At 38.0% G+C, this 72,089-nt stretch overlaps 1 protein-coding gene and 2 non-coding genes across 3 annotated transcripts in view; 1 reads left to right on the forward strand and 2 right to left on the reverse strand.

Moving 5' to 3' along the window:
• The first annotated feature begins 35,297 nt into the window (after positions 1 to 35,297).
• On the forward strand, positions 35,298 to 35,403 carry LOC145615813 (small nucleolar RNA R71). Its single transcript, XR_014107401.1, has one exon. It is a non-coding gene; the product is annotated as a small nucleolar RNA R71 (small nucleolar RNA).
• A 4,609-nt stretch (positions 35,404 to 40,012) lies between these two features.
• On the reverse strand, positions 40,013 to 40,118 carry LOC145615830 (small nucleolar RNA R71). The gene has a single exon (XR_014107415.1). It is a non-coding gene; the product is annotated as a small nucleolar RNA R71 (small nucleolar RNA).
• A 24,972-nt stretch (positions 40,119 to 65,090) lies between these two features.
• Positions 65,091 to 72,089, reverse strand: part of LOC145615057 (putative E3 ubiquitin-protein ligase RHG1A) — a 12,458-nt gene continuing 5,459 nt past the window's right edge. Inside the window, exons 3-6 of the mRNA XM_081670133.1 lie at positions 71,476 to 71,526; positions 65,754 to 65,852; positions 65,532 to 65,675; positions 65,091 to 65,404 (exon numbers count right to left, since the gene is read on the reverse strand). Coding sequence (XP_081526259.1) covers positions 65,273 to 65,404; positions 65,532 to 65,675; positions 65,754 to 65,852; positions 71,476 to 71,526 — 426 coding nt within the window. The 3' untranslated portion in view covers positions 65,091 to 65,272. The remainder of the gene's footprint in view (positions 65,405 to 65,531; positions 65,676 to 65,753; positions 65,853 to 71,475; positions 71,527 to 72,089) is intronic.

Genomic DNA, 72,089 nt, shown 5'->3' on the forward strand with positions numbered 1-72,089 from the left:
AAAACCAAACAAACATGAATATAAAAAATCAATCATCAAATCATCAATTTCCAATCAAAATCAATCAATCCAAACATGAATACTAAACAAAACAATAAATGAGATAGAGTTTAGAAATGCTCATTGATAATAGAGAAGATCTCCAATACAATTGTTACCATTGAATCTTCAATCTCTCAATCACCATTGAAATTCCTCACTTTCTCTCTCTAAAATCTACTCCTAAAACTAACCCCTAAATCTAGAGAGAGAAGCTCTCAACTAAGCTAAGAATATGATCTAATTCTATTATGAAACTTGCTTGCAAAAATTGGGTTCCAAAAGGTATATATAGAGGCGGAAAATCGTCAAAATCCGATCGAAAAAGACCCACGCTGGTGCGGCCGCACAACAGAGCATGTGCGCCCGCACCACCATGGTGTGCGCCCGCACACACATGGTGTGCGGCCGCACGACCCTCTTGTGCGGCTGCACCATCCGTGCGTGCGGCTGCACCCAACTGGGTTTTCTTTGCTCTTCAAATCTTCGAGCACAAGTGATGGGCACATGACTTATGATGGTGATGAACACTAGAAGTGGCAGTAGCTAAGGCTTAATATTGGTGGGCACACAACCCCTTTGATGGGAGCACCGCATGCGAGCGCAAGAGAAGAGCCAAGACTTGGAACTTCCACTTCTTTGCATCTTGAGCTTCCCGAATGCCATGAACTTGATCCAAAAGCTTCCTCCACCATAGTGGATCACCAAAATCAAGACCCAAACCCTGTTCAATACCTACAAACACGAAAATAGAGCAAATAAAGGAGAAAAGGCTAGAAAACCAACGAAATGCACGAAAACTACAAAATAAGAGAGGAAAGGTAAAACTAAGCAACAAAGCATAAAACTAAGCATTTATTAAGCATGAAAGCTATGAAAAGAGGATAGAAAGGACCTAAATACTCATCAAATGTGTGCCATTTATGACACACATAAGCAAGGCCCCCTTAGTGCCTAAAGGCAAGGCTCGGTTAAAGGAAGCACGGCTGAGGCGACTGAGTTGGACAGGGTTCTGTCCTCTAACTTTAGTTTGTCTAGGGCCCCCGAACCGCAATCAGCCGAACAGGGAGATGAAAACTCTAACACCGAGGCGATGGAGGAGAATGACTTTGATAGCCAGTTTGACTTTAAAATGGGGGAAATGGTCTAGAGTTTCCTTAATGACAAATTTGAGGAGTTTGAGGAGTTCTTCAAACTAGGAGAAGGGTTCAAGATCCTGCCACCAAGAACTTCAAGCTCGGTGGCCGCTTCTAACGACTTGGCCGTTACTCGCTAGGGCTTCAATGTCTGTAGGGCTTCCTTAGAGGTAGGCCTTTGCTTTCCTCTTCATCCATTCGTCTAGGAGCTGCTGGATGAATATCAAATTGCTTTGTTCCAGTTGGTGCCGAACAGCTGGGCAAATATTTTTGGATACTTAGTGACTTGTCTTAGGAAGGGCTTCACCTCAAACTTCGCACTCTTCTGCACAATGCACAACATGGTGCGGCTGAAAGCGGACTCGGACAGGTGGTTCTTTTTGAACACCCGACCAAAATATATTGTGGTCCGACACAAGCCCTTCAAATAGCGTGACTGGAAGCACCAGTTCTACCTCGTCTGGTCCAAGGACCAAAATTTTAACAAGAAGTTGAACAACTTTGATTCTTCACTTGTTCAGCTCGGACGAGGGGATCACCGACTAAGCCGCCCTTCTGTCCATCCAAACCATGCCCATCAGCTTGACTACTTCTCGCTCAAGAAGGAGTATTGAGGGGGTCGTTGAGTGTCCGTTATTCCCAAATGGATTCCCTTAGTAAACTGAATGAGGGATCTAGTCTTCATGTCCTCATTTGGCCTACTCCGGAACTACACCCCAAGTGGACTTTCATGACATGCCCACTCAAACATAGTTTAACTTGGAATATGAATTAACACTTTGCTCTTTAATTTGCAGAACAAGCCATGTCTTAGCTCGACCCCGTACAAAAGGGAGTGATGGACATGAACGAGTTCAACCTGGAGTGCTATCGGCTCATGAGGCAGCTGTACGAGACGACTAAGGGGGTACGCACATGCTTTTAATTCATCCCTATGATATTTTAATTTAATTTATTTTATTTTTTTGCAGCCGATCTACTATGCTTTAGATGAAGATCCTTTTTACTCCAGTTCAGACGGTCCTAGTTTCCTTCAACTCAGCCGATGGCCGAACTAACCTTGATGAAAGGGTGGTTCATTAGATTCTTACTCGGCCAATGGGGCTAACTTTTTGTTGGTTATATTTTTCTATGTCAGCTGCCCCACAGCCAGCGAGGAAGTGGTTGGCGTCCGCTTCAAAAGACAAGGGGTCGTTCAAATCTCGCAAAATTTCTGCGTCCAAGAATCCCTCAAGGGCGCAGGCGACCAAGGCAAGGTCGCGGGTTGCAAAGGAGCAACCTAAAGGAGAACAACCTCAGCTAGTACACAGTGGGGCTTCCAAGCCCTCAGAGCCACAGCTGACTAACGTGGCCCGAGACGAGACCGTCGGACGGACGAAGAGGGAAAGTCATCCTTAAATTAAATGGCCGGCAATAACACGACTCCGCATGTCGAGTACTTAGGGACTCGGCCAACGAATTCCTATACTGAACAAGGGCAGTTGTCTCCGCCTAGAGCGGACCAGCAGCAGCTTACGCCTACTCCAACTCCGGAGGGGCGCCCGCAAGCACCTCTTTCGTTCTCATAAGATACTCGTACAACCCTATCTTTGTAAATTTTGATCTAGACGTTTGATATGTCTATTTAATATAGTATTTTATCCCTGTCCCATGGTCATAATTGGTAGTGTTTTTGGCTCTTTAGAGCCACTTTGATTACTAATTGGTGTATTCTAGTGTTTTCGTAGTTTTGGTTGAGTTTTGTAAGGAATTGCACTTTTGGAGCATTTTCCCGGGATTTTATGAAGCGACTACGAGCATTGGAAGAGCAAGACCGCCTTTCATAGCCCAAGGCCGGTTAGAGTCATCGAACTGGTGATTATGGGCTCGATACATGAAATACCAAGGCATTTGGACCGAGTATTCAAGACCAGAAAGGAAATCCGGATTGGGCCGAAGAATCGGAGCCCAATCAAGAAGTCCAAATTGCAAGGAGAATGTTGCCCGGCCAAAATAGGCTCCGCTCGAAGGCGCGCTCGGCCAGGCGGGGCGGAATTATATCGCAGCATCCTTCGCCCTATCTCGTTCCTGGCCGGGCGCGAGAGATGCCCTTGATGAAGAAAAGGCGCGTCCGATCGGGCGGTGTGGCGCCCAATCGTGCGCGTGTCCCTGATGATGTTTTAGGCGTTGTTTAGTTTGTTTTAGTTTAGGATTTTTTTGCTTAATATAAATATATTTTTGTTAAGCAAGTTTAGAATTCTCTCTTTTACTTCTTCTCTTAGACTTTCTCTCTCTACATAGTTTTTAGATTATTTTCCCTCTCTATAACTTTGTTCTTAACTTTACTCTTAATTCAACTCTTTATTTTCGATTACTTTGGTAACGATTTCTTCTCCTCTAATCTCAGTTATTTATTTTATTTCTTTCCTCATGACTTGTTTAATTGCTTTGTTTAGTTTAGATTTAATTATGTGTGAGTAGTTTCCTTTCTAGGGTTTGTGGGGATCAATAAATAATACAAAATGGTAATTTATTGATGTTAATTGTCGATGCTAGATTAATTTTCTATTGATTGATTTAATGCTCTGCAACTGGATTAGCGCTGGTCTTTTATGTATAAGTTTAGCAATATTGATCCGAGAGATGAGAATAAGTGTTTAGGCTTAGTTTCAATAGGCAGGTTAATTTATAAATGGTTAAGTCGAGATTCGAGAGATGAAATTTAATACCGGTAGATTAATTATGTGATTGTAATTCGTAGGGAAAGCCCTTTATGATCTGGTTAATTGATTCATTGATATTGATTATTATGTTTTACCCTGGAATATTGTTTGTTGGTGAACCTATTCCCTAGGTCCTTTATTCATTGATCTTCTCTATTATTACTCTTCCCTACTTATATTCTTCTTAGTATAGTTTTCCCTTCAATAATAATATGTTGGTTACTTAATAATTTAGATAATAATAATTAATTAGGAATAGAAAGACTAGTTTCCCTATGGATTCGACCCTACTTCCCTATCTGCATTAGTTAGAGAATTTAGGAATTACTTTTGATTAGGTTATACGACTTTGCATATCAAAATTTGGCGCCGTTGCCGGGGAAACAGTTTTATTTTTATTTCTGATTGTTTTTGTAGTCTAGATTATTTTCTTTTGTCCCAGAAGACGTGAGTTCTTTGGGACAGTTCTCATATTTATCGTCTAGTTCTTTGTTTATGCCAGGTGTTCCAGATCAGGTAACATTCCATTTGCTCTTGAGATCGAGCGCTCTTTCCATAGACAGAAGAATTTATACAGGCAAATACTGGCAAGTTCCGGTGGTGATAATCCTAGAGACCCTTCATCTAATTTTAGTGATTTAGAATCTTCTTCAGAACTAGTATTAGAGATGACAGGAGAACCACCTAAAAAGCTCAGCGATTATTCGCAGCCGTCCTTGACGGATTTTCCCCACCATCACTTTCTTTGGATTTTTCATGATTCTTACCTTAGTACTTAGAACCCTAATTTTGGCAATTTGAGTATGCTTTGTTTGTGTATTCCTTTTACTTGCCTATTGATGAAATTGATGTTTGATGATGATTTTTGTGTGATTTTCATGTTTAGTTTGGATTACTGTTTGATTTTCATGATTTCACCATTGTCATTCATACTTGTTCTCTTGGAAGATGTTGTTCATGAATATGCTCACTAGTTTGCTTATCCTTGGTTTAATTTGAATAACTTTCATGAATGAGCATGCTATTTCACCATACTTTGATTAGCTCATTTTTCAATATCTTATGTTTGGTTGAATTTGTGGGTCATGAATGCCATGGTCATGATGCTTAAATAATCTAGGTGGATCAACTTTGTTTGTGCTAGTTTGTTTTGCTATGTTTCCCACGCCTATTTTGTTGGTTGTTTTGTAGATGGCTTCTCGTGGTAAACGCCCTCGACTCAAAGCTAGTTCTTCAACGTCAAGGACGATTTACCCCCCTCCTACTCATTTGGATACTATGGGCATTGAGTTCTCCACCAAAGCTCAATGGGATATCTATGCTAAGCTAATCATAAGAAGTGTGCGTCCTACTCGGTTCTATTATGAGGAGATGGCTAAGACATTCTTCATTGATAAGGAGGTTATGCATCTAGCCACTAATCTCGGTTTGGATGGTTTTCTATCCAACCATGCTCTCACCTACACTCGACTCACATATGAGTTCTTAGCCTCATTACGTGTACATAAAGAACTTGAGGGCAGACGACAAGTTGAATACATCAATTTCCAAGTCTTTTACATCGATTATTCCATGAAGAAATCTTCACTAAGGCATGCGTTCAATCTACATCATCATAAAAATCAAAATTCGCCAATCGTCGGATATATAACTAAGGAACATGGATATGAAGAATCACTTTGGTGGGGGTCCATCATAGTTGAGCGTATCTTCAAGTCGAAGGACTTAAAGTCTTCATCCATCCCACACATGGTACTACGCTATTTGACTCGCCTCCTCTTATATGCTTTTCATTCTAAAGACTCCGTTGGGTCTCTTTCCCATGAGGAGGTTTTTTGGTTATGGATGGCAACAAAGGAAAAAGGTATGGTTGGCCACATTGACTTTGTCTCTCATTTTGTCAAGCGTCTTGTTGAGACTAGGGATGGACTCGCCTAGGGTGGTGATATCCAATTGGGAGGCATGATCACATTAATTGTGCTTTATATTGATAAAGATAAGGTTTATGAATCAATGCTCGCCAATATGCCTCATGTTCGTGATCCGGGCGACGAGGGCATGAATGCAATATTTTTCCATACGAAGGCAATGGTCAAAGCTAAGTTTCTTGAGCGCACCAAGGACCCTTCTCTTTATCTTTGGAAGGTCTCCAAGACGTTGGATTGGGACCTTGTTCCAAATGAAGAATTCGCCACGGTTCAACATGGCAAGTCCCGTCCTTATAGGGCCCGTCAAATGATTTTTAATAATCTTCCCGATCTCAAGAGGCCCTCTCGTTGTCACATCGCTTAACCTTCTTCTTCATCCACTCAACAACATCTCGACATCCTCTCGACCCATGAGGGTGGTGAGCTTTCTCCTCCCCTTTTGCTTGATTATGGTTCTCATTATTTTGATTTCACATCTTTTCATGCCCAATTGGACTCGATTGCTAGAGGGCAAGAAGCGGCCTCTCGCAACCAAGCCCTTTTGGATAGTCATGCTTATTGTGATAATCAAATTTATTCAAATGCATGTCTAACAAGGGGACATTGAACCATATGTCAACTACCCCTACTTCCCGGTTCAAAAAGGCCCCATAGCTCAATGAACTCCTTGGAACCTCGATGAGGGCCCTCGCCGCTCGTATCCTTATTGGGAAGGTGCTAATATTCCTCCTTATGAGCGAGTCGGGACCACCCCGGACACTTATGATTATAAGCTCCCCGGGGGATGTGATTATGCCTATGATCCGGGGAATCAGGCCCCCTTTCCTAACCCCGAGACTTTTGAGAGATGGGGTCTTTCGGGTCCCACAAATTTAGTGATTGGTCCCACTACTTTGAGGCGGACAAGGCAGCTAAGCTTGCTAGGGAGCGAGCTCAAAGGGACAATGATGAGGATCGGATGGTTGATGATTTTCTTAATCTTCGTGGGGATATTACTCCCCACATAGCCGATCTTGATTGATCCCTTTGCCTCCTCCCCGTCCCTATGTTTTACTTCTTTCTTTTCTTTTTGGGACCTTTCTATGCAAGTTTGGGGGGGGGGGGGAGGGGGCTTATTGACATATGAGGATTATGAAGTTTGCTTTTGTTGACGATATGATTCTTTGATGATGAGCTTTGAGTTTTGAGCTCTTGATACCCTACTATGATGATGTTAGTATTGATATGATGGCGTTTTCTTTGATGTGGTGGAAAGTTGTTAACAATGGTGATACTTTTGGACTTTGTTTGTCCTTTACCCATATAATCCAAAATTTGTATATATTTTGTTTTTGATTCGTTCTTTTCTTTCTTTGAAGTTACTAACTTTCTTTGGTCTAGATGTTTCTTTTTCTTTTTCTTTTTATCTCACGTTCTAGGTCCTTTATTGGAGTGTATGTCGAATGGAGTTTGAATCACTGATTTTTTTCCTCTATTGCTTTCATTTGGTAATATCGCATTGCTATGAAGGGAATTTATCCACTTGAAAGGTTTTGTTGGCTCATTTGTGGGACTTATGCCTACTTACATCCGGTAATATCTTTATTGGTTTTACCTCTTGGTTGATAGCCTTGTTGGCCATATGTTGGTAATATTGGATTGATCTCTTTCCTTCTCTATTCCCATGGATTATTTGGCTTTAATTTGAGCATGTTGCTTCATTCAAGCTTGGGGGAAGAATATTCTATCATGTTTAGGGGATTTTTGATTCATTTTTGCCATGTATTTGAGTATATGCGTTTCCATGTCTTCTTTTTCTTTTTTTTAAAAAATATAAATAAATAAAAAGGGGATTTTCGTTTTATCAAGGCAATTTAGCATTGTGTCTTTGTTTTCCTTCTGAGTTGGACATTATATCTTTTGGACTTGTATACTTTTGAATGTTTTTCTTCCTAAGTGGTAAATGTATGCACGGTTTGAGATTACGTTTGGTTGATTCTAGGATAAAGCATGCTAAGGTAGTTGTCTAGAACTAGGGGGATCATGAAGCCGAATTCTACTTGTTTGTGGCATGATTTGTAGTTGCTCCCTATAATCGATTTGACACCCATAGTGTGTTTTTGCTACATCCATGTGAGGTTCATTGTTTTTCAAGCCATCTACATTTACTTGCATGAGCGGCATGGTGATAAGTGACTTTTATGTCACTTTTAGGGTGTATTGAGTCGTATTCCGGCTTATTTTCCAATAATTTCACCCTTTTTATCCTTTATTTCTATTATTTTATTATTCTCGTCTTTTATCTTTATTTTGAGTATTTTTGCTTTTTTATTAGTTTTTAGTTTATTTTTGTAGTTTTAATTAATAATTTCCTGCTTTTCTCGTTTTATTTATTTTCTTTTAGTTTCTAGTTTGTTTTATTTTATTTTATCTTATTTTATTTTATTTCATTTTAATTTTATTATTTCTTTAGTTTTAGCATTTTATTTTACTTTATTTATCTTATTTTAAATTACTTTATTTATCTTATTTTATTTTATTTTATTTTATCTTTTGATAATCCCCTCGTGTTGTTTTTGGTTGTAGGTGTTTTCGGGTCCTTGGTCGATCGAGTTCAAGGTCCGAGAATTAAGTCAAACAATGTGCCCCTAACCAACCTACTGCTGCCAGCCTTAACCTTCACCCCACAAACACCTTATCCTCCACCACACACACACCAACACAAGCAGCGCAATTCCCCTGCTTCACCCCGCAGCCACGCAACTCCAATCACACCAACCACCCACCATCGCAACAACAACAAAAACAACCAGCTGCCAAGCCGCAACTCACACCCATTTCATCCACCTCACGCAACTCCCTTACCACCTCCAATCAACCACCACGCAGCCCCCTGCTCCAGTCCAACAAAATCAACCACTAGCCTCCAATTACAGCCGCTGCTGCCTCCTTCTCCCACAATCAACCACCAAACAATTCGCCACCACCAGCTCCACCAATTTACAGCAGCCTGCTCACGAAAACAGCCTCCCACAGCTCTACCACGCAACCCCACAACCACCAACAACAGCAACAGCAACAGAGTAGCAGCACCGCAGCAACGAGGAGCAACCCAGACCACCGCGGGCGCGGCCTTGGGTCCTTCCATCCTTCTCCAAGTTTCGGTAGATGCCAAGGAGATGCCTAGCCGCGGCCGCTCCTTCGTGGGTCTTGAATTCCTTAATTCTCACGTGCCTTGCTCGTGAATGGGGGTTCTTATTGAATTCGGACGGCCACAATTGAAGGTGATCGATTGTGATGGCTTGAAGGCTCATGCGTGAATGGTGAAGATGATAATTCAGAACAGCCAAGCTATTGGAGGGAAGGGGATTTTCGGTCTGATGAAATCGGTGGGTTTGAGGAATTTGGGGATTTTTTGTTCTTTTTTTCCTTTTTATTTTTAGTTTTGTTATTTTAGTTATTTTAATTAGTTTTATTTCCTTTTTATTTCTTTTATTTTATTTTTAGCCTTGTATTATAAATACCCCTTTTGGGGTTATTTCTCAAAAAACTCTCAACATTTTTATTTTACCCTAGATTATATTAGAGTAGTTTAGTTCCTTTATTTTCTCTCTTAGGGTTAGATTAGGAGTTTCTCTCTCTACTTTAGGAGTAGTTTAGAGAGAGAAAGTTTGGATTTTTCATGGAGTTTTGAGAGGTTGAAGAAGCATTTTTGGTGGATTTTTCTTCTCATTTATTCAATGAGTCTTCCTAACTTTCTCTCACCTTTATTGCTTTCATTTATTATTGTTTTTGCTTATTTATTTGTTTATTTGAGTAGATTAATTAGTTTAGTTGTTTGATTTTTGCTTTTATTCTTATTTTACCCTGTTTTCCATGTTTTTGTTCATCATGTTAGCTTAGATTTTATTCTAGGGAAATGGATGAAGGTTATGTTAATAAATTGAATGATTGATTGTGATTAGTATGAAATTGTTTCTTGATTATTGTGTATGGATGATGCTTTTATGGATTAGAATCTTTCTAGCTAATTGATTCTATGTTCTTAATTGTATTTTCAATCAATTGCGCGAGAGTGAGTTGGTTGAGAGCCCCTATACTCGTATTAGAATCTTTTGGGTTCGACCCTTTACTTACCCCTATACTCGTATTAGGGTAGTTTAGGTTTTATAAATTTCTAATTTGATTAGGGTTAGTAGACCAACGACACTACTTATCCCGCGACCACATGGATCCTTGTTTATTGCGGACCTAATCTAGAATCTTGAATTATGATTCCCAAGACCGACACCGAACCACCTAGGGAGGACAAATGCATCTTTTCGAGGTGGTACTTTTTCTTTTTCTAGGATAGTTTTCTTATTTTATTTTTATTTTTGGTTTTTGGGATACATTTGCCTACTTGCTAGCCCTTTGAGCCTTTTCCCTTCTTTTCAAGCCACATTTTTAGATGTTTTGAGCCTTTTGTTTCATTTTTGTTCCCATTTTTGGTTTTTGTGAAGCAAATGATCACTACTATTGGAGATTGTGGTGTATGAGTTTGGATTTTGGTTCAGGTTTGTGAGCAAGTTTGTGTTGTATATATATTGTGAATAATGGCAAATGAACAAGTGAAAGCCGTCCAAAGTTTAAAAAAAAGGCAAGGACAATTAAATGCAATATTGGAAAAGCCGTCCAAAGTCAAAAGAGGCGAGGACTAATGCTTTGAAAAAAGTGAAAAATACAAAAAAAAAAAAAAAAAAAAAAAAAAAACAAAAACAAAAAGGAAGGGTGAAAATGAGAAAATGCAAAAAAAAAAAAATATTTTGAGTAAGTGTCTTTCTCCCTTTTGTGCATTGAGGACAATGCTTCTTTTAGCTTGGGGGGAAAGTGTTTGCACTTTTTGTTTATATACTTGTGGATTTCGCTTAGAATAAGCTTGGGGGTGGTGGTATTTTTGTTTGGTAATTACTTGGTTCTTATGTTGAGATTTGGCCAATCTTTGCTTCATTAATTAGGTACACCACCAAATTTTAAATTTAGCCTACCCTAACCCTTTTTGCCTTACGTTACAACCTTTGGAAGACCTTTTGACCTAGGGGTTGAGTCATTTAGAGGGGGAGGGAATCATGAGTTGTAGCTTAAGGAAAGGGCATGCATAGTCAAGACGTCGAGTAGCCCAAAATTTGATATTTTTCCGGTTCCTTCGTGGAACTTATGAGATGCTCACTAAGGGGAGATATGACATTAGTAGGGGGAACGCGGTAAGACCGTTTGGGATGAAAGTGGAGTGTGATAACTAGTTCCTATGCTTAGCATATTTATGTTTCGATAGATCAACCTTGGGTATTTTGGAACGTACGTACATTTGTCTATTTAGAAAGGTTTGCATTCATTGGTACTTGTCCCTATCTTTTGTCCATATATAAACTTGTATTTTGCTTTTTTTTTTTTTTATGTTTCTTTTTCTTTTCTTTTTGTTGCTTTGCCTTGGTTTTTGTCTAGAGTTGTGGGTTATGCTTTTAGGAAACCCTTACGAGAGCATCACTCCTCCTCTAGGGCAATCTAGGGGTTTAAATGGCTTGTCTTTAGTTGCTAAAATTGACCGTGGTTCCTACGAAAGTGAGTTAGTGTATATTTCCATCCTCTCTAGTTTTTCTTGTTTCTTTCTTTGCTTGAATAATGTCATCATCTTTCCTTGGGTTTGACTTTGTTTTGCTCGAGGATGAGCAAAAGTTTAGCTTGGGGGAATTTGATGAGTGTCATTTATGGCACTCATAAGTTTGTTTTCTTCGTAGTTTTATTTATGTTTTTTAGCCTTTTATGTCGTGTTTTTTAGGTAATAATGCTTGAGTTGCGTGCTTTTGTGTTAGTTTAGGGAAAAGCGTGCTTTTAATGGTTTTCTTATCATTTTACGCATTACTTTCATATTATCTCGCTTTCCGATTTGTTTGGCTTGTTTTGTACGTGTGTCGGGATTTTCCGAGGCTCATATGTCAAGGAGGAAGCCCAATACAAGTTTTAGTCAACTAAATCAAGTATGGGAAGCTAGAGTACAAGCATCTCAAGTTGGAACTCAAGGTTTAGTGGCTTGGGCAAAGCGTAGTAGCTTGGGCAAGTTGCTTGGCCAGGCATTTGATTTTTATTCAAGGTTTTGAAGGAGGAAATTTCTGTCTTGGTTAGGACATTTTGCTTGGGCAAGCCACCTTGCCTGACCAAGCAAACCCACCCCACGCAGCCTTCACTTTGCCTTGCGCGCAGCAGCTCGGCCAAGCAGCCTAGCTTGGGCAAGCCCGTGCCTGACCAAGCATCTGCCTGCACCACACAACACTATAGCATGCTCAGCAGGTCGGCCAGGCAGCCTTGCTTGGGCAAGCACTCCCATTGCCTGACCAAGCACCTGCCAGCACCTTTCTTGCTGCTTCCTCTTGCAGCCAAGCATGGGCAAGCAAGGCTAGCTTGGCCAAGATGCCCATGCAAAATCTGGGTTATTTCGGCCAGACAGCTTTCCTTGCCCAAGCTATGATGCCTGCCCAAGCTCCCGTGTTTTATGTTTTTAGGCCGTATTTGCCTCTTTTCTCTTATGACTATATATATGTACGGACCTTCTATTTTTGATAGAATTTTATTTTAGCATTTTAGATAGAGAATTTCCAGATTTTTAGAGAGAAAAAATAGAGAGAGAAACACTTGAATTCTTTATTTGTACTTCAATTACTTCATCTAAGCTTGGATTTCATCCTTATTCAATGAAAATTAGTGAGAATTTCTTCTTTTAGTTCATCTTTTTACTTGCTTGTTATTAGATTCATGTTTGATTGCTTGATTTCTTTGGATTTGAGTTTGATATTGTAGTTGATATAAATCTCTCTTTGATTTTGATTAAGAATGATGATCAATGCAATTTCTAGTGATTTGTCCTTGAATTACACCATGATTAGTGAGTAGATTAGTTGCTAGGGAGAAGGGGAAGCATGCTTGATTGATGATTTTTGCTAGTTGATGATCACTGATTGATTGAATTATTGCAATTAAATTGGTTGACATAGTTTTGCATGTGATTAATTAGACTAGGAGTGATGAACCTATAAGATTAATCTAGATCGTATTGCAAATTTCAATGACATGAACCATTGATTTGAGAATTGCTTTAATTGATTGAGTTTGATTGTGATTTTCCTTGTTAGCCATTCATAGTGAACCCTAGCTTGGCTTATAGGAGATAGCTTTTGGATTCCATTGATTGCTACTATTGTTTGTCCTTTGTAATGTTTGAAGTGATTGAGTGATCAATCAATTAGCATAATCATTGAGCTTTCATGTGGAACCTATATCCCTAGTGTTTAGCATCTTGAATTTCTCGACTGATCTAGCTTTTTGATACCTTAGTACCAACCATTTCTCACTACAATCTTCGAAGTAGCTTAACCTAGACTATAGCTTGCACCTACTCATTCCTTTGGGTTCGACCCTTAACTTAACTTATACTCGTATTAGATTGGTCGAGTGTTTATAAATTTTAGTTTGGCTCTAGGGAAGGGTAGAGAACGACCTACATTTTTCTCTTGTCACTTGGGGTCAACTCCTTAAGAAGGCAATGAAGAAGGACTAGCACAATCTTTCAAAGTGTTTGCTAGTTGTGTGATTTGTACCGTGTCTTAAGCATTTTGTTATGTTTCATGATCTCATTAAATTTCTTATCGATCATCGCCATATAGGTATTCAAAATTTTCGTTTGATTTTCAATTATTTCCTCCAAATTGGACTTAGATGATTGAGAATAGGAACTTTCACCAACACCTTGAGGTTTTGGAGGGAATCCGGGTGGGGGTCCCCTTTGGTTGTTTTGAAAATTACCCGTACCTTGATTTTCCAATTGCCTCGATTTTGATTGTTGCCAAAATTTTTGTTTTGCCCACCAAAGCCTTGAGATTGGCTTTGATTTCCATACCCTTGGCCTTGGAAATGATTACCATAACCTTGGTTATTATAGTTGCCTCAGAAACCTTGGTTGCCTTGGTTCCTATAATTACCATTGTTGTAGTTATCAAATCCACCTTGTTAGTGAAAATTTCTATTTCCAAAGTTCCTTGGTCCATCAAACCTTTGACCATTGTTATTGTTTGAGACAAAACTCACATGTGCACATTCACTACTCTCACCATCATCAACATTTTCAAACCCATTTGAACAATTAGAAGCATCATGGTCATAAGACCCACAAACATCACAAAATAGGCATCCATTAGGCATATTGTTAGAAGTAGAAGGAAGAATAGAGTTAGAAGATGTACCTCTCCCTTTAATGTGGGAGGGATGACCTTGTGCATTGGAAGTTGCACTCTCAAGCTAGGCTTTGATTGTTGTCATCTCCTTTCCCAAACTTGCAATTTAAGAGGATAGATTGTTGATGGCATTTAGGTGATCAACCGAATAAACCGTTGATCCATTCTTGCTTGAAGACTCTCTTTCTTCTTCTTGCCAATCCATATAATGGCGCACCACATCTTCAATAATGTCCACAACCTCTTCTTCGGTTTTGTTCGTAATTTGCCCTCCGGCTCCCGCATCAAGACACGATTTGCCTTGAGGACTCAACCCTCCGTAGAAAATTTGAATGATTTGATAGGTTGATAAGTGACTTTTATTTCACTTTTAGGGTATTTTTATGCTTATTTTCCGGTTTAGTTTCTAATATTTTCCCTAGTTTTATACTTTATTTCGCTTATTTTCTTATTTTCCTTATTCGTTCTCTATTTTGAGTATTTTTGCATTTTTATTAGTTTTTAGTTTATTTTTTAGTTTTAGTTAATAATTTCCCACTTCTCTCGTTTTATTTATTTTCTTTTAGTTTCTAGTTTGTTTTCTTTATTTTATTTTATTTCATTTTATTTTATTATTTCTTTAGTTTTAGTATTTTATTTTACTTTATTTATCTTTTTTTTTTTTTATTTTATGTTTTGAGAATCTGATGAGTGACATTTATGGCACTCATTTGATCTCTTTTTGGATGAATTCTATTTCATTTTATAGCTCTTTTCTTTAGTTTTCCTTAGTTTTGCTCTTTATTTCTTTACTTTGTGCTTTTCGTAGTTAGTTTCTTTATTTTGTGCATTTTCTCGTTTATTCGTTGTTTTTCTCTATTACTTGTTTGCTTTTATTTGTTTTTAGGTTATGATTGATCATCCAAAGATTTCCGAGCTTCCCTTCAACATTTATCATTGCAATTGATGCCTTGTGCTAGCATTTTGAGCTTCAAGTCTAGAGGAACTCGAAGGGCAAGTTTCAAGACCGGTGCACACATGCGGTGGGGGCATCGTCTATGCCTCAAACCCACCAAAATCTCCATGAACTTTCTGCCTACTTTGATGTTCATCACCATCACCAAAGTTGTGTGCACTAGATGATCAAGGTCGAAGAAGGGGAAGGAAGACCCTCCTAGGTGAGGGCGCACAGGGGGCCTGTGCGGCCGCACAGGTGTCGCGTGCGGGCGCACCCCCCTGGGTCTGTGCTCGTGCGCCTCCTCTTCTCCCCTATGTGCGGCCGCACCGGCATGGGGTCTATTTTTGAAGGTCATAACCGACTTCTCCTTTGTATATATAGTAGTTTCCTTCTATTATTAGGCATTAGATTTTCATTAGCTTTTCATTAGATCATAATTAGACTTCATTCATAGATTTTTAGAGAGAGAATTAGAGCTTTGATCATATTTTGTAGAGAGAGAAACTCAAGTTTGAAGAGAGAGAAATTCATGGAGTATTGTTGATGATTCAAGATTTCTTCATTGCAATTGATCTTTGATCAAGTTTTGTAAGGATTACTCATCTTTAATTTCAATATAAGTTTGATTTTAGTTGATTTCATTTGTTTTTCATATGATTGTTGATTGTTTGATGTTTGATTGAAGTTTGATTGAAGTTTCATTGATTTTTGTATTGATTTTAGATTTCTAATATTTTGATGATGAAATTGTTGATTAGTTGTGTTTTGATCTTAATTACTATGATTAGTGAGTAGTTTGCTTGCTAGGGTAATGGTGAAGCATGTATGAGTAATGGATTAGTGTTAATTGGGGATAATTAATGGAGTTGATGATGTGATTAAACTTGGTTGATGAATCATGTGCATGTGTGTGATTAATTGAAGATTGGCCAACTTTGATTGTTGCACTAGATTGCATTGTAAGTTCACATTGATACGGACCATTGATTTGTGACTTGCATTTACACGATTGAGGTGTCTTGTGATGTTTCCTAGCTAGAGTTTATCGTAGTTGACGCTAGTTAGACCTGTAGGAGAATAGCTTGATATGCTCTTTTGGTTGCATGATTGATCTTCCCTCACATCGATTGACTTAGTTGATTTGACCTCCCAATTATCCATCTCCATTACGAATGCGTGTGGATCCTAGCCCTAGTGTTTATCACCTTTGATTTTCATCAAGTTTATTTGTGTCATTAGCTCTAGTTCTAGCTTAAAACCCCACTATCGACTTCGGAATAGCTTAGCGCAAGACAATAGACTTTCAATCACCGTTCCTTTGGGTTCGACCCTTGACTTGCTACTATACTTGTATAGGGGTTAGTTGAGTGTATAAATTTTGTTTGATTGCTTAGGGAAGGTAGCCCAACGACCTACCATTTCACCATCGGTCATAATCCCCTCGTGTTGTTTTTGGTTGTAGGTGTTCTCGGTTTTCTTGGTTTGTGTAGGATCATGTTCGGAGGTCCAAGGTTCGAGGCACAAAATTTGAGCCAAGCATCATAGTTGCTGCCACTCTAATCTACACCACACTATTTCCTTATCCTTCACCACACAACCTCCTATCCTACACCTCACTTCCCCTGCCCCCTTCAACAACACCAGCAGCTTCTGATGGGTGTCATAAATGGCACCCATTTGATGAGTATTTAGGTTGTTTTCATCCTCTTTTCATTGCTTTCTTGCTTAATAAATGTTTAGTTTTATGCTTTGTTGCTTAGTTTTATCTTTCCTTTCTTATTTTGTACCTTTTTTGCAGTTCGTTGGTTTCTAGTATTTTCTCCTTTATTTGCTCTATTTCCGTGGTTGTAGGTATTGTACGAGGTTTATGTCTTGATATTGGTGATCTACTAAGGTGGAGGAAGCTTTTGGAGCAAGGTCACGGCATTTGGAAAGCTCAAGATGCAAGGAAGTGCAAGTTCCAAGTCCTAGCTCTTGCGCTCTCATGTCGTGATACCAAGAAGAAGTGGTGTTGAAGTGTTGAACCCACTATCAAAGAGCATTAGCTACTGCCACTCCTAGTGTTCATCATCATCATTGTCGTGAAGACCTTAGCGAACGCGCGAAGATCGAAGAAACCTAGATTGGCGCGGCCGCACTACTAGGTGGCGCAGCCGCACCCCTAGGTGGCGCGCGCGCACCCCTAGGTGGCGCGCGCGCACCCCTAGCGGGCGCGGGCGCGCCACCCTTGCAGCGCGGGCGCACCTTCATGGGTATTTGTTGCTCGGTTTTTGTGATTTTGCGCCTCTATATATATCATTGTAACCCGATTTTTGGGGCATGTTTAGAATAAGATTTCATTCATAATTTTAGCTTAGTTGAGAGCTTCTCTCTCTAGTTTTAAGGTTAGTTTAGGAGTAGATTTTAGAGAGAGAAAGTGAGGAATTTCAATGGTGATTGAGAGATTGAAGAATCAATAGTGACAATTGTGTTGGAGATCTTCTCTATTATCAATGAGCATTTCTAACTCTATCTCATTTATTGTTTTGATTAGTTAATTCATGTTTGTTTGATTGGATTTGATGTTTGATATTTGATTAGAGTATTTGTTCTTCATTGGTTGTTGATTCTTGTTTTCCTTAGTTGTTAGTTGATTTGATGATGTTGTTAGAGTAATTGTTTGGTTAGGGATAAGGTGAAACTTGTATAATTGATTGATTGATTGTGCTCAATTGGGGGAATTGTGTTGATTGATTGTTTAGATTAAATTGATTAATGGAAGTTTGCATGTGTATAATTCGATTAGGCCTTGAGAATTATGCTAGATTGCATTGTAGGTTCGCATTGATACGGAAAATTGATTTGTGACTTACATTTGTCAATTGAGTTGATTTGTGACGTTCCTAGCTAGAGTTTCTCGTAGTTGACGCTAGTTAGACCTCTAGGAGATTAGCTTGTTGACTCTTTTGATTGAGCTTACCATTGGTCTTCACAACCATTGATTTGCACATGTTTCCGAGTTGATATAATTGTCATGATTACTTGTTGATCCTAATCCCTAACACTTTATTTGTCTGGTTTCTTTATCTTAGTAGTTGTTAGTGTCCTCTTTTATCCTTAGACTTCGACCTAGCTTAGGCACATAATTGGAAGCACTTAGACATTACTGTTCCTTTGGGTTCGACCCTTGACTTACCTCTATACTTGTATTTAGGTTTGTTGAGTGTTTATAAATTTTGTTTAGCTTAGGGAGGATTTGTCCAATGACCTAGTTCACCCCACGTCAAAATGGCGCCGTTGCTGGGGAACGGTGTCTATGTTTGAGTGTTTTTGATTGCTTGAGTCTAGGTCTTTGTTTATATTTTTCTTTTATTTGCTTTTTGTTTGCTTTGTAAAAATGGCATGTCTCTCATTTCCTCAATATGATGATGAGCCTTTTTGTGAATATTTCAATAGACTTAAGGGATTTCTTTACTATCATCGTTGTAGTCTTTGGGAGGCTTGTGAGATTTGTTTTTTTGGTTTGAATGAACAAACTAGGGATATAGTTGAAGGAATGCATAATGGTAGATTTAGAGCATTTTCTATTGAAGATGCTTAGGAATTTTATGTTTGGTTTGCTTGGGAAGTTCATCATAGGGGTAATCGTGCTTCAATTTTTGATGTACAATATGTTAATTCTTCCAATGCTAGCATGATTTCCTATGATGTGTCGCAAGAACAAATGCCTCCAACTCTATTTCCTCTTTTGTTCATGATAATGAATTGCATGTTGAAGTTGACAAATCTCACATGTTTGATTGTGCCCTCACCCCCCAATGTGATGTATATGCTCATGATTTCAATGTTGATTCTTCCAATCTTGGTTGTATTTCTTCTTCTCTTGTTCAGCCTCAATCTTCTACACCTTTTGAATCTCTTATTGCTACTTTGGAAACTCAAATTAGGCATATTGAGCTTAGTGATGATCTTGGGCCTAAAAAGGAGTCGTTTCTTAATTATATGAGAAGGCAATTGGAGGTGATGAAAAAGAGTGAGGAGCGTCTTGAGGAGGAGAAAGAGAGGTAAAGAGCTAGAAAGCCAATTGTCATGTTTGATCCTTGTGTGTGAAAATTACAAATCCAATGTGTGTGTTTAGGATGATGATGGTGATTTTGAGTAACCAAGAGAGTGTGAGGATACCATTAGTGAGCATATAAGTGATGGTGAAGGAGTTGAGAACGAAGAGAGAGTTGAATTTGAAATCCTAACCCTATTTCCCATCTTGATGAGTCTCAAGTGTATGAATGTGACTCTTCTATCCATGAGTATTTGGACTTGTTTGAGGTTATGTCTAATGTGTTTATTGAGGGTCAAAGGAATAGCCATAACCTTTTAAGTAAGTTAATTGAGGATGCTTCACGGGAGAGAGATGATTTTGAGATGAATTTGCATCCATTCATGCATGGTTTTGAGACTTTGGGCTTTAAGGAAGTCAAGGGAGTTCTTGTTCATGAAGGTAGTGGAGGAGATTATGTGGTTCCTCTTGGGAGTTGGATGTTTGAGGGAGATGGTGATCATGAGTGTTCCTTTTTTGAGGATTCAATGATTGATTTTCATGCCCTCATTGGCGATGTGAGACCTTGTGTTGAGGGAGAAGCTACCCCTTTGCCTATTTCTCATACCCTTTTCTCTCAAAAGTTTGACCACATCCCCTATTGCCCTATTTTTCTCCCTTCCTTTGTTGCTAAGCTTATTGGGGACCCTTTGGTCTATGATGATTTGTATGAGGCTCATTTGGCTCCAATTGAGGAAAAGGGTGATGTTGCCACCCAAAAATATTTTGAGGAGAGTTTGCCTTCTTTTTCTTCTTTTTCTTCTTCTTCTTTTTCTTTTTCTTCTTATTTTGCTGAGTTTTCTTTTGATTCTTCTTCCTTCTCTTAGCATCTCTATCCTCATAGGTGTGCACTATGCTTGTTGCATGCCTTATTTTTGTCCTGTGCACACTTACTTTCTTATGAAATGTGTAGTAGTGCATTTGATAAGCTCTTGCGTTCGTTGCAATATTATTTACTAGAGCGGTCAAGCTTGGACCTTAAGCAAGCCTTTCTCGGGAAATAACACGTGTTATATTGCTTTCATTTTCTTTTCTTTTTAGAATAGATTTTTCTCTCATGGAAATTTTTGTGTGCCTTTTTCTAGGTACATGACTTGATATACTTTGTTTCATTGGTTTGGATCAAGAATCAAAGAAGATTGGCACTACAATTGCTAGCATATGGAAGGCAAAATTCAATATTAGAGGTTGTTAGCTTTGAAAGGTTTAATTGCGTCATTTGCGGGTATTTACACCCACCTAATATCCGGTAATATCCTTCCTTGCTCTTTCTCTAGTGGATGATGACTTGTTGGACATATGTTGGTTTGTTGGATTGATCTCCTTGTTTTCCCCTCCAATGGTTTCTATGCTTTATGATTTGAGTGTATTGTCTCATTCAAGCTTGGGGGAGGGTATTCTATCATGTTTGATGGGATTTTGATTCTTATATGCTATGCACCTTTGTATATGCTTTTCCATGTTCTTATATTTTGAAAAACTCCAAATAGATTTTTGTTTCTATCAAGGCAAATTTGCAATGTGTTTTGTTTTGTTCTTTCTTTGGACATAATAACATTTGGACTTGTATAATTGAATGATTTTCTTCCTAAATGGTAACGGTGTGCACGGTTTGAGAGTATGCTTGGTTAATTCTAGGATAAAGCATGCTAAGGTAGTTGGTTAGAACTAGTGGGATCATGAAACCGGATTCTACTTGTATGTGGCATGTTTGGTAGTTGCTTCCTATAGTCGATTTAACACCAATAGTGAGTTTTTGCTACATCCGTGTGAGGTTCATTATTTTTTAAGCCTTCTACATATATTAGCATGAGCAGCATGGATCCTTGACTATTGCGAACCTAATCTAGAATCTTGACTCATACTTCTTAAGACCGAGACCGAACCATTTAGGGAGGATAAAGGCATCTTTTTGGGGTGTTAATTTTTCTTTTTCTAGGATAGTATTCATCATTTTTCGGCTTTTGGGTTTAAATTTGCCTACTTGCTAACCATTTGAGTCTCTTCACTTCTTTTCAAGCCACACCTTTAGATTCTTGAGCCTTGTGTTTCTTTTTGTTCCATTTTTGGTTTTTGTGAAGCAAATGATCATATTTTGGAGATTGTGGTGTATAAATTTGGTTATTGGTTCAAATGAAAGTGAGATTGTGTTGTATATATTTTGTGAATAATGGCAAAGGAATAATGAAAAAGCCGTCCAAAGTTAAAAAAGGCAAAGGCATAATAAGTGCAAAGTTAAAAAAGCCGTCCAAAGTTAAAAGAGGCGAGGATAAAGCACTTTTAAACAAGAAAAAAAAAGTGAAAATTGAAAAATTCAAAGATATTTTGATGTGAGTATTCTCTCTTTTTGAGCATTGAGAATAATGCTCCATTTAAGCTTGGGGGGAAGCGTTCTCACGCTTTTTGTGTATATGTTTGTGATTTATAGCTATGAATAAGCTTGGGGGTGTTGGTGTTTTTGTTTGGTGATTATTTGATTGTGATTCTAAGAAAAGGCCCGTTCTTTGCTTCACTATTAGGAAAACCACCAAATTTTAAATTTTAGCCTACCCTCACCCCTTTTACCTTAACGTTACAACCTTGGGGAAAGACCTTTTGACCTAAGTGGTTGAGTCATTCATCAGGGGAGAGAAATGTGAGTTTTAGCCTAAGGAGAAGGGTTGCATAGTCATGATGTCGATTAGCCTAAAAAATTCTCTTTTTCCGGTTCTTTCGAGGAATCATTGGAATTCTCACTAGAGGTTGATATGAGACTACTAGGAAGAACGTGGTAAGATCGTTTGGGATGAAAATGGATTGTGAAAGCTAGTTCCTATGCTTTGCTTAGCATATTTATGTTTCAATTAACCTTAGGTATCTTGGAACGTGCACTCCATTACTTGTTTAGGATTTTCATTCATTTGTGCTTGTACATTTGGAAAAGTCCTTTCATGAAAATTTGTTTGTTTTGCTTTCCTTTTGACTTGTTTTTCATGCTTTGCCTTGTTTGTATTATTATGAGAGTTATGGGTTAAACTCTTAGGAAACCCTTACGAGAGCATCACTCGTCCTCTAGGGCGATCTAGGGGTTTAAATGGCTTGTCTTTAGTTGCTAAAATTGACCGTGATTCCTACGAAAGTGAGTTAGTGTATATTCTTGTCTCCTCTCTTCTTTAGTTTGTTTGAATAAGCTCATCATTTTCCATCCCTTGGTTATGTTATGCTCGAGGATGAGCAAAAGATAAGCTTGGGGGCATTTGATGGGTGTCATAAATGGCACCCATTTGATGAGTATTTAGGTTGTTTTCATCCTCATTTCATAGCTTTCTTGCTTAAAAAATGCTTAGTTATATGCTTTGTTGCTTAGTTTTATCTTTCCTCTCTTATTTTGTACCTTTTTTGCAGTTCGTTGGTTTCTAGTATTTTCTCCTTCATTTGCTCTATCTCCGTGGTTGTAGGTATTGTACGAGGTTCGGGTCTTGATATTGGTGATCTACTAAGGTGGAGGAAGCTTTTGGAGGAAGGTCACGGCATTTGGAAAGCTCAAGATGCAAGGAAGTGCAAGTTCCAAGTCCTAGCTCTTGCGCTCTCATGTCGTGCTACCATGAAGAAGTGGTGTTGAAGTGTTGAACCCATTATCAAAGAGCATTAGCTACTGCCACTCCTAGGGTTCATCATCATCATAGATGTGAAGATCTTAGCGAACGCACGAAGCCACAAGAAGATCGAAGAAACCCAGATTGGCGTGGGCGCACCACTAGGTAGTGCGGCCGCACCCCTAGCGGGCGCTGGCGCGCCACCCCTGCAGCGCGGGTGCGCCTTCTTGGGTATTTGTTGCTCAATTTTTGTAATTTTGCGCCTCTATATATATCATTGTAACCCGATTTTTGGGGCAAATTTAGAATAAGATTTCATTCATAATTTTAGCTTAGTTGAGAGCTTCTCTCTCTAGTTTTAGGGTTAGTTTAGGAGTAGATTTTAGAGAGAGAAAGTGAGGAATTTCAATGGTGATTGAGAGATTGAAGAATCAATGGTGACAATTGTGTTGGAGATATTCTCTATTATCAATGTGCATTTCTAACTCTATCTCATTTATTATTTTGATTAGTTAATTCATGTTTGTTTGATTGGATTTGATGTTTGATCTTTGATTTGAGTATTTGTTCTTCATTGACTGTTGATTCTTGTTTCTTAGTTGTTAGTTGATTTAATGATGTTGATTAGAGTAGTTGTTTGTGAAAGGAATGGTGTCCTTCGAACAAGTGTATTATTCAGATAGCGGGTTCAGAATTATTAGAAAGCTAATATATTAGGCAAGGTCAAGTGATCGAAATGCCTGGGTGGAGGCCGCTACCGATCAGTAATATTAATATAATTAATATTACAGCTTAATCTTGACTGAACCCTTCAGGTCACACCCAAGCAAAAGATACGAACCGACTCGTTGAATTAATTCGGAGGAAATTAATTCGTCGCCCGAGTGTTAAACATTTAGACGTCGGAAATTCGAGCTTGGAGCGTCGAAATCGAGCGTCGGAGAATCCCAAATGTCGAGCCAAAATTCAGGGTTTGGCGAGACGGGAAAATGCTTCAAGTAACAAGTAAAACCCTAGCCACGCAAAAGGCTAGGAAAGCGTGCCCAATAGGAGTGTGCCACGTGGCAGCACACATGGCAAAACGCCATGTGGCAACACACGTGGTAGCATGCATGGCAGATGCCACGTTGGCAGCGTGCCACGTGGCAGTGCCATGGTGGCGGCGCGCTACAGTGGCGACACATGTGGCAAGGGCCGTGGACCCGGGTTGATGGGTCATGGACACGGGCCAAAATAAAATGGGCCAACCGAACCCAACTTGGGGCTCAAGGTTGGGTGACACATGGTTAATTCACATTGCAATGGAAATGCCTTGGGGACCAAGTGAGAAAGTGGTCCACTCCTAACCATGTGACACTTGTTACTTGTTCCTTGGTTTATTTAACTAAGGGTTGAATTCACCAATCTTTCCATGTGGGATCTTTTTGTGAAAAGTCCCACATTGAAAGATGAGTGGAATTCACAAAGCATACTTCCTTATAAATAGTCATGGCATGGCTTGAGAATTCTTTGCTTGAGTGGGAGTTAGAAAGAGCATTCCATATTTTTGGGAAAACTCTTAAACTCCATTAACACTTGGGTTTTGGTCGGACCTTGCTAACTCCAAGGTAGCGGACCTAAAAAGTCGTGTTCGTCCTTTGTGGGTGGATACCGTTGGAGGCACGGCATTTGCGGTGCTCAAGGCTTTCAAGTAAGAGCCCGTTTTGTGAGGGCGAAGCTCGCTTCAAGGGTATGATTCGTTCTTCCTTTTTGTGATTATTTATTTATGCTTTATGGTTTTATTAATTACGAGTGGTTCCTTGGGTCGGGGTTGTTTCCGCGGTGAGTCGGACTCACCAAACCCCAACAGCGGTATCGGAGCCCCGCTCGTTTATTTTTATAATCATGTTTTTCAAGGTTTATTTTGGCTTATTTTTCTGGTTTAAGTTGCTAATTAGATTAGTAGCTCGGTTTTATATATTTTAATCTCGTTTTTAATGTCGAATTTGGCCCAGAACCCAGATTTCGCCCAAATTAGTGAATTTTGGGTGGAAAAGGTGTTCTGGAAAGGTTTTTTCCCCGTTGGAACTGTGATTTTAGCCAAATTCTGACTAGAAATGCCTTTTTCGAGGGATTTTTCGTTTTTGACGAAAATTTTTTAAGTCTTTTCTAACCTTGAAATTAATGGCATAACTTGTTGATTATGTGGTTGATTATTTGCATTATTTTCTGCAATTTTAAATCCCCTTAAAGCACACTTACTTGGTAGTATTTGATGCTTAAAGGTTGATTTATTTTCACATAATTGCAAACTAATTTCTTTTTAGTGTAAAAATTTTTGTTTTGAGGCTTCCTAAGTGTTAAAGATTCAATCTTTATTTGTGATAAGTGATTGAAACTTTAAAAACCACTAAATTCCATGTTATTTTGTGTTAAACTTTGTTGTTTTAATCATTTTGAGTTGATTGGAAACATAAAGTTTCAATTTTTGTGATAGAAATTTGGTTATCTTCATGTTGGAAGATACAATTTTCAAGGATTCACAAAATTTAGATGTTGGAATTTTCATTTGAACATTAAAGTTCATATTTTTCCAACTTCCCCTTACTTTGTCAAATTCTCAAGTTTAATTTAAATTGATTAAATTAAAAGTGAGAAATTGCCTCAACTTTGTTATTGCACCAAGCTAAACCAATTTAATTAAGAATGGTTCTTGGAATTATTTTGGTTATTTGCACTTTGAAAATTTTATTAAGTTAGACTTGTTTAAAATTTTTATTTTTGCTCATTAAGTTAGTTCTAAAATTAATTTAGAATTAATTAATTATGTTTCGCAAAAAGGGATCAAATCCCAAGGCCATGGCACGCAAAACGAGGCAAAGAACCACCTTGGCTAGCCAGGTTGCATAGCAGCCCGCATGTGGCTGCCAAGGTGGCTGCCCCGCCGTGCGGCCACACGCGCGGCAGCAGCACACGGCCGCAGCAGCCACGAGCGTGCGGTGGCAGCAGCCACGTGCGTGCGGTTAGTGGCAGCAGCCTATGGCTGCTTGCCGCGGGCCGTGTGTGCGGTTTTTTGGGTGTGTGCATATGCTTGGTGCGGTGAGGTGACTAGCCGTAATATGCTTGGTTTGCATGAGCCGCGATTATTCGAGTTTCCTTGGCAAAACGCTTAAAGCGAAAGCCTTTTGAAATGCGGTTGGCTTAATATTGCTTATTTTGCCGTTTTATTTATTTTAATTAATTTTGTTTATTTTAATTAAAATTTTGGGAGGCTAGGCCTCGGTTTTGAGCGGCATTGGCAAAATTTTATTTTGACAAGTTTGGGTGCTACCGACTTAATTAATTGGATTAATTAAGGGAAATGCGGAATTTAGTGGGAGCTTCAATTATTAATGACGTCAATTACATAATAGGTTAAACAACTTTGACTAGCTTTAATTAGGCTTGTTAATCGGATTAACCACCTAGATTAGTTACTAGTGTGCGCGTTGTTTAAATGCATTTTACTTGTTTGATTTTGTAAATTGCATGGGCCATTCACAAATAGTGAATGGATGAATGGAATTTATATTCTCTCTCACAGGTTTTAAGAATTGGCAACTAGTGGGACCCGACTAGGATAGAAAATACGGACTACGTGCTGTTATGTATTTTTGTAAATCTAAATATGGTCTACGCACCGTTAAGTATTTTTGTACCTTAATATTTAGATTATTCCTAGTCGTAGACATTAGTATTTGCATAGTTTGGTTAAGTCTTGAAGATGGCGTATCTTGGAAGACAAAGCCTTGAATTGCAAATGAAGACCTTGTGAAGATTTGAAGAATTCAAGGGGTCATGCTAGTTGCCAATATGCATCTATAATTTCTCTTTATATTTTATGCTTATATATATGTGAATTATTCGTTAGATGCATGTTTAGGTTTTCTTTATGTTGCGATGATTAGTTAAGTTCACTTAAATCAACCAACATAGAAATCCTAGGTCCCTAATAATATTGAGTCAAACTTGCCTTTCCAAAACAACACTTACTAACCGGACGAGGGTGATGGTAGGCTACGCCAAAGCGAGGTGCCATCACTTCTCCAAGGCTCATAAGGCACACCGGGTGTGCACGTTGGTTTTGGTTTAACTCATCGGTATGAGTGAGGAGTCCTCACATACCGTGGCAAAAGAGATACATCGTCAAAGATGCATTAGATGCGACGGTTGTCTAACCAAGAGTGGCTTAAAGCCATTAGCAAGGCAATGCTTACCCTAGAAGATTGAGTGTTTAATACAAGCCAAAGCATGCTTCACCACTCTTTGTTTCTTCGGATCTTGGAATCGCCTTATTTCGCCAAATAGGGACAATTTTATGCGTAAATAAGACGTTTAATAAGATTGAAGTTTCCATGAATGCTAGTTCAAACTTATTATGTTCTTGATAAATGGTTATATTTTGCACTTATATTTATAGTACTCTAAATCAAATGATATTGTTTCCATGATTGGTATAGGAAATCCTTGAGAATAGTTCTCAAAGAAAGGAAAAGCATTTCTAAAATACAATTCTCATAAATACTAGGTAGTTTTGATAAAACATGAGTTATTGAGTTGCAAACTCAAGATTTTCAATGTTTGACAACCAACGTATCTTTTCGCATCATACATAATTGAGTAGGACTCATTGATGTAGTAATTCGAGTAAGAATTAATGGAAAAGATGGAACTTTGTTTTACGGCGCACTAGGTGCTTGATTAAGCCTAACAAAGTATAAGAGTTAAGGTACTTACAGAAATGATTTTTAAAGTAAGATTATGAGATATTGTATGATAAGAAATATAGGAAGAAGGGACGAAGAAAAGGAATTAGATTCCATTTCAACTCATGAGTTCATGTTATTGTAGTTAACTTAGCAATTCGTTATCTTCACAAGTATCGGATACTGCTTTGGTGTTCCACTATGATAGTGACCTCAAACTATTGAAGTTAAGCTAAGTTATCGACTTACAAGCTTAGAATGAAGCAAGAAGAGCTACATCAGTTGTAAGGTCGTATGTTTTGTTTAAAGACCTTTTAAGAACAAAGGCTGGAACAAGTAATGGTTATTATGTTCCATAATCAGCAATTGATCCGTTTACACACGGAAAGACTCACATTCAAAGTAATGAGCAATAGTTGCGAGATTTATTTGAATGGCATGGTTATCCAAGCATTGAGTCAATAATGCTTGATTATAAACAAACATTTCCCTAACATGATAAACTCACTAAGTTCAAGTCATGGGCTTGATTTGCGTTCCAAACATCTTTAGCAATGTCACGTCGATAAAAACGTACTCAAGGCTCTATTAGATAGGCTCTTGATAGTTGCTCGAATTGGAATCGTTCTAAGACAAGCAAGACTTACTTGTTGAAACGGACAAAGCAAAGAGTTATTGCTCTTGGTATAGACAATTGACTCCGAACGCTAAAGAGGATTTAATTACTTCAACGTTTCACAAAGAATTTGAAAGGATATGGCTATATTCATCAAATGTGAACAAACTTGACTTGAGTAGCTCAAGAGTCCAGTGAAGTTCAGAATCGACTTGGCAAGATATCAAAACGTCTAGATTAGATCAAGCGATGTTTGCTTGAGCCAAGCATGACCATCTCAAAGTTATGAATGAAATTTTCATAAATAACTCCACAAAGAACATAGTGTGTCTTCACGGAGACCTCGGTGTCATTTGAAAATGACTCGAACGATGATGGCTTATAACCCTTCCTATAAAGTTCTTAAAGATTTTCACAAATGACTAATGCTACACTAAACAATATATCGAAGCTAAGAAAGGATACCATATTCAGTTATGGATAGAAATAACTTCTAAAAGTCTTTTCAAGTATATGTCTAAGGCTCTTAGTCTTATTGGGAGTTCACTAGCTCAGTATGAGCTAACTAGCTCAGTGGGAGCTAGGTGGCTCAGTAGGAGCTGAATGGCTCAATAAAGACTAAGATAGCTCATGTGGGAGCTAACTGTTTGTTTCACAGCGAACTTTTACCCAAAGAAAATATACATATCTCTTTGTAAGCATTCAAGTGAGACTGCGGGCATTACCTCCACATCCTAATTGAGAACAAAAATGTTTGTTGCTCTAAGTAGTGTCAATCTGGAAAGTAACACGTTTCCAAAACGACAAGTGGGAGGAAAATGAACTCGATGACCATCGAGCTTAGCAACAAACTAGAACTGAGAATCTCGGAAGACCTTAAAGGACTTCGTGAGAATGCTTGATCAAGAATACTCAAAAGGACTTTACAAGTGCCTTAAAAGAGAATTTTTTACTCGCAAAACATCAAAAATGTTGGAGTAAGATCAACATAATAAAAGGGCTTTGAAAGCGCCTTAAAACTCAGTGTTTGATGCAATTACCCCGTATAGGTATAGAATTCACCAAAGGCTTGGATTGAATCCTATAAATTTTCTATTAAGTTAGAAATAAACCTAAGACTTACAAGCAAAGGAATAATGTCTTGTAAGATAGCTACGACAAATCCAAATTCCGAATGATGGTTAGAGGCCATGAAAATCCGAAATAGACTCCATGTTTGAAAATCATATTCGAAACTTGATTAATTTGCATGAATGATGAAAGATCCATCGATTGCAAATAAGTTTTCAAGGAGAAAACTAACAAATGTGGAAATGTATATGCATACATAGCTAGATTGGTTGAAAAGGATATGATTAATTTTAAGGAGTTGATTTTAATAAAAACCTATTCACCAATCGGAATGCTTAAGTCTTTTCGTGATTGATCTAGAAAAATTGCACATATGAAATATGGCAAAATAGATACCAAAACCGCCTTCCCAAAATAGAATTTTGAAAGTGACTATGGAATAGTCTAAGGGTTTTGAAAATCTAAATAATGCTAGATTTGAAAGCAAGCACATGGAATCCGTCATGGGATTAAAGGAAGCATTGCATGAAAGAATTGGAAAGTGTTTTCTCATAAAGTTAATAAGAGGATTGACTTATGGAGAAACATAGAAATTCTGATGAACAAGAAGTTTAGTGGGAGCAAAAGTAATGGTCCTACAAGAAGTTTACAAACTCTATTGTGAAACAACTATCAAATGCTAAATGGTTAGTTTTGAAAGTATTTTCGACAATGGACCGAGCTAAAGACGATACTTAGTACATGTTGGGAATTAAGTTCTATGGTATAGACTTAATTAAAATGTTTAAATGAGTAAAAGAAATTACCATGTTAAACATGAAGGACTTTGAAAGGCTTTCGACCCATATGTATGAAGCTAAGTAAATGTTTGAACTAAGTATAAGCTAGGCTAAGTACTAAATCAAACAAGAAAGACTCTAGTAAGAGACTTTTAACCATATCATATAGCGAACAATTTGGCAAAACTCAGTGTAACTGTATGAGCTAAATGTCACATGGATGGAATAAAATTGAGAATCATTCTAGAATTAAATCCATCATGTAAAGCTATGATATGGAATCGTCAGATGACTTACATGCTTAGAGCATGTGAAGTATGGTATATAATACCAATCGACATTAATCTAAGTATTAGATCATTAGATTATAGTCAAGAACATCCATAGAACTTAGATAAGTAGTTGGATGAAGTTCTTGACGCATGGAAACAAATATAATTTGAGTTTTGATGTTGCAAGCACAAACCTTAACAAGGATTGGATCCTTAGCAAGGAAGCCATTTATAAGCACGAGGCAAGAAGCGTTGTGGCTTGAGAATGGTAACATGGATGTGCATCCATATATAATGTGCGGGAATCTAAGGAAAATTTCCATGATCACAAGTGATTAGGGTATCCAAAATCGTTGTGAGTCGCTTGGAGTAAAACCCAAGCAAGGTATCATCGGGGAGTCTACTAAAATATATGTTGAGAATATTGTTGCATCAAAGGCAATAATAAGGAAAGATGTTAAATGGAAAGGTTCGTTGTTGAACATTAATGATTGTAGGTTGTCAAGTAGAAGGTCTCAAATCATGAAAATGAGTGGGAGCCATTGCTTGGACAATAAATCCTGAATCACATGTAATCCATTAACACTCTCAAAATTTTATTATGGAAATGGTGGATAATGAAGATGCTAAGGTTTGCAAAGTAATTATAACTAAACCTATGCAATAAGTGAACGACAACATTCATAATTGCATGAAAGAAATCAAGCATGTCAAATATGAGTGTGATTTCTATGAATGTTTTATGAAGATTATTACTCTTAAAACATTTGGGAAAAACCATTTATCATAAGATGAAACATTGTGAAGTTTCATAGTGGAATAAAATATTTCTAAATATTCCACAAAACTATTTAATTGTGGTTTAGAATTAAATAATGATTCAATTCGATTTTAATAAATATTCAAAATAGGGTATCAAGTCAATGGCTTGGATAAAGAAACACCTATTAAGTGAACATTGAATATTTTAATCGAAAATTATCCCTAATCAAGGTCATATTTTTGTGGACGATTAATGACCATTAGAGATTAGTGTGTAGTATGATTTATAGCACCGTTTCTTGTGCTATGAGGATATAAATCATTTGCACAGGTATTGGTTTAGAACCATACTGGATCGACCTATGAGAATACTTTAAGAGATTTAAAAATCGTCATAAGTATTTTTCTCATTATTACTATCGGAACTCTTTTCCTTTGACCATGAGTAGTGGGAGATCTCTTGTTTGAGTACTGGTCCACTTTGGTATCCGCCAAACGTCTGCCGTAACTGGGGATTATAAAGACAGATATAAGGCGGGTAGGTCCTCTTAGTAAGGGAAGCTACATTACAAGACTGGAAATGTCCCCCTACTAACAATAGGGAACATGTCTTGTTGTTTACAAGGCCTCTCGAAGAGCGAGACTGTGAAAATGCATGGCCGTGCTCAGATGGATATTAGAAATCATCTGCTTATTGACAGTCAAACTCGGATTTCGAGAAATACATCTGGACGTAACAGAGATGACGAGTAATCTTACTCTGTAGTTCATGAAGAGACATAGGAAAGGGGCTATACACTAAATGCACACTTGTCCGGAAGGACAAGTGGGAGATTGAAAGGAATGGTGTCCTTCGAACAAGTGTATTATTCTGATAGCGGGTTTAGAATTATTAAAAAGCTAATATATTCAGCAAGGTCAAGTGATCGGAATGCCTGGGTGGAGGCCGCTTCCGATCAGTAATATTAATAAAATTAATATTACAGCTTAATCTTGACTGAACCCTTCGGGTCACACCCAAGCAAAATATACGAACCGACTCGACGAATTAATTAGGAAGAAATTAATTTTTTGCCCGAGTGTTAAACATTTAGACGTCGGAAATTCGAGCTTGAAGCGTCGAAACCGAGCGTCGGAGAATCTCAAATGTCGAGCCAAAATTCTGGGTTTGGCGAGACGGGAAAATGCTTCAAGTAACAAGTAAAATCCTAGCCACGCAAAAGGCTAGGAAAGCGTGCCCAATAGGAGCGTGCCACGTGGCAGCACACATGGCAAAACGCCATGTGGCAGCACACGTGGCAGCCCGCATGGCAGCCGCCTAGTGGCAGCCACCAAGTGGCAGCGTGCCACGTGGCAGTGCCATGGTGGTGGCGCGCCACAGTGGCGACACATGTGGCAAGGGCCGTGGACCCGGGTTGATGGGTCATGGACACGGGCCAAAATAAAATGGGCCAACCGAACCCAACTTGGGGCTCAAGGTTGGGTGACACATGGTTAATTCACATTGTATGTGAAATGCCTTGGGGACCAAGTGAGAAAGTGGTCCACTCCTAACCATGTGACACTTGTTACTTGTTCCTTGGTTTATTTAACTAAGGGTTGAATTCACCAATCTTTCCATGTGGGATCTTTTTGTGAAAAGTCCCACATTGAAAGATGAGTGGAATTCACAAAGGATACTTCCTTATAAATAGTCGTGGCATGGCTTGAGAATTCTTTGCTTGAGTGGGAGTTAGAAAGAGCATTCCATATTTTTGGGAAAACTCTTAAACTCCATTAACACTTGGGTTTTGGTCGGACCTTGCTAACTCCAAGGTAGCGGACCTAAAAAGTCGTGTTCATCCATTGTGGGTGGATACCGTTGGAGGCACGACATTTGCGGTGCTCAAGGCTTTCAAGTAAGAGCCCGTTTTATGATTATTTATTTATTCTTTATGATTTTATTAATTACGAGTGGTTCCTTAGGTCGGGGTTGTTTCCGTGGTGAGTCGGACTCACCAAACCCCAATAGTTTTGTTACGGATAGGGTGAAACTTGTATGATTGATTGATTGTGCTCAATTGGGGGAATTGTGTTGATTGATTGTTGAGATTAAAGTGATTAATGGAAGTTTGCATGTGAGTAATTCGATTAGGCCTTGAGAATTATGCTAGATTGCATTGTAGGTTCGCATTGATACGGGCAATTGATTTGTGGCTTACATTTGTCGATAGAGTTGGTTTGTGACGTTCCTAGCTAGAGTTTCTCGTAGTTGATGCTAGTTAGACCTCTAGGAGAATAGCTTGTTGACTCTTTTGATTGAGTTTGCCGTTGGTCTTCACAACCATTGATTTGAACATGTTTCCGAGTTGGTATAATTGTCATGATTACTTGTTGATCCTAATCCCTAGCACTTTATTTGTTTGGTTTCTTTGTCTTAGTAGTTGTTAGTGTCCTCTTTTATCCTTAGACTTCGACCTAGCTTAGGCACATAATTGGAAGCACTTAGACATTACCGTTCCTTTGGCTTTGACCCTTGACTTACCTCTATACTTGTATTTAGGTTTGTTGAGTGTTTATAAATTTTGTTTGGCTTAGGGAGGATTAGCCCAACGACCTAATTCACCCCACGTCAGCTTCTTCCCCTGCTCCCATTAGCACCAACAGCAGCAACGTCGCCTGCCAAAACCGCCAGCAACAACCACCAGCCACCGCATCCTCACAACACTACCTCTGCCACCATCTCCTCCACACAAAGCGACTCCAAACCGTAAGTAGCAGCCACCAAACCACCACCGCAACACTAAAGCACAAACCACACTAGCCCACAACTCCATCAGCTTCACTCCCCTATTTTCCTTCTCCTCTTCTCACCCTCACGCAACAACAACAACAACAACCGCCAAAACCACCAGTTCTCAACCCCTGTTCCTGCCCCAACTATCACCAGACATCACCACCGCAACAGGCCCAAGAATTGCAGCCAACTCCCAATTCGAGTCCTAGCCACCGTCACACACTCACCAACAACCGTAACAGAGCAGCCCGCAACCCACAATTAATCTAATTTTAAATCCTTTGGAGCGGGCACTCTGAATTTCAAAGCGGCCGCTTCATTTGAACTCATTTCCACCAATTCAAGGCAGAAGCAATGAGCATCCGATCCTAAGGGTATGCACAGCCGCTCCGATCTTCCACGAGAAGCTGTACAGATTAATGAAGTTCGACAATCATGACTGCTTCGATTAATCTAACGGCTGCGATGTCATGATGCTCGATGATGATAATACTAATTGAAATTGATGAACGGTGGTGATGTTGGAGTTGATGATGTGATTTAGAGCAGCCACGAAGAGAAGGAGATTCGAGGGTCTGATGGGATTTGGGGGTTTTTGTGTTTTGTTTTCCTTTTTATTTTCTTTTTTATTTTAGTTTTGTTATTTATTTATTTTAGTTAGTTTTATTTATTTTTTATTAGCTTGTATATAAATACCCCTTTTAGGGTTAGAACTATTAGAAACATTTTTAATTTTACCCTAGATTAGATTAGTTTTAGCCTCTTTTATTTTATCTCTCTTAGGGTTAGATTAGGATTCTCTCTCTCTTTAGTTTAGAAGTAGTTTTAGAGAGAGAAAACTTGGATTTTTCATGGAGTTTTGGGATTTTGAAGAAGCAATTTGCGGATTTTTCTTGTCATATATTTAATGAGTCTTCCTAACTTTCTCTCACCTTTCTTGCTTTCATTTTTTCTTGTTTTTTCTTATTTGTTTGTTGATTTGAGTAATTTAAATAGTTTAGTTGTTTGATTCTTGCTTTTATTCTTGTTTTACCTTGTTTTCCTTGTTTTTGTTCATTATGTTAGCTTAGATTTTGTTCTAAAGGAATGGATGAAGGTTATGTGATGAATTGAATGATTGATTGTTATTAGTATGAAATTGTTTCTTGATTATTGTGTATGGATGATGCTTGTATGGTTTAGAATCTTTCTAGCTAATTGATTCTATGCTCTTAATTGTGCTTTCAATTAATTGTGCGAAAGTGAGTTGGTTGAGAGCCCTGAATTCTTCCATACCTTTGCTAGGCTAGTTGCACGAGAGTGAATTAGTTTAGTAGGATAATTAACATGCTTAATTGTGCGAGAGTGAGTTAAATGTGTTGATTGTTCTTAATTGAGGTCATTTTCATCTAATTGTATGATGTTGTTGAATGCATTGATGAAATTGGATTCCACTTTCCCTAGTTTTAGTTGTTTGCTCTAAGTAGTGTTTAGTTGAATCTCTTTCTATCTCACAACCTTTCCTAGTAGTCTAATTAGCATAGATTGGTACACTTAGTCTTTGTGGTTCGACCCTTTACTTGCCACTAACTAGTTTAGTGTAAGTTTAGGTTTTATAAATTTCTAATTTGGTTAGGGTTAGTAGTCCCAACGACCTACTTTCACCCTTGATCATAGGCTGGGATGCCATGGTGGGGACATTCTCTTTGATACTCCTTATATCTCTCCCAAGCTTCATACAAGCTCTCACTCGGGTTTTGCTTGAAACTTTGGATCAAAGTCCTTGCCTACGCCGTTTTCTTTTGGGGGTAGAACCTAGACAAGAATTCCTTAGTAACCTCGTCCCATATTCTAAGAGAATTCGGCTTGACCTCCTTGTCCAACCATTCCAAGGCTCGTCCTATGAGAGAGAATGGGAACAATTTGAGCCGAATAAACTCTTGTGAAACACCATTCACTTTGATTGTGTTACAATACTTCTCGAACTCTTTAAGATGATTTAGCGGACTCTCACTCTTAGCCCCACTAAATTGTCTCCTTTCGATCAAAGTGATCATGGCCGATCTTATTTCAAAATCATTTGTCTGTGTTGTTAGCAATGCAATCTCACTTTCAAACCTGTATGCATCGGGAATCCCCAATTCCTTCAAGGCTACCCTCGGATTTTCTACCATGCTTTGCTCTTCTTCTTCTTCTTCACTTGAAGAACTTGTGCTCAAAGACCTACTAGCAATCCTTCTCCTTGAAAGTGTCCTCTCGATTTCCGGGTCAAAAGGTACAAGGGAACGTCCTCGTGTTCTATGCATGCAAAACTCATTGAAACTATTAGTAACACGACTACAAGTGTAGCCTTAAGAAGAAAATCTTTTTGAATTTTTGCAAATAAGATGAAATAGACTCAACAACAAAAGCAATTATCTACACCATTTCCCGGCAACGGCACCATTTTTTACACGAGGTGTAAGCTAGGTCGTTGAAACTAACTTTCCTATGCCAAAACAAAATTTATAAACGCTCAACACACCTTCATACAATTATAATGGTAAGTCGAGGGTCGTACCACTAGGAATGAGAGCTAACTACCTTTGTCTAAGTCAAGCTATTTGAAATCAAGGGGTAAGGTGTGTGTATGATCTAAACAACTAAACAACAAATAGAAATCAATATAATGAAGCACTAGGGTTTAGGATCCACATATACTAGCAATGGACATAGCAAATTGGGGTTGGAAATTGACTAAGTCGAGTGATGCGAGGGAAAATCAATCATGCAATCAAAAGAGTGTGATAGGCTAATCTCCTAGAGGTCAAACTAGCGTCAACTACGAGAGACACTAACCGGAACCTCACAAACCACCTCAATCGACAAACGTAGGACACAAATAAATGGTCCGTATCAATGTGAACCTACAATGCAATCTAGTGCATCAATCCAAGTTAGCTACTCTTCAATCAATAGCAACATGCACATAATCAATTAACCAATTTAATCACATCATCAACTCCATCAAAATCCCCCAATTAACATCAATCCATCACATCATATATGCTTCACCATCACCCTAGCAAGTAAACTACTCACAACCCATAGAAATTGAGATTAAAACTAAGCTAATCAACCAAATCATCATCATCATATCAAACAAACTAAAATCAATCAAAACTTAATCAAACTTGAACAATTAACAACACAAATGAAATCAAGAACTAAAGATTGCATTAAAGTAAAGAAATACTTGCTTCAAATTAAAGTATAATCAATCTTCAATCATCAAATCAAGGGTTTCTCTCTCTACAATTCTACTCTTTCTCTCTCCATAATTATCCCTAATTATGATCTAATCTCCTCTAATTCAATTCTCTCTCTAAAAGTAGAAGGAAAATCTATATATAGTAAAACTAACTAGGAGAAATCGGTTAGATCATCCCAAAAAGACCCGGAAAGGCGGCGCGGCCAGTGCAAGGGAGAGACGCGGCGACTCTAATGTGGGTGCGGAACAGGGGCTCCAGGAGGCACACCCGCGCCACCGGGCTGCGCGGCCGCGCCCTGGTCGCGCGCGCCCGTGCCTGGGTGCAGGGGACTCCTTCGCCCTCTTCGATGATGCTCATCCTCGTGCGCTCAACTTGGGGATGATGATGAACACTAAGGTAGGCAGTCTTGAAATAATTTCCACGGTGGGTTTAACACCAAAATGGTGCCCCCACCGCATGCGTGCACCAACTCATAAACTTGATCCTTGTGTTCCTTCAAACTTGAGCTCCGAATAGCAAGCAAGAGGCATCCAAAAATGATGTGAAATGAAGGAAGGAGACTCAGGAATCCTTGAATCACGATCTCATCCTGAAAAATAAACGAAAACAAGCAAATAAAAGAGAAAAAGGCCAAATAAACCAAGAAATGCATAAAAATATAAAATCAAGCAAAGAAATGCAAACTAATAAGGAACAAAACTAAAGGAAAACTAAGGAAAATAACTATGAAAAGGCATAAAATTCATCCTAAAAAGAATCAAATGAGTTCCATAAATGACACTCATCAAGACATAGGCACCCTAAAACGAGTGATGATATTCTTCCAGATGAAGGAGATGACATTCATTGTCTTGATGTTTTTGACCGCCTCCGCCTCCGCCTCTACCCATTTGGTAAGTAATCCACAACCACCAAAAGGTAGCGCTTGCCGCTTGGAGCAGTTGTGTAAGGCCCCACAATTTCCATGCCTGATGAGTGACATTTATGGCACTCATTTGATCTCTTTTTGGATAAATTTCATTTCATTTTATTACTCTTTTCTTTAGTTTTCCTTAGTTTTATTCTTAATTTCTTCATTTTATGCTTTTCATAGTTAGTTTCTCTATTTTGTGCATTTTATTGTTTATTTGTTATTTTTCGCTTTTATTTGCTTTTTCTCTTTTATTTGTAGGTTATGATCGATTGTCCAAGAATTCCCGAGCTTCCTTTCCATGGTTTTTCATTGATTTTGATGTCTTATGCTTGTGCAAAGAGTTTCAAGTCAAGGGGGATCCGAAGAGCATGCTTCAAAACCTTGGTTGGGCACTTTTCATGCCTTGTGTTTATCCAAAATTCCAAGGAAAGTTGCTGCCTACCTTGTCCTCCATCACCATCATCAAAGGTGTCCGCACCCCATGAGCTAGGACGAAGAGAAGAAGAGGAGGCTTGCCAGTTTGGTGCGGGCGCACTCGGGGAGTGTGCGGCCGCACATATGTCGTGTGCGGCCGCACATGAGGTGCGTGCGGGCGCACCTTTCTGGGTGCTTCCCGTGCGCGCTTCTCTCTCTCCTACGAGCGCCCGCACCGGCGTGGGTCTATTTTTGGACGTCAATCCTAACTTCCCCTTTGTATATATAGTTATTTCCTTCCATTTTTAGTGGTAGAATTAGATCTTCATTAGTTAGAATTAGATTAGATTAGATCTTAGAGAGAGAAAAACACTAGTTCTTAGCTTTTTAGAGAGAGGAAATGTGGGTTTGATGATTGATGATTGAAGATTGCTACATTTGATTTGATTTCTATCAAGTTTGTAAGGATTCTTTACTCTTTAATGCAACTTAATGTTTGATTTCATTAGTATTGTTGTTTGATTTGGTTGATTATTAGTTTGATTGATTTGGATTGAATTTGTTGATTTCAATTGATGAATTTGGGTATGATGATTAGTTTAGCTTTGATCTTGATGTTTTTCATGGATTGTGAGTAGCTTTATTGCTAGGGTAGTGGTGAAGCATGTATTGATGATGAATTGAGATTAATTTGGGGAAATTGATTGAGTTGATGATGTGATTAAATTGGTTGATTGATTTTGTGCATGTGTGTGCTTGATTAGGCTTGATTACCCTTGTTATTCACACTAGATTGCATTGTGAGTTCACATTGATACGGACCATTGATTTGTGGCTTACATTTACTCGATTGAGATATCTTGTGATGTTTCCTAGCTAGTGTTTGATGTAGTTGGCGCTAATTAGACCTCTAGGAGAATAGCATGATGTGCTCTTTTGGTTGCAATTTCGGTTTTCCCTCACATTGCTTGACTTGATTGGTTGACTTCCCAAATTGATTGAACTTCATTGTTGATGCATGTGGATCCATTCCCCTAGTGCCTTTACATTTGATTTAGTACAAGCTTTTTGCATTGCTTAGTTTAGTCTTAGTTCCTACCATAAACCCCTCACTTGACTTCGGAGTAGCTTGACACTAGGCAATATACATTCAACCTCCATTCTTTTGGGTTCGACCTTGACTTACCACTACACTTCCATAGGGGTTTGTTGAGTTATAAATATTGTTTGATTGGGTGGGGTGGTAGCCCAACGACCTACCGTTCCTACACCCATCAAAATGGTGTCGTTGCCGGGGAATGGTGCTTTGAGTGCATATTGTTGTTGAGTCTATTCCACTTTATTTGCAAAATACAAAAAGATTTTACACTTTAGGCTACACCTGTAGCCGTGCTACTAATATTTTCTTTGATTTTTGTAGCATAGATCCCAAGTCATGGGAGAAAATCCAAGAATTGCCTTGAAGGAACTAGGAGTGCCCGGTGCATATAGGTTTGAGAGCAGCATAGCTCCACCTACAACACCGGCAAATGACTTTGAAATTCGGCCGGCAATGATCACCTTAATTGAAAGGAGACAATATAGTGGGGCTAAGAATGAGAGCCCATTGAACCATCTTAAGGAGTTTGAAAAATATTGCAACACTATCAATGTCAATGGAGTTTCTCAAGAGTTTATCCGCCTCAAGTTGTTCCCCTTCTCTCTCATAGGAAGATCTTTGGAATGGCTAGACAAAGAAGTGAAGCCCAATTCCTTGAGAACATGGGATGATGTCACAAAAGCTTTCTTGTCCCGTTTCTACCCACCAAAGAAAACGGCGGAGGCTAGAGCCTTAATCCAAAGTTTCAAGCAATTGCCTAGAGAAAATCTCTATGAAGCATGGGAGAGGTACAAGGACTACCAAAGGGAATGTCCTCACCACGGAATTCCAACATACCAAGTGATCCAAATCTTCTATAGTGGTTTGAGCTTTCAAGGTAGATCGAGCCTAGATGCCGGAGCTGGAGGGCCAATAATGAACAAGACGGAAGAAGAGGTTGTGGATGTAATTCATGATGTGGTAAGGAATTACATGGATTGGCATGATGTAGAGAGGGAATCGGCAAGCACAAGTTGCTCAACCGATCAATCTTATGTCATCAACGAATTGTCCACAATGGTCTCGGAGTTAGGAAAGGAGGTGAATTCTCTCAAGAACAAGCTCGAGAGTCCTTCACAAGCTTCTAGTCTTCCCTCCCAATTTAAGGGGAGAGGTACATCTTCCTACTCTAACCCTCTTTTTGCTTCTTGTTGCGTGATTAGAGAATGCTTGGTTTGTGATATGTGTGGAAAGAATGATCACGATGCTTCTAATTGCCCCAACGTTCCTTGTGATAGATATGATGGATATGAGAATGTGCATGTGAATTGTGATGATAATAATGATTTTGGACCAAGATTTAATGCTCAAAAGATTGTTGGGAATAGGAATTATCACAATAATGGGAGCTATGATAACTACAACCAAAAGAGTGGTTATGGTAACCGTGTGACCCAAGAATTTTGTGGTAACCATAATAACTTTTGTTGTAATGATCAAAGCTATGGCCAAGAATATGGGGATCATAATCAAGGTTATGGTAACCATAATCAAAATTCCGGCCAAAATCATGGTAAGGGTAATTAGAGTAATCAAGGTAGGGGAGGTTTTCAAAATGATGTTCAAAGAGATACCCCACCCCAACTTACTCCAAAGATTCAAAGCCGAGGTGATGATTTCTTTACTCAACAATTCCAATTGAATAGGCTAGAACATTTCATGATGGATCAATCTAAGATGTTGAATGAATTCACATTGTCTTGTAATAAAATGTTTGAGGTCCTATTTACTCATGGAAAGATGCTTGAGAACCAAATTGTTCAACTAGCCAACCCTTTGAAAGATTGTGCTAGTCCATCTCCTTTACCCTCACAAGAAGTTGATTCTAGGGAACCGATGTGTGCTATGACCACTAGGAGTGGTAAGGTCCTTAAAGAGAGTGTTCCTAAGAAGAGTAAGGAGAGTGAAAAAGTGAATGATTCGAGTGAAGAGAATAAGAATGAAGAGCCTAGCAAGATGAGTGAGGATTCCAATGATAAGCCTAAGGAGAAAGAGCGGAAGCAAGATAAGGTTTACAAACCTAGACTTCCTTACCCCCAAAAGCACAATAGGCATAAATTGGATGAGAAATTTGGGAAATTCATCGACATGCTTAAGCAACTTCATCTTACTCTTCCCTTTACCGATGTTGTAGAACAAATGCCAAACTATGCTAAGTTTCTTAAGGAAATATTGAGCGGTAAGAGAGAGTGCAATTTGGTGGAACCGGTGAATTTAGGGGAGTGTTTTAGTGCCTTTATTTAAAATGACCTACCCCAAAAGTTGAAGGATCCCGGAAATTTCTCCGTACCTTGCAAAATCAAAGGAAAATTGTTCCAAAATGCTCTTTGTGATCTTGGTGCTAGTGTTAGTATCATGCCTTATTCCGTTTTTAAGAAACTTAAGCTAGGTGAACTCCTTCCATCCAACATGACCCTTCAATTAGCCGATCGGTCTATTAAGTTTCCAAATGGGAGAGTTGAGGATGTTCCTCTCAAGATAGGAGAGTTCACCATTCCCGTTGATTTCATTGTGCTTGAGATTGCGGAGGATGACCATATCCCTATCATCTTAGGAAGACCTTTCTTAGCCACCTCGGGAGCCTTGATAGATGTTAAGAGAGGTCGTATAACCTTGAGAATTGGTAAGAATGAGGAAAGTTTTGATTTGAAACCAACACATGAGTCTTTGTCTCTTGTAAAAGGAATTATGTGTGTTACTTCCCCTCGCCCTATTGATGATGTATGCATTATTGATTCTTCACATAATGATTTTCTTGAGAATTATGATGATGTGCTTTTGAGTTGTGATTGCAAGAAGGTTAGTGAAGATAAAGTGATGATTCCCAAGCTTATGGACGAGGAGGAAGTTGACATTCCTCATTGGTTTGAACTCTATCCTCAAGATGAAGGTGATGTTTCTATGAGTTTAGATGGTGAAGAACCATTTACAAAGAAAAACAAGGCAAAGAAAAGAGCACGAGCTTCTAAGAAAAAGAGAAAGAGAAAGAAATTGTGGAAAGAAAAGCTTGCATTTGAAAAGTCTTTGTATGAAATCTCATCAAGCAACAATGAGAAGTTGCTAAAGATTGAAGAGGATTTTGCTCTTTCAACTACCTTGAAGAAGGTGGTGTTCTTTGATCCTCCATGATTTGGAGGAAGGGTCGAGCTTAGGACCTTAAGCAAGCGCTTCTCGGGAGGCAACCCGGAGATTCTAACTTTTCTTTTTGATTTTTGAGTTTTCTTGTTTTTGTTTCTTTTATTACCTTTTCTTTTCTTTCACTTTTCTACTTTTTTGGATTTTTAGGATGAATTTTGTGGGATTGGATTTCTTCAAGAATGCATGGTGAATGGTAGGTGTTTGTGGCACTTATCATGATTGTGTTCGATTCCGATCAAAATTTGAGGTAAAAGGGGTACGAATTTTAGAGAGGTAAGATAGGAAATTCATGTTTTAAAGGTTGGAGGAAATTGATACTTAGTGAGTTTTTGTGGTGAGTACATGAATCTTTATCTTTGAGCTCTTTAAAAATGTTTTTAGCTACTGCCTATGGTGTTCCTCATCACCATCATGATTCATGTGCGAACCCAAATAGGCAGTAAGTATCAAAGAAAAGAAAAAAAAAAGGGGAAAGGGAGAAGCCAGGCAGTGTGCGACCGCACACGCACACAGTGCGGGCGCACATGCTGCGTGTGCGGGCGCACGCCAGCCTTGTGCGGCCGCACATCCCTGCTCCGTGTTCCTTTTAATTCCTCTTCCTTCTTCTTTCTTTCATTCCCCTTATTTCTTCATCTCCTACTTCACGCACTCCCCTCTCAAACCCTCACTCGTGCGCACCTTAAACCCTCCTCATTCTCCATCAAAATTCTTCAAATCTTCACAAAAATCACTCCATTTTCATTTAAATTCACTCACATCCCATTTTCTTTTCTCATAGTTTCTTTTATATTTCTTTTTCTCACTTGGTCTCTCGAGAATGCTTTTGATTATGGATTGCAACAGAGGTGGTTCCTTTTTACCTCGGTTAATTTTGCTAAGCTTTGGAGCCCGGTGAGACCTTTCTTATTTTTCTCTTTATTTTCCTTGGTTGCATAGAATAGGATTAGTTTAGGGGAAGTTGAATGGTTCGAGGATGGATGCTTGTTAACACGTAATGTGTTTGGGATCGATGACGATGATGTCGATCGATCACTTGTTTGTCGATTGGGATTTTTATGTGTTTAACTTGCTTTCTAGTCCATTTCATATTATTTCTCCTAATTTCCTTTTCTATGTCTCCATTTCTTTTCTTTTATTTTCTTTTACTTTCCTTTTCTTTTATTTTCTTTTATTTTTCTTTTTATTTGTGATGTGATTTTGAGGCCTTATTTTTCAATTTTTCTTTTGGAATGAACTTTGTACATTGGACTTGTCTTTTGCATGATTTTCTTCCTAGGCGGTAAAGGTATGCACGGTTTGAGACTATGTTCGGTTGACTCTAGGATAGGTGTATGCTAGGGTAGTTGGTTTGAACTAGAAGGATCATGAAGCCGGATTTTACTTGTTTGTGGCATGCTTGGTAGTTGCTCCCTATAGTCAATTTGACACCATTAGTGAGTTTTTGCTACATCCATGTGAGGTTCATTGTTTTTCAAGCCTTCAACATTCTTAGTATGAGCGGCGTGGATCCTTGACTATGCGAACCTAATCTAATAAAGCTTGATGTATGATTCTCAAACCCGAGACCGAACTTTCTAGGAAGGACAGAGGCACCTTTTTCGGGGTGGTATTTTTCATTTTTAGGATAGCTTGTTATTTTCTTTGTTTTTGGGTTTACATTTGCCTTCTTGCAACCATTTGAGCCTTATCCCTTCTCTTCAAGCCACATCTTTAGATCTTTGGCCTTTGTTTCATTTTCTTTCTTTTCTTGGTTTTTGTGAAGCAATTGCTCATACTTGATGGAGTTTGTGGTGGAGAAGTTGTGATGTTTGGTTCTTATGAAAGCAAGATTGTGTTATGAATTCTTTGTGAATAAAAGCAAATTAGTATGAGTAAAAGCCGTCCTATATCATAAAAGGCATGGACTAATAAGTTGCATTTAAGAAAGAGCCGTCCGATTTAAGTAAAAGGTAAGGACATTGCAAATTCTAGTTAAAGGAAAACAAAACAAAAAAATTGAAAAAGTGAAAATTCAAAAATATTTTGATGTATTCTTTTCTCCTTCTAAGCATTGAGGACAATACTCCATTTTAGCTTGGGGGAGAAGCGCTTACACTTTTTTTGTATATCTTTGTGATCTATAGCTTTGAATAAGCTTGGGGTGTGAGTATTTTTGTTTGGATTGGTGTTTACTTGATTGTGATTCTAAGAAAGGGCCCGTTCTTTGCTTCACTATTAGGAAAACCATCAAATTTCAAATTTTTAGCCTACCTTCACCCTTATTGCCTTACGTTACAACCTTGGGGAAAGACCTTTCGACCTAGATAGTTGAGTCACTATTCGGGGGAGGGCATCATGGGTCATTGCTTAAGGAAAGGGGATGCATAGTGGAGATTGTCGAGTAGCCTAAATAAATCTCTTTTTCCGGTTCCTTCGTGGAATCATTGGGATACTCACTAAGGGGAGATTTGAGACTAGTGGGGAGAACACGGTAAGAGTGTTTGGGATAAACGTGGATTGTGATGTCTAGTTCCTATGCATAGCATACCCTATGTTTCAATCAACCTTAGATATCTTGAAAAGTGCATACCTTAACTACTTGAGAAAGATTTTCCTTCATTTGCATTATAGTCTTTATGTGAGTTCATTTCGCAAAGGTTTGTTTTCATTTTCTTTTCTTTTATTTTTATGGTTTGCCTCATTGATGTTTGGTGGAGAGTTATGGGTCAAACTCTTAGGATACCCTTACGAGACCTCTCTCGTCCTCATAGGCGACTTTGGGGTTTAAAGGGCTTGTTGTAGCTAAAAGCAACCGTGATTCCTACGACGGTGAGTCTTAGTGTATATTCTTATCTTGAGTCTTTCTTTTTCATTTTCAATAAATTTTTCATCCTTGATCTTTCTTGCTTGGTTTTGCTCGAGGACGAGCAAAAGTTTAGCTTGGGGGAATTTGATCAGTGACATGTATGGCACTCGTTTGATCTCTTTTTGGATGAATTTCATTTCATTTTATTACTCTTTTCTTTAGTTTTCCTTAGTTTTATTCTTAATTTCTTCATTTTATGCTTTTCATAGTTAGTTTCTCTATTTTGTGCATTTTATAGTTTATTTGTTATTTTTCGCTTTTATTTGCTTTTTCTCTTTTGTTTGTAGGTTATGATCGATTGTCCAAGAATTCCCGAGCTTCCTTTCCATGGTTTTTCATCGATATTGATGTCTTATGCTTGTGCAAAGAGTTTCAAGTCAAGGGGGATCCGAAGAGCATGCTTCAAAACCTTGGTTGGGCACTTTTCATGCCTTGTGTTTATCCAAAATTCCAAGGAAAGTTGCTGCCTACCTTGTCCTCCATCACCATCATCAAAGGTGTCCGCACCCCATGAGCTAGGACGAAGAGAAGAAGAGGAGGCTTGCCAGTTTGGTGCGGGCGCACTCGGGGAGTGTGCGGCCGCACATATGTCGTGTGCGGCCGCACATGAGGTGCGTGCGGGCGCACCTTTCTGGGTGCTTCCCGTGCGCGCTTCTCTCTCTCCTACGAGCGCCCGCACCGGCGTGGGTCTATTTTTGGACGTCAATCCTAACTTCCCCTTTGTATATATAGTTATTTCCTTCCATTTTTAGTGGTAGAATTAGATCTTCATTAGTTAGAATTAGATTAGATTAGATCTTAGAGAGAGAAAAACACTAGTTCTTAGCTTTTTAGAGAGAGGAAATGTGGGTTTGATGATTGATGATTGAAGATTGCTACATTTGATTTGATTTCTATCAAGTTTGTAAGGATTCTTTACTCTTTAATGCAACTTAATGTTTGATTTCATTAGTATTGTTGTTTGATTTGGTTGATTAATAGTTTGATTGATTTGGATTGAATTTGTTGATTTCAATTGATGAATTTGGGTATGATGATTAGTTTAGCTTTGATCTTGATGTTTTTCATGGATTGTGAGTAGCTTTATTGCTAGGGTAGTGGTGAAGCATGTATTGATGATGAATTGAGATTAATTTGGGGAAATTGATTGAGTTGATGATGTGATTAAATTGGTTGATTGATTTTGTGCATGTGTGTGCTTGATTAGGCTTGATCACCCTTGTTATTCACACTAGATTGCATTGTGAGTTCACATTGATACGGATCATTGATTTGTGGCTTACATTTACTCGATTGAGATATCTTGTGATGTTTCCTAGCTAGTGTTTGATGTAGTTGGCGCTAATTAGACCTCTAGGAGAATAGCATGATGTGCTCTTTTGGTTGCAATTTCGGTTTTCCCTCACATTGCTTGACTTGATTGGTTGACTTCCCAAATTGATTGAACTTCATTGTTGATGCATGTGGATCCATTCCCCTAGTGCCTTACATTTGATTTAGTACAAGCTTTTTGCATTGCTTAGCTTAGTCTTAGTTCCTACCATAAACCCCTCACTTGACTTCGGAGTAGCTTGACACTAGGCAATATACATTCAACCTCCATTCCTTTGGGTTCGACCTTGACTTACCACTACACTTCCATAGGGGTTTGTTGAGTTATAAATATTGTTTGATTGGGTGGGGTGGTAGCCCAACGACCTACCGTTCTTACACCCATCAATGCCCCACTTAGCAAAATGTATTAGGCTGTGGATGGTCGTCAAGTCAGTGGCCGGACGATGGATTAGCTTGCCTAATTTTTGGCACTTGTCGCATCTTTTAACCATCTCCATAGCATCCGACTCAAAGGTTAGCCAGAAGTAGAGCCGCCTGGCCCTGGCAGCCAAGGACCTGCCGCTTATATGCGAGGCGCAATATCTAGGCGCAGTATCCCGCATGCAATTCTTCAAGGACCTCTTTACCCTTTTCTAGGGTAACACACTTCAATAAGAGCTTCAAAAAACTAGTCTTGAAGAGTTCTCCTTGTCTTATCTCGAAGTTTGCAACTCGCTTTTTCAGCATAGCCGCCTCCTAGGGTGAATTAGATAGCGTGCCGACTGTAAGATATGCCCGGATGCTGTCCATCCAGGTAGAGCTTCGGTTTAGTACTCCAATGGGGTCTTCATCAGATATGCTTCTTTTTTCCATGACTTCCCAGAAGACTGTCCGAGGCATTTCACAAGAGGCGAATGATGTCAGCTTGGACAGAGCATCCGCCTGATTGTTTGAAGACCTGGGCACCTGATTTAGATGAAATTCTTTAAGTGTCCCAGCTTCATTCTTGACCGCCTGCAAATACTTAATCATGGCCGGATGAGTGGCCTCGTAGTTACCAATGTAGTGGTGTACTACCAATTGTGAATCTGAGCAGGCGCCAATTTTCTTTGACCCTGCCGCCTTACAATACCGGATGCCGGCTAGCAGGACTTCATGTTCGACCTCATTATTTGAGACCTGGAACTTGAACCGCAGTGCATACTCGTACTTATCTCCTTCAAGAGATTGACAGATATCCCCTACACTACAGCCGTTCATAGTGGAGCTCCCGTCCACATACACTTTCCAAACCTGATTGGTATTGTCCGGAGCAACCGGCCTTGTCATTTCGACAATAAAGTTGGCGAATGCTTGCCCCTTTATTGCCTTCCTTAATTCGTAAGTTATTTCCAAACCTTGCATTTCAATCGCCCATTTGAGCATTCGTCTAGAAGACTCCAAGGTTGTGAGTGACCGCTTGATCGGTTGGTCTGTATAGACCACTACCGCATGTGCCAAAAAGTAAGGCTTTGATTTCTTAACGGCTATGTAAAGAGCGAGGCCAAATTTTTTTTGTAACAATGGGGTACCGAAGCTCTGCGTTTCTAAGAACATGGCTGATGAAATAAACCGGGAGCTGGATGTCGTCTCCTTTAGCTAAGAGAACAGCGCTGAGGGCATGATCTGAGACAGCCAGATACATGAAGAGCTTCTTTTTGGGTAAAGGGCTAACCAGCCTTGGCAAAGAGTGCAAATAAGTTTTTAACTTATGAAAGGCCGCCTCAGCATCATCTCCCCATTCAAAGTTAGCCTTCTATTTCCTGGAAGAAGTAGAGGCACTTGTCGCCTGATCGACTAAGGAATCTCCCCAGGGCCGCCAGGCAACCTGTTAGCTAGGCTTTTGCACTTCCTTCACAGTACGGGGCGACTGCATGTCGATTACCGCTTGTATTTTTTTGGGTTTGGTCTCTATTCCCTGTTGGTCAATCAAGAATCCGAGAAACTTCCCAGACTCAACACCAAAGACACACTTTTTTAAATTTAGCATGACCTTGTGCCACCTGAGTGTGGCAAATGAATCTCGGATATCAGCAAGCCAAGGTGATACGCCTGTTACTTGGATTTGACTATCATGTCATCAATATACGCCTCTACATTTCTCCCAATTTGATTATTGAAGACTGTATTAATCATTCGTTGGAAAGTAGCAGGCGCATTTTTAAGCCAAACGGCATCACAGTATAACAGAATAACCCCTGATTAGTGACGAATGCTGTCTTTTCTTGATCTTTAGACTATAAGGGAATCTGGTGGAAACCTGAATAGGCGTCCATGAAACTCATCAAGGCATGTCCGGCTGTAGAATTGACCAGACTGTCGATCTTTGGAAATGGATAACTATCCTTCGAACATGCTCTGTTTAAGTCAGTGTAGTCAACTCATATGAGCCAAGTACCATTCGGCTTTTTCACTAACACAACGTTAGCAACCCACTCAGGGAAGTTGTAGGGCCGAATGAACCTGGCGTCCAGCAGCTTTTTTACTTTAGCGGTTGCCGCCTGACTTCTCTCCTCGCCGTGGTTTCTTTTCTTTTGCCGGATGGGCTTCTTTTTAGGGTCCACGGCGAGTTTGTGGACAACAAGATCCGGGCTGATGCCTAGCATCTCTTCCACTTCAAAGGCAAAAATGTCTTTGAATTCTTTCAGCAGCTAGTGCAAGCTTGCACCCAGCTTGGCAAAAGCAATCATCCCCACCTTACCAGTTCGCTCTAGCCGACTGTTGTCCAATGGGATATCAATGTGCTCAGTTGCTCACCAACAGGCTGGGGACGGAGGTTATCTGACCGTTCCCCGGCCAGTGATTGTTGTTGCTTTTCTTTTTTTACCACCACCAGCTGATCAATCTTTCTTTTCTTGGTGACTGGTGGGGCCGGATGTTCATCCTTGATTTCATCAAGGTCTATTAGTTCTTTGCCCCGGCCGGCTGCTGCGGCCACGGGCTTGACGTCCGAGAGGTAGCATTCTCGAGCCGTCTTCTGGTCCCCGTTTAGGGAACCAACAGTTCCATCATCCTTCTCATACTTGACCAGATGAGGGCAGGGATGATGACGGCCTTGCACTCGTTAAGAATGGGTCGGCCAAGAATAAGGTTGTAGGCGGTCATCTCTTTGACCACCAAGAAACAGATGGTCATGTGCCGGCCGCTTCCCTTCTCTCCCTGGCGGATGGGTAATTCAATTCGTCCGAATGGGTGCACAAGTCTTCCCCCAAACCCAACAAGGGTGTGGGAGACCTCCATCATGCTATCCGACTTGTATTAGAGGATGGATAAGCATTTGAGGCTGATGAGGTTTGAGGAGCTTCCTACGTCGATCAGTATTCGACCAACCAATTGGTTGGCCACTTCGCATTCGCTGACCACAAGGTCATCATGCGGCCGTCGAACTTTGCCTCTATCCGCTTCGGTGATGATGACTTCAGGGAAGGCGGTTGTGCTTGCCGCATGTCCCTCTTCAACAGATTTAACCATCTTTCTTAGATGGTTCTTGGTGCCCCGAATGGTCGGGCCACCCCTAGTGAATCCGCTTGCTATTGTGTGTACCGGATCTTCATCGGTTTTGGTATTAACAGTAGGTTGGGGAGTGTTCTTGCTGGACTGCCCCGGATTGGCCTTGGAAGTCACTTTGGACTTCACATAGGACTTCAGATGTCCTTTGTCAGCCAGACGGTCAAGCGTCCGCTTGAGACTGAAGAAGTCGTTTGTGTCATGGCCGACATCCTCATGGTAGTGGTAGTGTTTGTTCTTGTTCCGATTTTCAGCGGAACCCTTCATAGGAGTCGACTTCTTATGAGTCAGCCGATCCTTTATCTCCATGAGGATGGAGCAACTATCCTTGTGGAACTCGTACCGTGGAACGTACGGCTTCCACTCTTTTTTCTTCTTCTAGGCAGGCAGATCGGAGTTATCAACGGCCAAAATCTGTTTTTTCTTTTTGCTCTCTTCAGGCTTAGGAGTCGGCTGTGCAGGCCGAGTCTCCATCTGTTAGTCAGACTTCTTTTAGTCCGACTGCTTACTGGAGGAGCATAGTTCGGTCGCCTGTATACGGGCTTCCGCCTCTAGCAGAGCTCCCTGGAGGGTGAAGATTTGCTTGTGGACGAGTTCATACTTGAAAGTAGACCTGTCCTTTAAACCCTTGTCTGTATAGGCGACCTCATCAGACAGCCCATGGATTTGGATTCTAACCAGATGAATTACCTGGTGATGAGTGTCATTAATGGCACTCATAGGGTAGTCTTTTAGGAAGATTTCATTCCATTTTCATGCTTCCTTCTCTTATTTTTGGTCATTTTTCCTTTAGTTCCTGTTTCTCCTTCATTCTTTGTGTTTTTCGTGTTTTGTGCTTTTATTTGGCTCTTTTTCCCTTTTATTTCTTTCCTTTGTTTGCTTTTGTAGGTACCTAGGGAGTTGCCTTTGTAAAGGAATCAAGATGAGCCATAATGACTAAGCAAGGAGGAAGCAATCTAGTCGGAGAGGTCTTAGAGATGCCTCAGAGAGGTCATCAAGCTTTTTCCAGAAGCCGCGGGCACGGGTATTGAAGGTCCCGGCCGCGGGGATAATGCACCAAAAGTTACAAAATCAAACAGTAGCTCCCCGCGGTTGTCCTGCGGTCTCCCCGCGGCTGCGGGTAGATTGGAGAGGGCTCTTCATTATGGAGAGACTGCGTCCCCCTGATTACTCTTGGGAGCAGGGCATTTGCCGCGGTCTCAGCCGCGGGCGCGGGCCAGAAGAGCCGCGGGCGCGGATGTTGCCCAGAAAGACCGCGGAGTCTGTTATGGGTTCCGTACCCATTTCTCCGCGGCCGCGGGATGTTCGTGGAGAGGCCGCGACGATCTGATTTTCTTCTTTGTTTATAAATACTCTTATAATTCCTTTTGAAGGCTTACTTTTTGATAATATTTCATTATCTTAGTTTTAGAGAGAGAAGTTCTTGAATTTGGATTTGTATTTCAACATTGGTTCAATGAAGTTTGGATTTCTTCATTTTCAATTATTAATATTAGTGAGAATTTCTTCTTTTAGTTCATCTCTTTACTTACTTGTTGCTAGATTCATGTTTGTTGCTTGATTTCTTTGTATTTGAGTTTGATATTTTTGATGATATTGATTTCTCTTTGATTTTGATTTAGAATGATGATTAATGCAATTTCTAGTGATTTGTTCTTTTGTTTCACCATGATTAGTGAGTAGATTAGTTTCTAGGGAGAAGGGGAAGCATGCTTGATTGATGAATTTGCTAGTTGATGTTCTTTGATTGATTGAATTGTTGCAATTAAATTGGTTGACATAGGTTTGCATGTGATTAATTAGACTAGGAGTGATCAACCTATAAGAATCTAGATTGCATAGCAATTCTTAATGACATGAACAATTAATTTGAGAATTGCTTTAATTGATTGAGTTTGATTGAGATTTTCCTTGATTAGCCATTCATAGTGACCCCTAGCTTGGCTTATAGGAGATAGCTTTTGGATTCTTTTGATTGCTACTATTGTTTGTCCTTTGCAATGCTTGAATCAATTGATTGAACTATCAATTAGCATTATCATTGAACTTGCATGTGGAACCTATATCCCAAGTGTTTAGAACCTTAAATTACTTGATTAATCTAGCTTTAATTAGTTACCATAGTACCAACCATTTTCTCACTAACCATATACTAGTATTAGGTTGGTCGAGTGTTTACAAATTTAATTTGGCTTTTGGGAAGGGTAGAGAACGACCTACATTTGTCACCTGGCGTAGGAGCACAACCCTTCTCTATCTTCCTGCTGCACATTACCTAAATCAAGGCTCGTTTTCTTTGCAGGGATGTTCATAGAGAAGTTAGAAGCAAACAAGAACGCAAGCATCTTGAATCTATTAATACAACAAGCAGGCAGATTGCAGAACCACTGTTAGGCTATGCCCTTTAGGGTGGCTGGAAAATAGCAACACCATGCGACATCATCCAGCCCCTGTAAATACATGAGGTGAGTGTATGCCAGAAGTTGGTCTTTAAGATTGGAGGTCCCATCATAGGTCCCAACCAACACATTTTTAACCTTGGCCGGCTATTCGGCCTCGACTATTTCCCTGGATAACGCAGAGGGTTGATCTCCAAGGTTTTGTAGCCGAAGCTGCCAGTCCATAGGCTGATAGTTACATGCCGCCTGTCCTCCGAAGAAGATAGGTTGGATGTATGGCAAAGCAGGCGGCTGGTACAATGGTGGTGCCATAGATTGTGTCGAGTTGATGATATGAGGTCTCGACTGGACCCAAGGGCCGCTTGGCGGGGTCCCCTGTACAGACTAAGAATGCCTTATAGAGGTATTCTGAAAGCTATCATGATAGGTCGACGTAGAGGCCGACTCTGACAGCTGGTGGGTCTTCTTTTGCTCGATGTAGTGTCGAGCATCAGAGAATGTTTTCTTGCTACCATCCGGCTGTACTTGCCGAATGGCCTTTCTTGTCACCGTTTCTGGGAAACGGAGTCTTGAGAGGTCGAATTGGGGTCGAGCCTTCTCCTTGGGGGCAGGATGAGGAGTCGGCTGACGGTCCCTGACCAACTTCTGCTTGCCAGATTAAGCTGGCTTCTAGGCCGACTACTCCTTTCTAGAAGCAGACGACTTCTTGGTGATCAGTTATTTAATTTCACCTTTGAGGCTTCTCATGAATTTCATGAGCTCATCTCGAGTGACTGGGGTTGACCCTGCCGCCTGGGATGTATCAGCCGGTTGCCCTGAGGGCTTACTTGATTGTCCAGGGGACCCGCTTGGGCTCACCTGGTTGATATTGCGCTCCCGCTTGTCTTTATGGCGGATGCGCCTAGAGATGAAGGACCCATCACGGCCCATGTAGGTTTCGACGTCTCCGTCTTCACAAGAATCATGGTCCGTCTGGACCACTATGTCCTCTGGAGGCCAATTGGTCTCTGGAGGTGGCACAAGTTCTTGTGAAGCCATCTTAGAGGTACTCTCCCCACATACGACGCCAAATGTTTCGGGTATTTTTTTGTCCCTCGGGAAAGTTACAACTCAAAGACTGGATTCAGCAAGAACGCATATACTTGCAAAACAAAAGGAGCACCGAATGGTCGGTGGTCCGCCTCCGAAGATTAAGCTAGTACAGGTTCGGAGTAAAACGTGCGGAAAATAAGTTATCTGCTCGGATTCCAAGCTTAGGTGTTGTCTGTTTCTTGAGAGTGACAGATCAGTAATGATTGGAACATTAAACGTGTCCCAAAAAATGGGGCAATGTCTCTATTTAAAGGGACCTTGGGAAGTGTGCCCTTCCCTACGGTTTGATGACATAGGGATTAGGGCACGCCGTCTTTTAGGGGCCCTTGGGATTTGGGCCTTGAAAGCCGCCATTCCCAGGGGCAGCATCTGCTTGACGCGTGTCACCATCTGGAAGGTCCAAGCTGGCACCCCTTCTAGTGACACGTGTCAGGCTCTGATTGGGCCACTTGGCAGGGTATATAATACCCAAATCACACACGTTAGTAAACTTAAATAACATATTAAATCAAACAATTATATTAAACAAATGAAATAGGGATTTGGGACCAAACCCTCAAAAATTAGCAACCTTACACGTCGAGGCGAAGGCAACTTCGAACTTGGCTAGGTGTGTCTAGAGCTCGTGAATGCGGAATTGTGTTTGTAAAAAGTTAGGCTAGAAAGCATGAGAGAGAAATAATAAGCTTCTCTTAAGAGAGAGATGAGAGTTGTTGGCGAATTGAAAACGGAGAATAATGCCCTTATTTATAGAGAAAAATGTAATACCCCTAATTTTTGGAAATATTTTCTTAATTAGTAATTTCTTTAATTAATTGAAATAATTAAATATTTCTAAATTATGATCTTGGTCGGTCCATACTTTATTAATTACCGTTATATTCCATTTTTAATTTTATTTTCCGGATTTTATCTTAATAATACTTAACAACTTTAGCTTAATTATTATCTCATGAATTACAACTAATCTTAGTTTTGATATTATCTATATATTTTAACTTGATTTAATTATCAAATCTAATTATTTTATTTATTTAAGAATGATTTTCGTTTTTTATTTATTAAAAAAAAAAAAATTATTTTGGCCGTGAGTTAAGAAACTCAAGCCAAGTGCTTACTTATCTTTATCCTATTTAAACTTATAAATCATTTAATATATCTTTCTTAACCATATTAGTATTTATCTTACTCCATCTCTAATCCTTTCCATTGGATTTTCCCACATGAATTAACCTAGACTAAATTTCACTCATATTCATTTAACAAACTTACATTTATCATGTTCCCATGTTAATCTCAACCCTCCTTTAACTCTATCTTACTAACCCTTAAACACTATAAATAGGCCCTTATTTCTTCCCACTTATTCACACAAAATCAGAAATTCTCTTCTCTACTCTCTATCTCATCACATCCTCTTCTTACTCTATCTAGCTTAAATAAACTCTGCAACCCGCAACCAAGTTGCCGCCACTGAACAACTACCCCTTCCGCCACCAACGACCACCCAACTAGCCTGCTGCCAACCTTCTGTCGTGACTTGCTATCAAGGAGGTGCAGTGTCACGTTCTTTCCTTCACCCTTCTTTTTTTTGCCACAAGTCTTGATTATTATACTATGATTATTATTACTAATATTATTCCTTTAAGAAGCTAATGAATTATTTACCATTTTGATACTAATAGCACTATTTTGATAAAAGTTAATAGTTTGGTAGTTCATGCACTAGTGGAGTATTATTTATAGTTTTGTGTTAATTTTGTTAACCTTATATTAACTAAGGTTATTTTAATTGTGTAGGAGGAGTCCCTCGATCTTGGTCAAGTTTAGTGATCGTACCTTAATTGTTCTCGTGATCAAGGTACGTATAGGTGGCCAGGTCCTTGATACAATGCATGTTTTGGTAAATGTTTGTTTGGATGATTGTTTGAATAAACGTATGAATTTTTAAGTTAACGATTTTCATGATAGGTTGAAAATTATAATTTTACGATTTAACGGTTTAATCTTTAAAAGTGTTGATCGATTTAATAAAAGTTGTTGTTTTATAAATTACTTAATTTAATTAATTTGCAGCTCATTATGGACCTGAGTATTTGGTATTTTAATTGTCCCTCTACCCGGGACTGGTTAAGTAAGACCATGAGCTTTGTATGATCTGTCTTTCCTCGAGTATAGTATAACTTGCTTGGGGGGTGTGCACACTTAGGTGAGGAAAATTGGTTTAGGAATATATCAAAAATTGAGAAGTTTATAAATTGGAAATCTATTGGTTTGGAAAGCTTTTATTGATGAATATTACTACCCTTGGAAGGTTTAATTATTTTTTTGGAAAGTTTAATTTTGGAAATTGACTCGTGACAGGTTTAAATTTAAATGTTTATTTCGAAAGCATGTTTGCCTAATAAATGTATTTACATGCCTTGCACTTATACGTACTTAGCGTTTTTGCTAATCTGTTTTCCTTTTTGTTTTGGTTCGCCCTATTTACCATTTTGGTAAGCAGTCTTGATTTTAGGTGTGAAGTTGTTCGTGCGCATACTAGAGTCGGGATTGGGATCACATAGTTAGGAATTAATTTTATTTATATATGGACAAGTTTTTATTAGTTTACTTTGAAACAGTTATTATGGTTACTCCTATTATTAATAAAAGTTAGTTATTTTTCCGCTGCAATTTGAGTAAGTAATTAAGCCTTACGTTTTCACGTGGCGGTAATATGGCCAAGTCTATCTCTACGGTATTTGTATACGTATAAATATAGTATTTACGTAGAGGGAGATTTGGGGGTGTTACAAAAAATGTCTGGAACGATAGAAAAGAGTCTGAAATCGACTCGGAGTAAAACTGCTCCTATCGCGATGCGATAAAGCTTATCGCATCGAGATGGCGCTGTTATGATAAAAACTTTGTATGGAATCCTTTTCCTAATATAATTAAGTAATTAGACTCCGTAATTATCATTAATTAAGATTAAAATACTTGTTTTATCCCAAATAAAATTCATTACCTTTTCTAAATAAAAGTAGTATAATTGTTAATCCTAATTCCACTAGAACTTAAAAGAACCTTCTAGATTATTCTAGAAGATTAAAGTCAATGCTAATGACTTTAGGAATAATAATTAATGGGCCCTCTACAGCTCTACTTGATCATTGGGTCGTATATAAAACTTATTTCGGGCCCAGTTTAGTATTTTGGCTATAACTTCTTCGCATTATTCATCAGAATTTGGCTTATAATATATAGTTGGAAAGCTCTTTTCGAGCCCAATCCAACTACACCATTATTGGACCCATATCATGGACAAATCTAAATTGGACTGGACATTTTCATAAATAGGGTACGAAAAGGAACATTTTCGAAAACAGAAAGAAAGTATTTTATAAAAATAGCCGCATCACGAGACTCTTTCACATTTCACCTTGTTCGATAATCAATGACGTGAAAGATATTCATCACTAGGTTTGGTTTTTGGGGAGACACAATTAAGTGTCTACACTTAGGAATACAAATTGTTTTTTATTTAGGGTTTTACATATAACGACGTGTTCAATCCCTTATCAATGTACCCCTTAAGGTAGGAGAGTTTACCATTTCCGTTGACTTCATTGTTTTTAATATAGTGGAGGATGATAACATTACTATCTTTCTAGGGAGACCTTTCTTCGAAACTTCAATTGATTTAATTGATGTGAAAGCCGACATTCTTACTTTGTGTGTTGGTGAGGAGAAAGCTAGTTTCAAACTTAAGTTTATGCATGGGTCTCTTTCTTGTGTGCAAGGCATCATGAGCAATTCTATTCCTTTGAATGATGAAAATTGCATGCTTGTGTCTTTATTCTAACAATCTTTGATCGGGGATTGCATTCTCCATTGATGGAAGGACGGAGATTGGTGTTCTACATAACACTTCAGGTGATTTAATCGGTGTGAAACCCGGCATTCTTACTTTGTGGGTTGGTGAGGAGAAAGCTAGTTTCAAACTTAAGTCATTGCACGAGTCTCTTTTTTGTGTGCAAGGCATCATGAGCATTAATTCTATTCCACTGAATGATGAAAATTTCATGCTTGTGTCTTCTTCTAACAATCATTGATCGGGGGGTTACATTCTCCGTTTTTGAAAGGACGGAGATTGGTGTTCTTCTTAACATTGTTCGTTGTAACCTTTGTTGTCCCCCCCCCCCCTTCCTTATATCTAAAGGAGGTACTTCAAGAGCCCTCTAATGAGTTTGTGTCTTCTTCCTTAGAGGAAAGGCTGAAGATACCCAACAATGCGGGTATCATGTCAAAAGGTCAAGTGACTTTAATTAAGAAACTGAGTTTAGAATCCCATTATTGGTTTTAGGCCCTTGGGATTACTCATTCAGTAACGGGTAGGCAACTCGCATTTTGCAAATCTTTGCCAGTAGCAGTTCCTTTCTTCCAATTGTTCCATCAACATTTTTGACTCCATTTCTATGCAAAAGTTCCTCTACTAAGGTGCTGTCATTTCTGCTTTTTGGGCATTAGTCTAACCTTAGCAAGCACAAGTAAATTGTGTTTTTGCAAGATTGTGGTTGTATTGGTTTGGTTTGTTGTAGTACCTTCCGTTTAGTTTGTTTACTTTAAACGTTATAATTGCTCTTATTTTTGAAGTTCTCTTTGTCCCACAAAAATAAAAAATAAAAATAAATAAAAATCCTATTGTGAAATAAGGGGAAAGATGAGAGATTGAAAGAGAATAAATCTATGTATATTATTCCATATGATAAGGTGTATATATACATACAATATATTAGGGTTTAATTTGGATAAGAATATAACCCTAAATCTAGATTGTTCCGGAATAATACAAAGGAGGATAATGGATATCCACAAATATTTCATAACACTCCCCCTTAGATGTCCATTATCGAAGACTGTGCCTCATTAAAACCTTACTACGAAAAACCCAGTGGGATAAAAACATAGTGAAGGAAAAAGAGTACATCATTTTTCGTAATACGCTCGAGATGCTGCCTCATTAAAAACCTTACCAGGAAAACCCATTTTGGGACAAAACCATGGTCAAGGGAAAAAGAGTGCAGCGCGTATTTTCTCCCCCTGATGAATACATAACTTGAGATCTTCTAGTGCCGCAACGATGAATCCAATATGTTTGGATATCTTCTCATATGTAGTGAGTAAAGTATCATTCGTTGATCTTCGAATCTCCTAAGTTGAAGTTGCATCTTCAATTCTTAAAGTCTTCACGTGAACATGTGAAGTGTCTTCATTTCACCATACATGTGTTTATCTCTAATATCATCATTTCAAATCTCTGTTTAATAGTTGATTTAAAAATTAAACTTATGCGGTTATGACTTCTTCTGGAAGTCGTTAATAATAGAAATTGATAATTATTATTTGATCAAACATTCATTAATAATCATTTGATGACAAAACTTGACATTATTAATGTCGTTCTTCAATCTCATATGAATTATAATATAACGCATGTAATTATATACATTGATCATGGTTCTTCTGGACCATAAGAAAACATCCTCAAGCATAAGTATCTACTAATGTTCTTTAGACATTTCATAATTGACAAAATAGTTCTCTTGCAAATATAAATAGTAATTCTCACTAACTTTTATATGCTCAATCTTCAGGTTGAGATATCAATGATGTAGTCACATTGACTAAGAGTTTGATAATAATAAAAATATTCCGAATATTAAATTTGTAGGGCTATAAATACGTTGCATATAAGTTCTTCGGGAACTTTTCTTACATGATATTAAATCAATGTCATCAACAATTTCATCACAACTGTGAGCCCACTGAAATATAAATATCTCTTTGAAAGATCATATAAATGTTGTAATTGCGCCAACTATATTTTGGACGAACATTCACACATACCATAATAATTATATAGAAATTAGTGCATGCAATATGAGATATAGAAACCATGATAAGATATTGAACAAAAATATACAATGAGTAATGCATCTAACTACTTCCTACATATGCAATGAATAATCCATTAACCTATGACTCACATATGTATATGAACATACATAAGACTCTAAATAATGCAAGACACTGTACAGTGGGATTTTAAAATCCATATTTCATTGGACTTCTGGTCCATGATAAACTTTAATTATTATCATTATGTCGACATTAAATGAACATATATTTCAGATCCCTTATTCACTAGTCCATTATATCATGCATATGCATTATTTATCGGTTCCATCATATACCGGTATCATCATATAATTCCTCAAGATATAATTTTAATTTGCATGCTATTTTGACAATGATATCTGAATACATTTTTCATTTGGTACCATCATAATTTTTCTTATATCATAGGCCATCTATTGTAATAAAAATTCAGATATCTATACCACTTTTTCAGGTATTTATACACTATGATATTTATATACTATACATGTATTTATATACTATACACTATAAGAGTTAACTGCACTATCTTGTCGTATATCATATTCATTAGACATATCTTCATTTTGGAACCGATCATACAACCTACGTACACTTCCGGTGTAGTGATTCAAGTATAATTGGCAAGATTTATCTCAATGTATACACATTATTAATATGACCAAAATGTATCTTCAACGCTATGCAACATGAGTCATAACTGAATACAAATCAAATCATAAATGTGCAAAATACATAAACAAAAGTTGACATATAACTTTTCAAAATATCATTATAGGGATCATAATTATTATTTATTTAATTTTTAATTTTTCCAACTTTTGCTAATTCGTTCTTCTCCCCCTAAGTTGGTAAAATATCTCATTTATAGGGGCGTTTAATTCTATACCAACTTAGTAGACAAATTTGCACTAATAAAATTCACTTCATTAGGAGGATCCCAATCAAATTTTATTTCTCAGAAGATTTGTAATAAAGAAGTTCTATCTCTTCTGGAGAACAATTTCAATGAAGAATAATCATTTCTTCATTAACTTTACATTGCATGTGTATATATTATTACCCCTTTTCATTATATCTTCTGGAAAAATAATGTCAATGGGAAGATATGTGTTGTGCAGTTGTACGTTTTTCCTTCTTTTCTAATTTCATATGTGCTGACATATAATAGCCCCAATCAAAAGAATTGTTATACAAGCATAAATCACTTGTTTGTAATTCTACTAGGTGGTGATCTTCTGGATCTTTAAAGACTTAAATAGTGTATTTGGTGAACTTCTGGTCACCTAATAGTTGACGATAATATATAAGTTCTTTTGGTGAACTTCTGGTCACCCATTACTCTTTTATATAAGAAACTAAGATTTAATAACTCTTGAAATTTTCATTAATACAAATTATTATGAATCACAATTCAACTATAGCTCAATCTTAATGTTATGTCTTGCCATTCAATTCATTTCATAATATTTAACATTGACAGAGCGTCAGCACATTGTCAAATGAAACTTCAGGTTTCCATAACGGGTAATTATTAAACCCGGATGACCTAATTTTATAATCACATTCAATCACTTCTCTAAAATTGAAGTCTGGTCAGTTTTCCAACACTAGTGGTCACTTTATTAAGCTTACTTTATGCATGGCCATGGATATGATGTGGTATTAGAACACCACCATGTGTATTTATATATAATTGGCAAGACAATCAACTAATACTTTATTATCAAGTAATTACTCATACTCTGCTAGAGCTTTGAATATAATCTTGATACATGCATGTTAATCTTGTTGGACATTTTATACTCTTCTGGAGTCATTCATATAATCATGGAATATATAAATTTTACTAAAAGTGATTTTTCCTAGTAATGGGATTTATCACTTCCTCAAATTTGTCATTATCAATAGTTACTCCCTTCCTTTTTTCGAAGGCTTTTTTATATTTTAAATCTATTAGACTGCTACGCTTCAGGCGTGCTTTAAGTTTATTATTAAACGATATTGTTCTTCTGGGACATTAATTTTAATTAGAGCATTTACAGCTGACATATAGTCAATGACACTTATTCATATTCACCTTCAGGATAGTGTCATTGTAAATACGTGATACATGGTTGCTTATATTAAATATATTATTGACATTGATATTAAATTACTAACCATCATTGATATCATATAATTTATGTGCAAGGATTACATATAATAATGAAATAAATATTATCTCCCCCTAAACCTTGCATATGGGGGAACCTTTAAAATCCCTTTATGTAGTTTAAACCATAAATCCTTTTGGCAATGTTATGTATCAAGTTAAGTAAATTAGTATTATAAAACTCTTGTTTGTTCCTGCTCTTGCCCAATTATATCATCCTTTATACTCGTGACATTCTGAAATCACAGTAGTATTATGACTTGTAGATATCTTCATACTGTTTTTGAGGGTTTATGACCCTGTATAAATTTAAGGAACTGCAAAGTCCACATGTATTTCACATCAAATTATTCATCATTTCTATAATCACTTCATGGCAAATAATATCATACGGAGTATTATTACACATCAATAAATGTTTCATCCAAGAAATCCTTACAATATGTTTCATAATAGGTTTCACTTATAAGGTTACTAACATGTCATGTCAGAGGAAAATCATACTTAAGATATTTCACATGATTCAATATATCAATGTCATACATAAAACTTATGTAGCACATAATTCAGCATATACATTACCACAATTTTACAAGTCATATGCCTTATGTAAAACATTTTAGAGAAATTAATTCTTTATAGTTGAAAACTCTTATCATTATGGGAATAAACATAGCTCCTACATGTATAAATGGTTGAAACAATATGCTACCCCCACATAACAAATGTTCACGGAAACATTTAGCAAATAGATCAGGAGTTCAAAATTCACATTTTTACCGTATGTGGATTACATACAAAACAAACTTTGTACGACCTTGCTTACTGGTCTTTTGTAAAATTGAGCCTTTTAATTCTGCTATCAAGCATAGAGATATAATGAGTCTTATTTGGACCTTTAACAATATGATATACATCTAGCAATTATACATATATTAAGTTCATGAATATACTAAATCAAAGTATCAAATATTAAAATCAATTGTTCTAGATTCCCAATTAAAGTTAAGCTAATACGTGTAATAAGGATACTCATCAAAATTAATAGCATTGAATGAAAGGTATTATATATATTGTGCTAAAATCTACTAATTAAAATATTATATCATTGATAGAATAATAAAAAGAATCAAACTGTAACATTATGATAATAATATAATGTAGTCTTGTTATAGGAAATATAATCATAGTATAATCTTGTTAACATAATCTTGTATGTTAATTATGGAAACCAACAAATCCTTAGCAAGAATGGGGTATGGTAGTCCGATAGAGTAAGATTATACTATATAAATTTATCTGTTAATCTCTTGGCAAGATTATATCTAATCTTTTGATTAGATAAACATTGTCCGAGAGCTAAACTTATTATAAGCCATGCATAATTAGTTATATATTGTTCCCTTAATAAAGGATCTCGTTTCTTATTGTTATCCAATTTGATATTATCTTCAAGCAAAAATATCGTCAATATGTAACCAAAAGATCGTCAAGGTTTTTCTATCTTTAAATGGAACATATCATATGAAACAATAAATTTAGGGTTTGTTTGGCATCATTTTTTATTTTCAGTTTTCTGTTTTTTTCAAAACAAAAAACCAAAAACAGGAAACAAGAAAAAGGTGTTTCCTCTTTTTTGTTGCCAGTTTTAAAAAATATTATGATTTTAATAAGTTTATATAATTTTTGATTCATTATGTGGCATATATCATATACTTTCATATAACAAAAAACCAAAAAACAGAAAACCACAGCAATGCCAAACGAACCCTTAGCAAATACACCTAGCTTAACAATCCATGGTAAATACCTCCAGAGATTAGGGTGAAAGTACAATCATTTAAAAACTAACAAATTAAACAATTCTTAATCGACTAAGAAAAATGAGTTCCACGATCAATTACGATTTACCAAGGCAATGAACACAATAAATATTATTAGTAGAAATAATGTAAATCAACTAGCACTTTAGTGACAAATAAATAAATTCATATGGAAGTATTTCTCTTCAATACTAACAAAGATTAGTCAAACCAACTTACTTTATCTAGTTAATCTCAGACACTAACTTAACCCCTCACATAGACAACAATATAAAAATAATATTAGTCATAATCAGGCGTACATATGAATATAAGTGACTTTACGAATTTTAAAGTTCAGATGAAACTTCCCTGGTTTCAAGATGGTCTTGTCACACGACTCATACTTTTGATATTTTGTTGTAGCATGTATAGCCGTATTACAACTTCTCGATCTCAATCATCGGTAATCTCCGAGCCTACAATAAAACAATGTAGCAAATTAAAAATGAAAGGTCTTTGATGTTCATATTGTTGGAGAAGGGGACATGAAACCTTGCCGCACTATTTCGATAAATATAATAATACTAGCTTCAAAGTATAAAATCCACATAAATAAATCAGTTGTAATGCCATTAAAACTTTAATACAAGTAATTAAACACACAATCCAATTTAATAGCATTATAACCAAAAGTGGCATGAAAGGTTGGAGCCCAACTCTTAGATCAAATATTGATCATAATGTTACGAAAACAAAAACCCAAGAAAGATTAATGTTGGCTGTAGACATTAAGGAATTTAAATCTATCCCTTCAATTGTTGTGCTGACTTGCTCACACAAAACTTTCTCGATAATTCGTTTACCGCAGAGCTCAAAATTTAATTTATACGTAGAGAGCTTTGGTGCTGATAACGTGTTGTGAAATAAGGGGAAAGATGAGAGATTGAAAGAGAATAAATATGTGTATATTATTCCATATGATAAGGTGTATATATACATACAATATATTAAGGTGTAATTTGGATAAGAATATAAACCTAAATCTAGATTGTTCAATACAAAGGAGGATAATGGATATCCACAAATATTTCATAACAAATCCTACTTTGTACATATAGGATGATTGTTGAATGAAGTATTATTTAAGTAAAAATGCAACCTGAATTCTTTTACTTGTGAAGAATTTGATGATGTGTTCTTCCTCATTTTTCTTTTTATTAGTCTCTTCCAAATTTCCAATCCATCTCTTACTTCTTTCTCTTCTGTTCTTTTCTTGCTGTTTATTTTATCTTGTCCGAATAACTATCCTATTGTTTCCTCAAAAAACTATAAAATTACCATGTTGTAAACGAACACACACATAACTAATGTTAGATGGACTTCCTCCAGACCCTACTGACTCGAGCGAGGTCAGAAATTGACAATGCCATAAGTTTATGAAGTATGAGTATGATTTATCGTAACAAGCACAGAAGTTATTTAAACAGATTACTAAAGCAAATATCCAAAGAGATGCAGAAGTATAAAATCATGAATTACGGTACATAACATTACCAATTATAATGTAAGAATAAGGAAATTCTCTAGCCGATTAAATGATTCAAACAATAATCCACAGATTTCTGAACTCGGATGTAGTTTACCGTGTTCCACTCTTGCATTCCTTTTGGAAGCAATGACTTCAAAAATAAATGGTGTTTTTTTTCTATGTAGCTAGACCTGTTGTTTTACAAATGGGGCACAAATTCTTGTGTGACAGCCATTGTTTAACACATTCACGGTGAAAATCATGTCCACAATCCAAGGTGCCTAGGTCTTCTCCATCACTATAATTTTCCTGTTGCAACAACAGAAAAAAAAAAATTAAAATAAAAAAATAAATAAAAAATAAAAAAAGCATTAGTAAATTATAATCGCAAGTGATTTGATGTTCAAACATGCATATGGGTGGAAAGGTTTATTACCTGACAGATACAGCAAGGCTCGGCCTCAATTTGATCATCACTCATAGTATGTATATACTTGCGTTGCTTCATGCGATTCAAAATCATATCTTCTGTCAATCCAGTGCAAACGCTCCCAATGCGCTCTTCCAGAGCCAATAGCTCCTATAATTGAACATAACATCACATACCTCGCCAATGTAATTAATCTGTAGACTACATGAGTAAGAACATATACTTTACCTCATAAGACATATTATCAACATCAAGTCGCATGTCCCTGTGCTGATCATGAACATCACCCATTCCAAATAAGACCGATTGGTCAAGGATCATAACATCCTGCAAACAATATAATAAATAAATTTCTAAGTTATATAGTAAACAGAATTCTTCCAAGCTGGTTGTCTCATAGTGGTTTTTATCAAAGGTTCGAATGAAATTTCCTTTGCATGGCACCCTTAGTTTCTAAGAGTTTTGTGGCATTAGCATAAACATTTTAATGACTCAAGGTAAGCAAATTGGCAATATAGTGATCTATAGTAGTAATACACATGAGATTATACAGCAACATATAATCCAACTAAAATTGCTACAAAGTACTTTACAATGATTTTTATTCTTAACCATCTTCTATTACAGTCAAAGACATACACTTTATTAATGACGGTGACTAATGATAGAAAATTTAACAACAATATTCCAACCTTTGCTCGATTCTCCCAAAATAATTCAACCTTTCAATTCAATTATTTCTAGATAATCCAACCTTTTCTACCCATTTTCTTCAAGCAAACCAATGTGACCTACCTAGGTCAAAAAAAAAATTAAAAAAAATAAATAAAAAATTTTACTTTTTTTTTTCCCCTAATCACTTATCCTTCTTCCTCCTCACTTTTATTAATGAATGGCAGCCAACCCACTACCCAACCATCAACAATGGCTTCCTCTCTCTCCTCCTTCCTCCTCCCCTCTTTAACACCTTTCCACCTTCAAGCATAACAACCACCACCCATCTTCTTCCCTCGACCCCACAACCACAACCAACCCTTTCTCCAACTTCTCTTCCGACCACCACTAGATACTGCTACCTAGGGGTGTTCAGATTTGCGGGTACACAAGCTTTCAGGTAGTCATATACTCGGCCCATGACCTGACTTACCCGGAATTCACGGGTTGGGTCGGAGGGTACCCGAAAAAAAAATCAAAAAATTGTAAATAAATAATTAAAATACTTCTCATACACAAAAGGAAAATAATTAAAAATCAACCAAGAAATTGAGAAAATTAAAAACAGTTGTAAGCTTGCAACCACAAGTATTATTCTTCATATCATACATAAAAAAGAAAACATAAGCAAAACACCATAAACATACATAAATAAATGAATCGTTTAGAATTTCTGCAAAATACTAGAGAAAAAGGAAGATTTCTTAATATCAATAGTAGTTAAATTATCAAATTGAACTTGACGAGGAACTTTCTCGGATTTCATCGAAAGTAAAATGGCCGATTTAGAAGTAGTATTGCTAGGATTGTTAGGACCGCAATTCTTAGTTTTAAAAGGCGCAAAAAGGCGCAAAAAGGCGCAAACGGTCCTTGCAGCCTAGGCGCGAGGCGCAAGGTGAAGGCGCGCGCCTTTTGTATGCAAAGCGCATGTATTTATATATTTATTTCAAATTATTTTTTACTTTGTTTGTACTTAATACCAATTACAAAGATTCATAATAAATTAAATAATGATATATGTAAAGCTAAGGTAGTCTGAATTTGAAAAAATGTCCACCATTCTTCAATTTATAACTTAAATCTTAGTTATTTTCCTTGAGGGGCAAAGGCGCACCTTACCAAAGGCCCTTTGAGGCGCACGAGGCGCGTTCCTTTCGTAGGTGAAAGAGCCTTGCCTAGCTAAAGCCCATTTCCCAAAGCCGTGCTTTTTAAAACCAAGCCGATGGCGGTTTCCAGCGGCGTTCAGATTATCTTCGGCGGTTCGTTCTTGGGACCGAACACCTCTTACATGGTTCTATTTTCAGGGTTGATGTTTGCTATGAAATTGTTTACTACGTATTTAATTTGCAATAAGTGGGTTTGGTTTGGGTTTGTGCCTGTGAATGAAGGAGAGAGAGAGGTGTGAAAGGAGAAAGGGGGGGAGTAGAGAAAGTGAATGACGGTTGTGCATTGAAACCCTAATTGGCTAATTGCTTATCCGCTTAGCAATAAAAATACATAATTAAAATATTTTTTAAAAAAAATAGAAAAGCTTAACGGGGAGCAGGTACCCGCCTAAGATAAAGGGCGGCCCATGATTCGACCTGCTAAACTCCTTTTTTGTCGAGTCGAGAACCTGGACCGTTAATTCTAAATAAAAACAGAAAAATACCCGTCAAACTTTATCGGGTCGGCGGGTAACCTGGTCGGGTATTTTTGAACACCCCTACAGTACTACCCACCCCTCTTGCCACCTTATTTGGCCAAAAACCACCCCAAAATTCAAAACCCCAATGAATGGTAATACCAAAGAAACCCAAACCCCTACAACTTCTATCTTCTCATTTAGGGCCTGTTCACATTTACTGAACTGAACTGATTGGAGCTGAAGTGAACTGAACTGATTGGAACTGAACTGAGCTTAAATGAATATTTTATTTGAGAGGGAAATTAAGAGCTGAACTGAACTGATTGGAACTGAACTGATTAGAGCTGAACTCAACTGAAATTAAGTAAATGTGAACAGGCCCTTAGAAATGTTGATGTTAGCGATTTAATGTTGATCGTGGTTGTGGTGGTGGTGGTGGTGGCGGTGCTCGTGTAAATGGTAGGAATAGGATTTGGATTTGGTGAGGTGGTGTGGGTTGTGGGCAAGTGCCTTCGATGTTGGGTTGTGGATTAGTGGTGGGGGTGATTCATGGTCGTGGGTTTGGGGTGAGTCATGGATGGGGGTGCTGTGGGCCAGTGGTGGTTAGTTGGGGTCAAGTTATGTTGGTTGTGGGGTTTTGAGGTTTGTGGTGGTGGAGCTTGACTGTGTGTGGTGGAAAGGGTGGCTTTTTTTTCTGCTTAGGTGGTGCAAGTGAGGTAGGTTGTGGATAGTGTTAGTGGTGGCTGTGGAAGTGGCGGTGGTGAATAGGGTCGGTTAATGGTGGACATGGAGCACGAGGAGGAAGAAAGAAGAAAGGAGGGCTATTTTATTTTTAATTATTATTAGACTTAAAAGATTAAAATTAAAATAATTTTTTTAAAATTTAAAATAAAATATATAACCAATAAGGAAGTGACATGTGGATTAGCACTCGATTGTATGGGTGGAGAGACTGCTAGGGTAACTAAAAGAAAATGGGTAGCAAAAGTTGGATTATTCAAAAATAATCAAAAGGTTGAATCATTTTGGTAGAATCAATAAAAGGTTGGCTTTAACCTATTAATTTTCCCTAATGAAGACGTATTCGCTACATGAAGGAGTTTCAAACAAAATAAGATGGCCAAAATTGAAGGACAATTGATGAAAAGTTCATCTTAAATGATGATAAGCAAGATATTTGTTCAAAATTCACTGTAAATGGTCATGTAATACTCTAAAACAATTGTTGACTTTTCATCTCAATGACAAACACCAAACTAATAAAGATAATATAATAGTTTAAAAATAAATAAATAAATTTTGAAAAAAAAAATTTAAAATAAAATATATAACCAATAAGGAAGTGACATGTGAAGAGACTGCTAGGGTTACTAGGAGAAAATGGGTAGCAAAAGTTGGATTATTCAAAAATAATCAAAAGGTTGAATCATTTTGGTAGAATCAATAAAAGGTTGGCTGTAACCTGTTAATTTTCCCTAATGAAGCTACATGGAGGAGGAGTTTCAAATAAAATAAGATGGCCAAAATTGAAGGACAATTGATGAAAAGTTCATCTTAAATGATGATAAGCAAGATATTTGTTCAAAATTCATTGTAAATGGTCATGCATTTTTTTTTTCCTGAATAATTGTAAATGGTCATGTAATACTCTAAAACAATTGTTGACTTTTCATCTCAATGACAAACACCAAACTAATAAAGATAATATAATAGTTTTAAAAAAAATAAAGAAAAATAAAAAACAAAGAAACTTCCCCAATAGCTATGTAATCAATAACCTCCCCAAAAATTAAGATTGTGTTTGCTTGCATAGAATACATCCCATGCATTAGGAGAGGGACATTCTAATTCATATAAGAAGTAACTAATTAAATTTGTCCTTCCATCTAACAATGGTACGTAGCACATTCCTTATGAAACTATTTAAAGTTGTTTACTTAAATGGACACCCTATTTCTAAGGTCAATGTTGCATGGCCTAGAAATATCCATTACTAATCGTCAAATCCTAAAAAGACTATTGTTTCCGGAAAACATAGTACTACTCTGGGTTAAGGTAATAATATCAAATATCAAGATGTCCTAAAGCTAGGTCCAATGAGTGTCCGAATTTCCCTCAACTATACCTGCCTTGCTGTCCGAGAGAAGGTTAAGTGCCCCGGGGTGTGACCCGGAAAAGCCTCTCTAATGCTTAAGTCTGCAAACGTACTTTCTAGAGAGAGAGAGAGTAGATAGAGAAAGAGTACTTTAGAGAGAAAGTAGAGAGAGAAGGTTAGAGAATCAGAAAAAAGTTACCATCACTAATGATTGGAGAGCTATTTATATATGTACTTTCAGGTAGTAGAAGTTGTACTTAGTTGGACAGATTAGGGGTAAATCTGTACTTTGCTCTAATTAATGATGGCTAGATCATGGAGGGGTAAATCATCAGTTATGCCAAGCTTAGCCCTCCAAATTGCTCAATCATCTCTATTAAAGGACTGTCAATGCATTGCTTGGGGCTGGTTTTCACCCTTGCAAGTCGCTTGGGGCTCTTTTTTAGCCCTCGGATACACTAGGGGCCGGGTACACCTACAAATCCGCTCCGGCTTACATGACAGCTTCTCTCACTTCATTACGCGTGATATCCGAACTTCATGCGATCTCGTTCCCACATCACACGTGGGGCTAAATGTTTAGGCCAAGTCCATTGTCCTAAGCCCATTGACCTGGAATTACGAAAATACCCCTCCATGATCCAGCCCATCATTAATCAGAGCAAAGTACGAATTTACCCCTAATCTGTCCAACTAAGTACATCTATAAATAGCTCTCCAATCATTAGTGATGGTAACTTTTTCCTAATTCTCTAACCTTTTCTCTCTTACTTTCTCTCTCTAAAGTACTCTTTCTCTATCCACTTTCTCTCTCTAGAAAGTACATTCGTTTACTTAAGCATCAGAGGGGGCTTTCTCGGGTCACAGCCGGGGCAGTTATCCTTCTCTCTCTTTTGCAGGCCTAGCTCTCGGACAGCAAGGCATAGCTGAAGGAAATTCGGACACTCATTGGACCTAGCCTTAGGTCATCTTGATATTATTACCTTAACCCCTAGGAATACTCTGTTTTGAGAAACAACTATCAAGTGTAATGATCAATGCACAGGAATAATATGGATTGTTTGTCGATTAAGGGAAAGTGAACAATTGCTTTAGTTAATACCCAGCCCTTTCCCTTGAAATTCCTACGGTCTCCTTTCTTTTACCTTAGTGCCGAACAATTGTTTTGGTTAATACCCAGCCCAGCAGCCCTTTAAAAAATAGTCCCCTCTGTCTATTTATAATTTAGATAGGCAGTTTAAGTTTAATCCTATTTCTCCTTGTGAACATTCATATTTGGGCATTACATTAACCTTGTCCAAGGAGCATATTCAGCCACAATAAATTAATGAAAGCTATCATAAGAAAACAATTAAGATCAAAACGAGCATCCAGATGTTATTTACAATCCAATTCTAGGCCATTAAAAGCTATAGCTGAAAGCTTTATCAGGTATATGAGTCTACAGCAATATACATGAGATAAAAGCTGTTAAAAGATTTTACACTTATGCAAAATTGAAATGAGAAGCTAACCTCAAAACGTAATCCTTCACCTCTACGCATGATATCCAAGACATTACGAAGCTGTTCCACAAACAATAAAACATGAGCTTCAGATTATAGTTATCCAGATTTCACATCATAGCAATATAAAACAAAACAGTGCAACAAATCACACTGCACCTTATCTAATCATATATTCCACGGAAACAAAAGGGAACCATTAACTCTTTAATAAAGAGCACATCTTATAATTACTGCAAATATTCATGCATCCATCGGATATAAGGTTATGCTCCATCAAAAAAGCAATTGTAACACACTAAGAAAAAACTGCCAATAATTGCCTAAGAAAGGTAGGGTAATAGAGATGGATCCTACAAGCTTAAAGATCTGAGAAAAGAATTACCAAGGAAATAGATACATCAACATTCACGTCAGGTTTATACTCATTCTTTAAATCAAAGAAAATATTGAACCTATCTTTTTAGAATTTACGTCAGATGATAGTTTACAATGAGGTTATGACAGATACAGCAAATACATTCCAGCAAGAAGAATCTCTGCAAAATAACGAGTAGAACCAAGCTGAAGGTAAGGATAATCTACTTCTATTAGTTGCCAAAAAATTTAATATGGGCAAAGGT

The sequence above is a fragment of the Chenopodium album genome, chromosome 25, assembly GCF_948465745.1.
Source record: "Chenopodium album chromosome 25, dcCheAlbu1.1, whole genome shotgun sequence".
Taxonomy (NCBI): domain Eukaryota; kingdom Viridiplantae; phylum Streptophyta; class Magnoliopsida; order Caryophyllales; family Amaranthaceae; genus Chenopodium; species Chenopodium album.